The 72,089-nt window shown below is 31.3% G+C and overlaps 2 protein-coding genes across 3 annotated transcripts in view; both read left to right on the top strand.

Moving 5' to 3' along the window:
* The first annotated feature begins 26,542 nt into the window (after positions 1–26,542).
* LOC132756618 (ankyrin repeat-containing protein kinase A-like) lies at positions 26,543–48,882 on the top strand. Its single transcript, XM_060747738.1, has 6 exons — positions 26,543–27,197; positions 37,729–37,917; positions 38,577–38,728; positions 43,441–43,573; positions 44,571–44,624; positions 46,857–48,882. The coding sequence occupies exons 1-6, from the start codon at positions 26,979–26,981 to the stop codon at positions 48,612–48,614; spliced, it is 2,505 nt and encodes an 834-aa protein (XP_060603721.1). The 5' UTR covers positions 26,543–26,978; the 3' UTR covers positions 48,615–48,882.
* Positions 48,883–70,554: 21,672 nt separating this feature from the next.
* LOC132756620 (proteoglycan 4-like) overlaps positions 70,555–72,089 on the top strand; it is a 15,158-nt gene continuing 13,623 nt past the window's right edge. Inside the window, exons 1-2 of one of the 2 annotated variants that reach the window (XM_060747739.1) lie at positions 70,555–70,657; positions 71,647–71,758. In XM_060747739.1, coding sequence (XP_060603722.1) covers positions 71,689–71,758 — 70 coding nt within the window. In that variant the 5' untranslated portion in view covers positions 70,555–70,657; positions 71,647–71,688. The remainder of the gene's footprint in view (positions 70,658–71,646; positions 71,759–72,089) is intronic. The other variant, XM_060747740.1, reaches the window with a different exon arrangement.

Raw genomic sequence — 72,089 nt, 5'->3', positions numbered from 1 at the left:
ATCCGTGATATGTACAATAATTGAGAAAAAGGTACATTTTATGGTATTAAAATGACATTATCAACTTTGAAACATTTTATTTAATTTGTTATCCGTGTTTAGTAAAGATGCCGAGGAATTATTCAAAGTTACAAATTAGATTTTATGAATTATTCAATTGATTGATAATTTAAAAAATGATAAAGAAAAATACAAATGTACATGTACATGGTTTAAGAATAAACAATATTATATATTGAAAGATAAGCCATAATTTACTGACTTTTTCCAGTTATGCTTTGACTTATAATCGTCGGTCAATATGACAATTGAATTCTTAAAATTTATTTTACAATTTTAATAAAAAAGAGTAGTAAAAACTCAGTATTAAAATAGCACATAAAACACAAAAATGAAAAGAAAACAATATTCATAAAATTTGTATTTTTTCTATTAAAATTAATAGATATTACAATTATTGTATAATAAACAATTATGCTCAACATGATCAACATGGTAATATAACCAGTGTCATATTTTTACTAACTTAAAGTGTGAACAGATACCTTAAGAGGGGGTCTTCGCTAATAGCGATAACATAATAAGGGACAATTACAAAGGTGTGGTACGTGTTGATCATGCGTTACACATATGTAATATAAATGATTACATACATGCATATCCGTTGCTATTAATAACCACGATCATAAAGAAATAACAAGTAATATTCTAATCTCTAGCATGCCAATCAAAGTTCATAATGAACAATGTCTTTCGTCCGCTCATTCATAAGTGATATACATTTATGGTAGTTTATAAGAATATCTTGTCATCATATGTGTACAAGTTCATCTTCACTTGCTGCATTTCTTGCTTGGACGCCCTTTGATGCTTTGCATCAATGCTTTTCTTGTTTTGTTTTGTAAAGCAATGTGAAATTGACTACATTTGGAAATGAATAACTCATAGCAGAATGTCAATTTGTACTTGTTTAGTGGAATGTAGACTTTAATATATTTGATTGTGGAATTTAAACTTAAATATATATTTAATAGCGACATGTTTAATCAAATATATTTTGATAGTGGAATGCAGATATGATATATGATATTAAAAATGTGGGCTTCAATATTTTTCATTAAAAAAATGTAAAACTATTTTTTATCTGAACGATGAACCGCGTATCCTTAAAAAGGATAATACAATTTATTGGATTACTTTGTAGAGACCTGAAAAGGAGATGTAAAATTGTAGCTTTATTTAGTCGATGAATTTTGTAGATAAATACGTAAACTAAGAGTTTATTAAATTGAACAGAAATACATTCTGATAGACTTTAATGCTTCATGTCAGAAACAGATTGAAATAGAGAAAATCAGGGCGACTTTTTACGGCCTTCACACGGCACAATTAACACTCATGTGACAATAAAACTGAGAAAACGGGAATCCCGTACGAACGTCCAAAACGGCAAAAAAGACGATGTTGCTGGCCCGGTTTAATTGAGCCTGTTCATGAACGGTACTGGAAAAGACAAGATACAGTCCACGCCTCCTAGCACCAGTAGAATTCAACATTTAACATTAAAAGAAAGACCACATACAAACAGTCATCAATTATGTTGAACATGCTCATTTCTTTCTGGTGATTTGTTTATAAGATTGTCTAAACACCATTTCATTGCTGCTCTATGTTTACATTCTTTTATATTTGTAACCGTTAATTTATAATGTGATTTGCTCAAACATAAATTATCGGAAATTGCTACTTCATTCCATTAACAAGTAGCTTCAAGTTTGTTTGCTCAGCCTTATCTATTTTTTAAACAATTGTGATTTATTCTATTTCAGTCCTTTTAACTTGCCTATTGAATTAGCTTGTAAAAGTGTTTATGGTAAACTATTAATCTTAACATGTCGAATTTGTGTAATCGATTTTTCTGTACTAAAGACCGGTGATGATATTTCAACTTCTTGAATTCATCTTCACGAATTCATGATTTATAATTCGCAACTTGAAGTTGAAATTGTAGATTCGTAAATTTGTAATCGTGAATTCATAACTATAAAACTGTAAACAAGAATTATAATGAAACTATATTTACCTAGGGTATAAGATGTGTAACTGGCAAAAGGAGATCCTTACAGAGCCCCGAAAACAAACAATGATTTTAAGGTGTAAATTGCAATCTTGGTTTGATTAAGTATGTTCTTGAAATATAAAAAGACGAAACATCTCGCAGGCCATCTAGCACCGGCTTAAGTTGTCGTATATCCACAACACTAGCACAAATACAAGTTTCAGAACGTAAACATCAAAGGTGAAATCGGGCACCTGTTCCTCTTGACACAATTATTTTTGACATATTTTTTGTAAAGGTAGAATTTTTATCAATGAAACCGTTTTATTTCAAATATAATACATATACTAATTTCAGCGTTTGAAACCGTTTTAACATAATACTCTCTTTTTATGACTTTAGAAATCAGCGTACTACATACGATGTAAGCGTAGATATGATGCAGATATTTTTTCAAGGATTTTGAGAACATGACCCATACCCATGGAATTGGGAATTTCAGCGATGTTTTGTATAAAAAAATCGGGGAAAAAACGCATGACTTAATTTTGCAGTGATTAAATGAATGCAAAGACTCACTGTCTTGGATGGCATCTTCAAACATTTAAGCACCATAATAGTGAAGAATCCCTTATTTTTTATTTTAGCATTTGTAATTCAATATTTTTATTTTGGGAATTTTTTCCTGTTGATTAGGAAAATAATATAATATATTCAATTGGGAATATGACCGAGTATCGGCTATAAAACAAGCCAAAAAATCCTTGCGACGTATGCGGAAATACGATGTAAGCGGAATTATCAAGCTTTCTCATTGTGTACACTTTAAGTAAATTGGCAATAAAATGAGCTCTGCTCAAGTGACATACGTTCATCGGGCAAATTTGTTGCCCACTTCAGCCTGAATATATGCAAATGAAATGGTAAATACTTTTGCAAAAGTACTTTTTTGGAGAGTTTTCACGTTTTATTTCAGAAAGAGTATTGTATCTAATTACATGTAAGTACAATTATGGGTGCTTCATTGTTTCGGAAATTAGGGACAATTGCGGGAGTGTAATAACATTTGAACTGTTGACAACCAATCAAACATCTGATTTTATACTTGATTCTACAGATTCATTTTGCTATTCCATCAGTTCCAATATAGCAGACGACAATCTCCATAAACGTTTTATGAACGTTCAATTTAGTTAACTTGTTTTGTTTTTTTTTTGTTAAAAAAAAAACATGTTTTTTTTTGTCATTTATATTTTTTTCTCTTGCGGGAATTTTTTTGTTGCATATTCAAACAAATAAGGCGTTGGTATAGTTAAGTCTTGCCACGTTTACTATGTGATCGACAATTAACGTCCGCATCCTTTCTTTCAGTTCATAATGTTTTTATTGTTGTTGTTATTTTTATTTGTTGTTGTTGGGTTTCTTTTGTTTTTTGTTGTTTTTGTTGTTTTTTGTTGTTGTTGTTTTTTTTGTTTTTTTGTTTTTTTTTGAGGTGGTGTATTATATGTGATTTTTTTACTTATAAATAAAACCGAGTGATATTATGGCTACTTATTCAAAATTTTAGCTTTTACACAAATAAAATGGTACGGGTATTACAATTTGTTATCATTTTACTGTAAAATCAGTTTTGTTTGTGTCGTAAGGTTCCTAAGAGATTTAATATTTCAAACCATTGATCAAGACTGTTCAGCACGATTCTTGTGTCTGTGACATGTTTTGTAATTGCCATTACCATTTTTTTCATCTCGTAGAGTTGTACAATCATTATTCTCGTTTGAAAACGAATAATCGCCTTACAATAGTTTTCTTGCTCTTTAAAATAGTTGTCTTGCTATTTGGAATAGTTTTCTTACTTTTTATACCTCGTATTACTTTTCAAATTTTCATTTTATTTAGTTCTGCACAAGACTCTTTTTTTATTATATATTCTAACTACTTAAAATGTTGAAATCTTCCTAAGCCGGTGCTAAGGGGCGTATATAGTTGGCTTTCATTTAAATGTTTACAATTTTGCTGTCTTTACAGATATTAAAAGTTTTCCATTTTCTAGCTTATTGTGTAATATAATGACGTTTATATATGTAACGTCACGTGATTTGTCGTCTGCGGAGGTTTCCTAAAAAGAAAATTAGATAGTATCCAGTTTGCAAAAAAATACTGTACAGAAATGCAAATTTTATTAAAGTTAGCCGTAGGTGGTAAAGTTTATCTGCCGACAAAAAATTATAGCATCTAGCTCTAAGTCCGAGATGTATTAAGGTAAAAGATAAATATAACATTCAAATTGATTTTCTTTTTTCAATGTAACAAAGTTACACAAACAGGAAGTGAATTTACAGCGACATTTAATACAAGGTTTATTACAGTGAACATGTGGCTGATAAACTGCAGCGCCTTTCTATTTGCTGATCTTAATGTCGTATAAAATAATGTAAATATAATTAAGCCTCAGACAACTAGATTTAAACCGCAGAACACTTGGCAGCTTGGCAACCGTAATGGTATAAATATGCTTTAAGCAATTTATCCCTTTTGGTTTTTGCATTTTCCTCGTTCGAATTTCATTCCGTAAGAGCTTGTTACTCGTCAAATTACTGCAAATACAGAATGATAACTTACAGACAACATGCAATTTGTATGTCATTCAATTAGCATTTTAAGAACGAAATTAGTACAATTCGGCAAATGTACTTATTGATTCATTTTCATTTCTTATCATGCTGCAGTCAGTTAGCTAAGGAGCTAAGGAACAGATTAATTACAAAATATTTCGAAATTTATTTATAAAAACTTTTGTCACATTTCGTACCTTAATAAAACATTTATGAGCTAAGGGGTTCAAACCAATTTCGCCATGTTTCAAACGCTCCAAAGCTTTAATTTTCAAATTACTATATTAAGGAAATGTTAAGATCAAAATATAAAAAGTTCCTAAGGTATGACTACCCTAATGGGCACTATAAGGCAATAAAAAATTGACAAGATAGGTCATATAGACGTATATACATGTCATTAGAAACACATGTATGCAAAATTTAAGTAAACATTTATCGGACGGTTTACGCGTGATAGATATTTGTCTGTACTAAAGCTTGGGTCTTTCACACGCAAAAATAACACATAATAATGTATAACATCTCCCTCATGGCAATTGTTTTCATTCTGATTATTGTGAAAAAACAAATAATAGCCTTCAGCTAACAATTCACATAAGCAAAATGATTGTTTTTTACTCAAAATGTTTAAAGCACATTTCAATAGTCAAAATACAAAAGATTTAATAGTACAAACAAATTGCCGCATATGATATAGAGCCTGGTCAGACAGATATGAAGCTTTCTAGTAGCAAAGAGTAATCGTTTCTGTTCCAATAGGTTTAGGGTTATTATCTTGGTATCACTTTACATCATATTTTAATTTAAACCAGATTTTTTTTCCTTTCAAATATATTACTTATTTATCATTAAAAAGTAATGTAAATGTACCATTAGCAAGCTGGATTATTATACAATTAATGACTAGTGAGCCATTGAATATGATGTGATATTCACCGTTGACCTCGGCTATCGCCTCAGTCAATATGTCAACAATTGTTTTATTATATGAATAGGCTAAGAATTAAAAAAAAATCACGAAAAAGTACAACCTTATATACATGTACAAATTTTGCCTCGTTGAAGCGCGGGAAAAAAGACGCACGTGTTAGGCGTGCAACGACTACGAGAACGCTGCGCATACAAAAGTAATTCAAGTTTATACTCATCGATGCGGTTTAGCCTTTAAGTATAACAGTAAAGTAATGATATTTCAATCGAGAAATATGCCATAAAGAACAAAACGCAACAATTATTTTTTAATTAACACACGTAATTAACAGTCTACGGTGTATGGTCATTGAATATGAGTCTCAATCTATATTTAGACTTGGAAAATCCAATTCAGCCAGTTAATATGATACTACACCCAGTGAATATGATTTTATAAAAAGTTATGTTGACTACAGTTTGGACCAATGAGATTGCAGCTAATTTTAGATCATATAATAATACTTTATATTTACTATTTTGATTAGTACATTTTTTGATATTCCTTCATTGGATATTTATTTTACATAAACTAATTAATTAGTGTATCAACAGGCTTGCTGTATAGTTCTCACTGGAGTGTAAATCTATATTTAAACTTTGGCTTACAACAGCTTCTCCTATTACTTTTAAATTTAACACCTTAATATAATTGAGTCAGCGGTTTTTTTAATGCTCAAAATTATTTTTGTTATTGTTCCTTACATAATAATTGATTTTTACGTATTGAATTTGCACTTATGTCTACATTTAGATTCCTTTACTATTTACAATGGTTCAATGCGGAGGTCTTTTAAAAAATTCATAGATAACACAATGATTGAAAACATATTTTACTGAGTTACATGTCAACATAATAGAAGTTTATCTTTTAAAATGGTATTTAATAACATTCATATATAAACATTTAATGGCGATTTATTGACTATCAAATATAAAAAAAAAACTTTATAAAATATTTTATTAGCATGCAAGAAAAATCGTCGACTGCTCAAAATATTTATCCTTTATTTAAAATTCTTATAGAATAAGTGTTTAATAAAAAAAATGAATTAATTATATTAATTAATTAATTATTATATATTAATTGCTACTTCATTCTGTGAACAAGTACATTCAAGTTTGTTTTCGAGTGGTTACTTTTTTTCAAACATTTGATATTTTTTAATATCAATTACTTAACTTTGCTATTTAAAACACTTTATAAAAGTATTGATATGAAGGGATAAAACTTTCCTTTAGTATAAATTCTTAACCATTTTACTTTTTGCAGATATATTTGATTCATTATTACACTGTCAATTGTAAATGAAGTCCTTCAATGGATTTTAATTAAAAGGAACATTTGCTCTGTAAATAATTACTTATTAATAAGGTTTTTTCATAAAGCTATATCATTGTAGCATTAAAATACTTTATGTATTTGAGTGTCTTTATATTTAATTTAATAGATAATGGTCAATATGTTTTAACATCCTTCTCAGTGTAAGCATCACTAACCATTCAACTTTGATCATCTAAACTAGCTACGTTTTCATCATTCAGCATTCAAAGGGATATTTATATTTATTCCTTATGAATCCGCAAAATTTGACTACTTAAGGGTACTAACGTAATAATCTGAAACAGCCCACAGTACTCGTTATGCCTATTATAAATAAGTTAGTACTAAAGAAAAAACACTTAAATACCCGTTGTCGTTAAGCACTGCGAAAAATATACTGATATACGGGGATATACGGTCCCGTATTTTTTACATATACGGGCGTGTACGGGATGTATTTGTCGAATATACGGACCAAGTATAAGGTACAACACTCGGTATCTGGAAATCAATGTTAAGACCATACTGACTTTTATAAGATCTGCTTTGGCTTAGACAGGCCTTTAGATTTTACATTATAATGAATAACAGACAGTAAATTCTTAAAATAAGTTAAGTGTTTTTATTTCAACTCCCAACATTTGAACGAAATAAATCCGGTCTAATAATACTTAAAGGGAAAGTCTATCAAGTACATGTATATGTTATTTGTTTCGTATATTCACTGAGATCGACGAGTGTCAGAAACATAAAATGTGAAGTTTGTTTATAACTTTATTGAGGGTACTCTAAGTATGTTAAAATGTCTCTTTTTGACGGTAAATAAACGACTTTAAGATGAACTTCTATAAGGTACACACCTCAACTTAATTCGAATGCTGTACATGATATATAGACTGCCAAAGGCTGTAAATTTAAAACTTCTTTATAATGTTTTTAAAGCAACAACACAAAGATTTGAAGCTATTGTATCATTTTTAAATTAGAATTAACATTTAATATCGCTTAGATTTTAATTCTGATATATTACATGTATTATACTGCTATATCTGTAAAAATCAAATAAACAATTTAATCGTATCAATACGTTCTTATAAGATACGTGTATTTATATTTTTGTAGCCAATCAATGATAAGGCAGGGTTTATCACAGCCGCCGAGTATCTTTTTTGAGAAACATTTTTTAATAATTATTGGTGTTATACATTTACTATATATTCTATCAGTCATATTCATCATATCATAACCTCATGCCTTTCGATAACCACGGTCTCGGGAAAAGAAAACACTACATTTCTATCACATATTGCTGCAATTATCTCATTGTATGTATAGGTTGATTGTAAATGATTGGGTAAAGATATTTATCAATTTCTGAAAGATAAAATTGTATACAATTGAGTAGCAACGTTTACTCAGTATTGTAAAACATATTTTAAGAACTTTATCCAGTATTTGAATGCACGGTAGTCTTTATTGATAAGAATAGGAATGTTTTCATATCGGCCTACAATTCACATACTATACTGCATCAATGAAAAATCATTATAACAAACGTGTAACCTCCATCAGTTATTTTGGAAAGCAATGGACATCTCTATTAATAAAAATAAAGAGATTACAAATGGGCCTACATTGTCGATGGTTCTTTTACAAGTTTTTTAACGGAATAATATTTTATGCAAAGTGTAAGCTCTTTAAGTCATTTAACAAATCATATTATTTACGCTGTCACAAACATATATCATAATAATTATGATCAATATTTATTCCGTTTAATAGAAGTCAAATCTGTTATTAATTTCCAAAACCTTATTTTACATATTTTACAGACTGAAATGGTTGTCGTCGGATCGGATGCATGATTGTTAAATATCGAATAATGTCCAATACTGCCCAAAATGTATAATATTAAGTTCCTTTTGGTGCTCTGCGATACATGAATTTAAGTAGGTATAAATTTAATTTGCGTTTGACAGCATTTTGTTTATATCTTACTACATACTTAACAAACATAAATGAATATATTTAATATCTTATAACTTATAGTGGCCATTTATCCGTTTAAGCTTATCACAAACAAAACTTAGCATTTCAATCTTCTACATTCATTAAGATATCTACGCAGCTCGGTTTTAAAAAGATAAAATCCATACAATGTTGTTATTTCTCATGAGTGATGTCAAATAGCATATAGCTATCTGTTCAATGACAGTAAGTTCATACAAATAGTATATGTAAAGGGTTTATTATCAGAAAATAAATACACATACCTTTAATTGTTTCGTGAAATGTATAGTCCAGTTTAAAATCCGTTTAAAAATACTAATAATTCAAAAAGTATAATACGGAACACACTTTAGAGCAGCCAAAAAAATGATCACAAATTTCCAAATCACTTTTTGTATCTTTAAGGTGCTATTTCAAATAAAAGATATAAACTCGAACAATATATTGCACTTTCTGTTTGAATGCTTTCTGCTTGAATGCAAGTTCAATGTTAATTCATACTTTGCTGTCAACATGTAAGCATTTATCATTCTGGTACGTTATCACTTTAAGACGTACACTTTATATAAAATATATTGACATTCTTTATCAGTATTATAATAGAAAGTCTTTTCTGATATAACGCTTAGCAATTTCATGATAACAAATGAAAAATAAGAATTAAATGTAGATGTTTATTGAATTTATAGTATATGTCTGGTGACTCAAATATATAAGGCAACTTTATTTTTTCATAATTGATCATTAATATCTCTTGCTGACATCTGAAAAATTTGAACTTTGTTCATCTTATTTGACGCCTTATCACTGTTAAATCTTCTCGACATAGTTTTGTTCTTTAGACATTCTATTACTTTGTTAAATATTTTAGTCACGGAAAAGCCTTCTAGTTAAACCTTTAACCTGCTGAATTTGTGAAATGAATTTATGGTGCTTTGATTTTGGAACAGTCCATTTAAAATATATGGGAATTTAATATTTTAATATAAAAATGAGCTTCAAGACGAAAATGATCATGGTCAGATATGAAACGGATTCATCTTCCCTTGAATTTGAAATAATTCAATTAGAATGTAGAATTTAATATCAAAATATAAAACATCCATTTGTATAGAGCCTTGTCGGATTGCAAAGTACTGCAGGGTTTTAGCACTTCAAGTTTCAGCATTTTTCTTTGTAAAACTTTATAAAATCTTTCTTTGTTTAAAACCAGAATATTTAATCACAAATCAACCGATTTATCATAAGAAATTACAACTTTAGTTTCTAAAGCTTTTTAATTTTGGTATACTTTTATAGTTTCAAAAAAGTTACTTATTGACCAATTATCTAAATTACCTTTATTCTTGTGCCGCTATTTGGCAATAATAATAGTTATAGTTATTTCATTTTTTGTATGGAAGTTAAAATTCTACTTTGTTTACATTTTACTAATTTTATGACAAAATATTTCAAATTAAGTGCCATATTTTTCAGGAAACGAACAACTAACATGGTCTAATTCCACACTTAAACGTCATGTTTGACCTTTCTTGAGAAGTTATTAATAAATGGATTTGTTCTTGTATAATGTACCTTTTATGTATCATTGTGAAGTTATACATTTATTTTGCACAGACCTAATTGTCTGGTAAATAGACAATGTTCTTTAGTGTTCCAAAGTGTATATAATTATATTTAAATATAAAAACTAAAAGCCTCTTTTATTTTTTTAAATAATGCATTCCATTCAGCGGTAAAGTCTATGTTCAAAATCTTTTTTGCCATAGTTCGTTACATAATAATTGATTTTACAATCGAATGCGTTCTTATGTCTAAATATAGATTTCTTTATAATTTACAATGGATCCATGTGAATGTTTTTAAATATACTACTAAAGCAAATATGTCTGACGAGTTAAGTCCACATAATACAAGTTTTCTTTCAAACAAATGTTTCATTATTTCGATTGAAAAAAACACAACAACAGTTCATGCAGATTTATAAACCACCAGCTTTTGAAATGAATGTATAGAATATATTTCATTTTTTGATTTTAAAGTATGAGTCGTCAGTGGGGGTGTTTTTTTTCGGGAGGGAGGGGGGTGTCCTAAAAGTTCTTAATTATTCTCGACACCTGATTAGAAATCATACTTATAACAATTTGGTAGAAGGACCAGACACCAAGGTATCCGCCAACTGGACTGATACCAAGCTGTGTTCAAACACTTTTGCAGTCCCTCAAAGCAGGCTAAAGGTAAAAAAGAAAATCGAATTCACGAATTTATTTGTTGATATGTTTTACTATGAGAGAAAACGATGTCTGCTACTCACCTTAAAAGTATGTTGGTAACAATATTAAACTTTCAGTATAAAAATCCGTACATTTACAGAAAATGATATTTCTTTAAAGTGTGTAAAATTAATTTGTTTTGTAAAGCAATGTAAATTGACTACATTTGGTAAAGAATAATCGATAGCAGAATGTAAAATTGTATTTATTTTAGTAGAATGTAGAATTTAATATATTTGATTTTGCAGTGTAAAACTAAATTTATATTTAATAGCGAAATGTAAAATTAAATATATATTGATAGTGAAATACAGATATGATATATGAAAATGTGGACTTCAATATTTTCATAGAAGAAATTGTAAAAGAAAGATGAAAGATGAACGGTATAATCTTATAAAGATAATACAATTTACTGAATTACTTTGAAGAGACCTGAAAAGGAGATGTAAAATTGTAGATGCATTTTGCAGATCAATGTGTAAACGTAGAGTTTATTAAGAGTTTATTAATTTGAACAGAAATACGTTTTGATTGAATTTAATGCTTTATGTCAGAAAGAAACATTTTAAACTGATTGAAATAGAGAAAATCGGAGCGACATTTTACGGCCTCCACACGGCACAATTAACATTGATGTGACAATAAAACTGAGAAAAACAAATCTCGAAAGAACGTCCAAAACGGCAAAAAAGGCAATGTTGCTGGCCCGGTTTAATTGAGCCTGTTTATGAACGGTAATGGAAAAGACAAGATTATGTCAATGCCTCCTAGAATCAGTAGAATTCAAAATTTAACATAAAAGAGAAAGACCACATACAAACAGTCATCCATTATGTTGAACATGCTCATTTCTTTCTGGTGATTTGTTTATAAGATTGTCTAAACACCATTTCATTTCTGCTATTTGTTTACATTCTTTTATATTTGTAGCCATTAATTTATAATGTGATTTGCTCAAACATAAATTGTCGGAAATTGCTACTTCATTGCGTTATCAAGTAGCTTCAAGTTTGTTTGCTAGTCTTTATCTATTTTTTTAAAACAATTCTGATTTATTCTATTTCAGTCCCTTTAACTTGCCTATTGAATTAGCTTGTAAAAGTGTTTATGGTAAGCTATTAATCTTAACATGTCGAATTTCTTCACGAATTCACGATTTATAATTCGCTACTTGAAGTTGAAATTGTAGATTTGTAAATTTGTAATCATGAATTCATAACTATAAAACTATAATCTACAATTTTAATAAAACTAAATTTACCTAGGGTATAAGATGTATAACTGGCAAATGGAGATCCTTACAGAGCCCCGAAAACAAAACAATGACTTTAAGGTGTTAATTGCAATATTGGTTTGATAAAGTATGTTCTTGAAATATAAAAACGCAAAATCTCGTACCGGCTTAAGTCGTCATATATCGACAACATTAGCACAAATGCAAGTTTCAGAACGTAAACATCAAAGGTGAAATCGGGCACCTTTTACTCGTGCCAATTTTTTTTGTCACATATTTTTGTAAAGGTAGAATTTTTATCAATGAAACCGTTTTATTTCAATATAATACAGATACTTATTTCAGCATTTGAAACCGTTTTAAACATATTACTCTCTTTTTATGACTTTAGAAATCAGCGTACAACATACGATGTAAGCGTAGATACGATGCAGATTTGTTTTTAAAGGATTTTGAGAGCATGACCCATACCCATGGAAATGGGCATTTCAGCGATTTTTTGATTTTTTTTAATCGGGACTAACGCATGACTCACTTTTGCAGTTATTAAATGAATGCAACGAATCACTGTCCTGGATGGCATCTTCAAACATTTAAGCACCATAACAGTGAAGAAGCCCTTAATTTTGATTTTAGCAATTGTAATTAAATATTTTTATTTTGGGATTTTTTTCCTGTGAATTGGGAAAATAATTTACTATATTTAATTGGGAATATGAGTATCGGCTATAAAACAAGCTAAAAAATCCCTGCGATGTATGCGGAAATACGATTTAAGCGGAAATATCAAGCTTCCTTATTGTGAACACTTAAAGTAAATTGAGAATAAAATTAGCTCTACTCAAGTGACATACGTTCATCGGACAAATTTGTTGCCCACTTAAGCCTGAATATATGCAAATGTAATGGTAAATACATTGCAAAAGTACCTTTTTGGAGAGTATTCACGAATTATTCAAGAAAGAATTCTGTATCTAATTACATGAAAGTACAATTATGCATACTACATTGTTTTTGGAATGAGGGACAATTGCGGTAGTATAATAACATTAGAACTGTTGACAACCAATCAAACATCTGATTTTATATTTGATTGTACAGATTCATTGATTCAATTTCCATTTGCTATTCCATCAATTCCAATAAAGCAGACGACAATCTTCATAAATGATAAATGAACGCTCAATTTAGTTTCTTTGTTTTAACTTATAAATAAATATTAAACAAAACACCAAAAACCTATGTTTTCTTTATTTATATGTTCTTTCTCTTGCCAGAAAATGCTGTCGGGTAACAAAAAATCTTGTTTTTGATGTGTCATTTGTTTTTTTTTGTTTGTTTGTTTGTTTGTTGTTTTTCTTTGTTGTTTTGTTTTTTGTTTGTTTTCTTGCATATTCTGAAACAAGGCGTTGGTTTGAAATTTAATAATAATTAGTAAAAGACTTGCCACTTTACAATGCGATCTACTATTAACGCCCGCATCCTTTCTTCCATACGTTTTCATTTATAAAATAGAGTTCATAATGTTTTTGTTGTTATTGTTTTGTTGGGTTTTTTATTGTTTTTTTTTGTTGTTGTTCTTTTTGTTGTTGTTTTTTATATTATATGTATTTGTGTCGTTTGTGTCGTAAGGTTCCTAAGAGATGTAAGATTTCAAGCCATTGATCATGACTGTTCAGCACAATTCTTGAGCCTGTGGCATGTTTTGTAATAGCCATCACCATTTTTTCATCTCGTGGAATGGTACAATCATTGTCGCTTGAAAAAAATGATTATCGCCTTTACTTTTCTTTTCTTTAGAATAGTTGTCTTGCTATATGGAATAGTTTTCTTACTTTTTATACCTCGTATTACTTTTCAAGTTATCATTTCATTTAGTTCTGCACAGTTTCTATTTTTTTCGATTAGGATATACTTAACTACTAGTAAAAATGTTGAAATATTCCAAAGCCGGTCCTAAGGGGCGTACAGTTGGCTTGCATTTACCAAAGCCGTGCAGCGTTCTCAATTTTGCGCTGCCTTTACCAACATTAAAAAGTTCCTTCTAATTTCTTTTTACCAAAAAGTACCCAGTTTGCCAAAAAAATACTGTACAGTAATGCAAATTCTTTTGAATTTAGCCGTAGGTGGTAAAGTTTATCTGCCATTTTTACATTCCCCTGCAAACAAATTCAACAACATTGAACTAGCTCTACGTGTGAGTTGTATTAAGGTAGGGGATAAATAAAACATTCAAATTGATTTTCTTTTTTCATTATAACAAAGTTACACAAACAGGAAGTGAATTTACAGCGACATTTAATGCAAAGTTTATAACAGTGAACATGTGGCTGATAAACTGTAGCGCCTTTCTATTTGCTGATCTTAATGTCGTATAAAATAATGTAAATATAATTAAGTATCAGACAACTAGATTTTAACCGCAGAACACTTGGCAACCGTAATGGTAAAATATGCTTTAAGCAATTTATCCCTTTTGGTTTTTGCATTTTCCTCGTTCACATTTTATTCCGTAAGAGCTAGTTATTCGTTAAATTACTGTAAATACAGAATGATAACTTACAGACAACATGTAATCTGTTTGTCATTCAATTAGCATTTTAGGAACAAAATTAGCACATTTCGGCAAATGTACTTATTGATTCATTTTCATTTCTTATCATGCTGCAGTCAGTTTATCTAAAATATACACTAATTGCAAAAGGCAACTATCTAAAACAAAACACATCGGCAATTACATTTCATTATGCTTAAAAGCCGGATGGATTTTTTTTATTTGAAAAGAAAAATAGTGAAATTGAAGTTGTCAATAAGTCCGGATAAATATTACGTTCTCAAGATTCTTTTTATATACTTCGAAGTTTCTGTGAAGCAATTTTTGTCACATTTCCTACCTTTAGAAAACATTTATGATTTAAGGGCTTCAAAACAATTTCGCCATATTTCAAACATAATTATAAATCCACCGCTGGAAAGCTTAAATTTTCAATTCAGGTATGACCACCCTAATGGGCACTATAAGGGAATGAAAATTGACAACACTGGTCAGATATATGCCTTAATTAAAGACGCCCGTAAGCAAGAACTTAAACAAAATTATACCGTACGGCTTGAGCGTGATGGATATTTTTCTGAACTTAAGCTTAGGTATTAAAAACACACTTAACAATCATCCTTATGAAAATGTGTTTTCCTATTGATTATTGTGAAGAAACAAATAATAGCATTCAAGCTAACAAATAACACAAACAAAATGATTGTTTCTACTCAAAATGTTTGAAGCACGTATAAAAATGTTACCCTACCCCGCACATTTTTAATACTTGTTTGACTATTTTCCTACTTGTAGAGTATAAGAATTCTATGTAATAAAGAAAATTTAAATCTCTAAAGAACGCCCAAAGCGGCACGGCACCCTCAAAGCCTTGCTGGCCAGACAAACAGTAACATAAGCACAATGATATATTTCAAAGTAAAAATTTGTTGGGGATCATTTTTCTTTACAGAGAGTCGAGTAATTTATAGAGAGCAAATTCCAATAGAATAATGACTTGGGTATTATTCTACGGGGTCACTTCACTTCGTTCAACCGGCAATCTTTTGAATTATTGTTTAAGTAAGAATATGTTTAAATATTGAGATCTATAGTTAGGAATGCCTTCAAACAGTCCATATTTTTCAAATTTAAGGGGAGCAAGTCCTTATAGTTGTTACCAATTACAATTATCACAGTTATTCCCTCTTATATTACTTTTTTTCTTAACCATTTCTTTACATGTAAACATTATCATTGTAATTTTATTATTTTTATTTCAGTGGTTCAGTAGCAAATATCACAATGTAAGACAGAATATGCATGAAATATAAATCAAATCAGATCTGCATATTAAGTGATTATAACTAATCACGTATTCACCTGACACCTGCCTCTTTGGGTTCGAATTAAAAAATGTACTTATAAACAAATTTACTTAGTAAAGGTTTTAGAAATTTGAATGAGATTTTACTATATCATATATATATAATTTACAGAAACAGTGATCATGTATTTTGCTGAATGCGACTTATGCTTGATAATTTATAAGTTGCAGACAAATAAAAATTCATCTTTGACAGTTGCGCTGTATTCCTCCTAGAGTAGTGCCGCTTTTTTAATTTTTGCATTCACACTCAATCGTGAAGTGTATTTCGTCTTCAACCTTATTCACTTGACAGAATCTGCAAAGTCTTTCACCTACAAGTATTTTTTAAAGTATCAAAGGTAAATATTCCAAATATATAATTACTGAAGAGTGATATTTCATATTGCTTTCAGTTTAAAGAGCTTGAAGTATTCATATTTAAATACTTGAAACATTGTAATTTAGCGATACATTTCAAGGATACAAACCACTTGATTGAAAAATATATTTGCAAATATGACAGTTTTTTTATTTAATATTTGACACAACAACCTATAGTTTCGCTTTTATAAGATTCTCTGACACAATAAACAATTGTACTCTTTTCGGGGTATATATCATTTGTATTCCTGCATGATACTTGTATTTTACATTTCAAATTTAAATAGTATGAAAGTAGCTCTGCAAGGTCTTAAAGGAACTTTATGCCCTAGAAATGCTTTATTTTTTATTCCTGAAATGCGTTATTGTTTTGAGTGTCCTATTATAGTTTTGGTCAATCACCGAAATCATATCTTGTGTCTGTTGCTTTTTGGTAATTAGTTTAGAATTTTATGTGAAAGTCAAAATACTACATTGTATATATATATTGCTATTATTATGACAAATTATTTCAAATTTAGCGCTTGTTTCTATAGGTAATAAGCATCTAACATGCTTTAAAACCAAATTTAAAACATTTTAACACTCATGACTATCGTTTCAAAATAAAGAACATATATTAGTTTATAAGCCATAATGTGCCTTTAATAGTTTTGCTTTGATATTTCAGTGTTTTAAATACATTTCTTTTTATTGTTTATTTACATGGTTTACATTATTAAATCAATTTTGGCTATAACTATCTATATGTAGTTATAAAGTTTCTAAAGTTTGGGATCCTCCTGGGCTCCTCGCCACTGGTCCTTGTTGCTGGGTTGTGTGGGGCTTGCGTTCATTGAACGTCGCCTTCCTTTGTTGATCTTGTTTACCATATTATATTCTGTAAACATATCCACTGGTGTTTCTAAATTCTAAATTTGTCCTACTTTAATGTTGAACTTATCTTGAGCCGGTGCTGGGGTGGGTTATATTTACCAATACCAACATTGAACAGGCTCAGTCAAGCCAAGGATGCACATTTTTCATATTGCCTTCTTTGGCATTCTTTTATGTTCAACGAGTTATTATTCTAAATGTAATGTTAAAGTTAACAGTATAAGCAGCGGTTACATACATGAGAGAACATGTTATATTTTGTCGGTAAAATATCACATTGTGAGTTGGTCTTCTTGTCACATAATGTGTATTTACTGTTTTGTACCAAATCCAGACTCTTTAAATGTCAAAAATTTACAAGTCATACATTTACATAAAACAACAATTGTGACAATGATTTCCCCCGATCATTAAAAATGTCACTTGTTTGGGTTTTTTTATTCATAAAAGTGGTAACATTTTCATTGTAAACTGTTGACTTACTTATAGGCAATGGCATTTTTGAAGCATGATCCTACATTACATTTGAGCTGCGTCATGACAAAACCAACAAAGTGGGTTTGCGACCAGCATGGATCCAGGCAATCCTGCGCTACCGCGCAGTCTGATCAGAATTCATGCTGTTCGCTTACAAACCCTATTACAAGTAGAGAAACTGAAAGCAAACAGCATGGATCCTGATCCCGACTGCGCTGGTCGCAAACGCATTATGTTGATTTTTTGCCATGACGCAGCTCATTTTATGATTTTCTCAAACGTTTCCCAGAGAAATTTACTTAGAAAAGATTGAAATAGAAAATTCCAAATAATTCAAATATATCAAAACAAATATTTTAACGTCTGCACATGTACATTATGTAAAAAAATAAATGTGAAATCATAAACAATAATTAAAACAGTAAAATTGGAAATGTTGCAGAATTGCTTTGGTAGCCACTGTTTAAGCAGGACACTAAACAAAAACAGGACAGGGGCACAAGGCAAAGCACGGACGGGTTGACAAAAACTGTTACATATTTTACGAAAAATACGGCAATGGTTTCGTAGCAGGTATCGTGGATTGTAAGACAGCAACTGCGTTGTTTACATGGTGGTAATTAAAGTGTGACAGTTAAGACTGAAGTTGTCAAGCGTGTATTCTATGAGGACAATTTCACTCGACATTACTTTGACCTCAAGTATGTCAATAAAACATGGCCTTTTGTTGTCCCAGTGGTAACTGTGGTACATCTTTTTCTTATGCATGAACATTATGAAACATGTGTAAAATGATAAACTTGATATGAAAAGCATTATGTTTTACGGCCTTTTGACAATGTACTGACCACCAACGTAAAGTTTGATACATATATAAATATATGTATAAATCTGTGTATATGAAGCAAAGACATTAGTTTTCACTTTAGTGGGAATGTATAAAAATATCAAGTACTCTCGATGGCTCTATCGTTCTTGTAACTGAAAAAAATATCTTTATGTAAATTATTTTTGAATTCTGAGCCAATCAAAACTATAGTAATACAATCTATATACCAAAAAACACACATTGCCTTGTTTATTTAGCTTCCGCCCTAGAGAACAATACAATCTATATACCAAAAAAACATATATTGCCTTGATTATTTAGCTTCCGCCCTAGAAAACCCTATGGGAATATCAAATTTCGTGTTTTGAAAAGACATCATTAGAATTGTGACAAAGGGTCAACTAATCGAGATCAAGGAAAGTAAAGAATTAAACATCTTTCATGCCCCTTAGCACCGGCTATAAAGTATAAAGCAAAACATATACAACAACAAATTTTTAATATTTTTCTTTAAATTGTTAAATCTTATGTATAATAACTTATTCGGTAGGCATTAAACATCATCACAAAAAAGTATAAAAAAAACATCATCATTTATCGTTAGTAATAAGTACTAATTATTTAATATTATCTTATTGTATTGAAATTTCATATATTAAGATATTATCTATTAGTCTTAAGAATTTGTCGAAGTTACGAAATTGGACGAATTAAAAATAGTCATCGTTATAAAAATATACTTAAACGTTTTTTATACTTATAAACGTCTATTACTGGCAAGCGGAAATTTCTCACCTGTTAACAGTTCATTTGACCTCTAGGTAAAGGTCAATGTCAAATATGACTCAGTATAGATAGTAAAGTATAGTTGTGATAAATGAAATCGTATATAAGAAAACAGAACATTTAAACAGTAAAGTAAGTTATTATAAATATATATTAAAACTTAAATAGTAAAGTATAGTTACGATAAATGTAAACATGTCTGAAAATTTAGACAGTAAAGAACAGTTACGATAAAACGATGAAATTACGATAAATGTAAAGGTATATTGAAGGTATAAAAGTACAGTTACGATAAATGAAAACGCATATTGAAATTTAAAAAGTACAGTTACCATAAAAAGGAAACTTATAGTTAAATTATTCAGTACAATTATCATAAATGTAAACGAATATTAAAATTAAAATTGTAAGTAAAGTTACGATAAATGTACTCGTGAATTTAAATTTAGATAGAAAAGTATAGTTATGATATATATGTACACGGATATTAAAGTTTAGATAATAAAGTATAGTTACGATAAATGTAAACGATAAATGTAAACGTATATTTAAAGTAAAGTTACGATGAATGTAAACGTATACTTAAAGTAAAGTTACGATAAATGTAAACGTATATTTAAAGTAAAGTTACGATAAATGTAAACGTATACTTAAAGTAAAGTTACGATAAATGTAAACGTATATTTAAAGTAAAGTTACGATGAATGTAAACGTATACTTAAAGTAAAGTTACGATGAATGTAAACGTATACTTAAAGTAAAGTTACGATGAATGTAAACGTATACTTAAAGTAAAGTTACGATGAATGTAAACGTATACTTAAAGTAAAGTTACGATGAATGTAAACGTATATTTAAAGTAAAGTTACGATAAATGTAAACGTATACTTAAAGTAAAGTTACGATAAATGTAAACGTATATTTAAAGTAAAGTTACGATGAATGTAAACGTATACTTAAAGTAAAGTTACGATGAATGTAAACGTATACTTAAAGTAACGTTACGATGAATGTAAAACGTATACTTAAAGTAAAGTTACGATGAATGTAAACGTATATTTAAAGTAAAGTTACGATAAATGTAAACGTATACTTAAAGTAAAGTTACGATAAATGTAAACGTATATTTAAAGTAAAGTTACGATGAATGTAAACGTATACTTAAAGTAAAGTTACGATGAATGTAAACGTATACTTAAAGTAAAGTTACGATGAATGTAAACGTATACTTAAAGTAAAGTTACGATGAATGTAAACGTATATTTAAAGTAAAGTTACGATAAATGTAAACGTATATTTAAAGTAAAGTTACGATGAATGTAAACGTATACTTAAAGTAAAGTTACGATAAATGTAAACGTATATTTAAAGTAAAGTTACGATGAATGTAAACGTATACTTAAAGTAAAGTTACGATGAATGTAAACGTATACTTAAAGTAAAGTTACGATGAATGTAAACGTATACTTAAAGTAAAGTTACGATGAATGTAAACGGATATTTAAAGTAAAGTTACGCTGAATGTATACGGATATTAAATTTAGATAGTGAAATATAGTAACAATAAATGTATACTCACATTAAAAATTTAGATAGTAAGGGTTAGTTACAATAAATGTACACGTATATCTAAATTTAGAAAGTAAAGTATAGTTACTATAAATGTAAACGTGTATTAAAATTGAAATAGCGGATATAGTTATAATAAATGAAAACGTATATTAAAATTTAGATAGTGAAATAAATGTAAATAAATGTTTACGTAAATTAAAATTTAGATAATAAAGTTAAGCTGTGACAAATGTGCACGTGTAGTACACTCTATCAGAATGTTCGCCTCGAAAAGAAAGTTACACAGATATTAATCAGAGCAAAATATTGTTAACCACTTTGGGACCATATTTTATTTTTTAAGTTCAATCAAAAATGATCGGAGTGATATCCCTCTTGTAAAGACGTACAGATTCATTGTTGTTTATGTGCCGGACTCTCTTGCCTGGGAGTTACGACCACATTTCCTTATATGGCATCTGTACTGGAGCCGGACTCAAGGTAAGCACCAAACATTCGTCCCAATCCACATAACAAAACAAATAAATAGGCATGTTACCTATTTCTAAATCCTTGTTGTTTACTTTAAAATTTGTTCACTAGAAATAGGGTCAATTAGTACACATGATACAAACAAAATACGCAATAAAAGATAGATGTTTAGCAAAATTCCATTCGCGAAAGTAATATAAATAAAAAATGTATACGGTCTCATTTATAAAAAAAAAAAGTTATTTAAACTGATATATTGATTTAATGATATATCTTTAACTTACATATTGAACATATTTGACATTATTGACTTTTTTTTCTTTTTTTTTTCATGAAAATCGATAATCAATCAACTGAATTGTGGTCAATATTATTGATATTGATATATAGGATATATATTTGTTTGTGTGTGGTAAAGTTAAAATAGATCTGTCATCATGGTTTTTAACCAAAAGCACAACTGTGATAACTCAGAGGCTGTTCTGATTAGTAATGACACAAACCAAAAACAAACAATATATTTTATTTGTGGAATATTTATACACCCTAAGAATATTTTATGTTATCTTTTTTTCTATTTCTTTTAATTATTTTTCAAGAAATTCAGAGACACTACACACTGCTGAAGCCTAAGGCAGTCAATGATGGCAACTGTCTCGTCTCAAGTCCAAAGCTAAACACATACTTCAAAAGGCGACAATCGGGACATAAACTCAATGCACATAATTATGCATTACAAATTCAAGCTTTTTCATTTACTAAAATGCTCCTGTCGCACTTGAAACCAAACAGCAGAGCACATACTCTAAATACATACTACAAAGGTGCCAACTCCTAGGACAAAGACGTTTAGCAAAAACGCGCTCTACCGGAATAAAAGCTGAACGGTACAGGTAGAGTACAGCAACATTCATCGCTGCGACTTGGGTGACTGTGTGAAAGGCGCAGAGAATGTGTGAAAAGGCGAAGTGAATCTGTGAAAAGGTGCAGGGACTGTGTGAACAGGCGCAGAGATTGAGTGAAAAGGCGCACGACAAGAAGAACATAGCCATGATATGGTACACTTATATATAGTTTTACTTTCGTGACAAATTATTTCAAGAAAATTTGCCAGAAGTAGCTATACTACGTTTGAAAATGTTTGCGTGTACCAAGGCATACATAAGAAATAATTGATAGATTTTAGTAAGTGATAAGGTGACACTTGAAAACAAGTTAGCACAAGAAAAAAATGCCGTACATTAAAAGAGACTTTTGTCAAGAACGCATTATGGTTAAAAGAGGCGCCAGGAGCACATTATCAAAGTATCTACAAATTATCGTCTTAAGCAATTGATATATTAAATTTCAAAATGCAAACCTAAAATGGAAGAGACCAGAATATGTATTAATTGTCAAAATGTATGCCATAACTGATGAAAAACAATTGATATATTAACTGTAAAAGTGCATATCATTAGTTATACAAACAGATTTATATATTAGTTGTCCAAATGTAATCAATAAGTTATTCAAATCAATTGATATACATGTATATTTGAGAACATATATCAGTTGTGAAACTGTATACCAAAAGTGATGAAGACCAATTGATATATCAATTGTTAAACTGTATACCAAAAGTGATGAAGACCAATTGATATATTAATTGTTAAGCTGTATACTAAAAGTGAAGAAGACCAGTTAATAAATTAATTGTAAAACTATATACCAAAAGTGATGAAGACCAATTGATATATTAATTGTGAAACTATATACCAAAAGTGATGAAGACCAAATGATATACATGTAATGTGAAATTGTTTACCAAAAGTGACGAAGACCAATTGATATATCAATTGTTAAACTGTATACCAAAAGTGATGAAGACCAATTGATATATTAATTGTGAAACTATATACCAAAAGTGATGAAGACCAATTGATATATTAATTGTGAAAATGAAGTCCATAAGTTATAAATACCAAAAAATATAATAATTGGAAAGTTATGCAAACCAATTAATATAATAATTGTGAAAATTTATGCAATGAATTATACAGGACAATTAGTATATTAATTGTAAAAGTGTATGCAATAAGTTATAAATTAATTGTAAAAGTGTATGCAATAAGTTATAAATTAATTGTAAAAGTGCATGCCATAAGTTATAAATTAATTGTAAAAGTGTATAATTTTGCAATAAGTTATAAATTCATATTAATACCACTATTGACATATTAATTTGTAAGTGTTTGCCTTAAGTTAAAATGACCAATTAACAATCAATATACATGTATTTATTGTCAAAGTGTATACCAAAAGTCATAAAGACCATTTAGTATATTTATTATGAACATGTATAATACCATATAATAAGTGATACAACCAATTGATGAATTAATTGTCAAAGTGTAAATTAAAATTATATTGTTGTTGTTGTGTGTGTGTACGCGCGTGCGTGCATGTGTGTCTGTGTGTTTATGTATATAGAACAAAAGTATCTTTGAAAACAAAACAAAACAAATGTGACATGAATTTAGGTTAAAAACCGAATTCTATATGAACGAAAGTGTTTATGATACCAGACACGTGCTCTTGTTAGCGTACAAACTGTAAACAGTTGCTCAGTGTTTAACATGTCATCCTTGGCCTTTATGGCTTTATTTTCTTATTCTTTTAAATAAAGAATATGGTTTATACAGTTTAATATAAGCAAAGTGGTTATGTATATTACCGTTATTGTGTAATTTATTAATTTATTAGTATTTATAACTGTCTACACTGTCAGTCATGGGACTAATTTGAATATCATTATCAGTTTCAGCGCACGAAATTGACGTGCCGAATACACACCTATTTGTTTGAGTATATTTGATACTTTGTAAGTATACTTTAAGACAAAACTTTTTTTTAAAAAATCGCTGTGTGGCTACAACTGTCAAGGTTTCTTGGAAAATAAATAAATAAAAGTCATAAAAATTAGATTCTTGGTGGGACGCATATTGTAACGATTTCCTTTATCATTCCTCCTTGGAAAATTGATGTTTGCTTAAAATGTCGTCTGCTAAAACTTCAATTGTATCGCATTTTTCTCGAAATTAAACAAGAGCTGTCGATAGGACTGCACGCTCGACTAATCTTAGTACTTGATAATAAAAGAGCCTTGATAATGTAAAATTTTCTCTGTTCAAAAAAGGCCTTTTATGCTCTTAAAGAAGTGTATAAAATCTCAACTTGTTTCAAAACCAGATGTCAATGGAATATGAAAATATTTCAGGTGGTACCTAATCTGTCACGTAAATTCTAAGTCGAAAAGGGGCATAATTCTGTCAAAATGCTTAATAGAGTAACCTACTCCTGTCTCAAGGTTGGGGCATGCTTATGAACACAAGTGTTCAAAGTCTCAAAACCATATGTCAATGGACTTTAAAAGTATTTGAGATGGTATGCAAACTTTAACGTATACTATAATTCGAAAAGGGGCATAATTCTGTCAAAATGCTTAAAAGAATTATCTACTCCTGTCTACAGGTTGGGGCACGGTTATGAGCAAGTGTGCAAAGTCTCGAAGCCATATGTCAATGGAGGTGTTACGCAAACGTGAACTTAAATTCTAAGTCTAAAAAGGGGCATAATTCTGTCCAAATGCTTAATAGGGTTACCTCCTCTTGTCTACAGGTTTGGGATATGATGCTGAACAAGTGTGCAAAGTTTCAAAGCCATATGTCAATGAACTCTGGAACAATTTGAGATGGTACAAAAACTTTAACATAAGAGGATATGATAAGAGGTTATGCCGACGCCGAAGTTCGGGTGACTAGGATAGCTCTACTTATTCTTATCCAATAGTCGAGCTAAAAGCAATTGTCAAAGAGGACGCTGATACATATATATTTGACGTCTGGTCGTTGACAAAAGGTTATTGTGATCGCTATAACAGCAGGCTGTTGGTTATAAAAATATATTTAAAAATAAAAGGATGGTGGTTCACTTATTTCATTTGTAAACAAAATATCACAAAGACAAAAATATCTTACTAACAAACATTTTTGAAAAGTTTTATTTCTGTTCAGTTATACACGTGTTGAATGCGTAACTTTTTTATCCGGGCGTACAAGGGATTGCTTGAATCAGAATCATATTTACTTTAAAGATATATAATGCACAAATTGGAGATTTGAAAATACTGATAATTGCTACATGGTCTTTTTATAAATGTTTTGGCATCAACCAAAATAGATATGTTACTATTTCGTTATAAATATTTAATAAGTGATTTGTCACTGTTATTCAAGAGATGTACGTAAAAATTCTTAAACAAACTAGCTTACTTCCATCACGCAATTTGTATTGTTTAGAGTGAGATATCGCCTATATGGGTTTTCATTTTCCACTGACCTTTGAGATTCAAACTCGAATATATTAAAGAGCCATATTGTATAACTAATTTGACGACAAGTTCAACAATACCAGTTGTATAACTCCAGCCACCAACAAAAACAGGATCACGGCGTATAGTAAATTAACGTTGTAACTTTGACCTCTGAAAGCAGGTTACTGGACAGAGATTTAAATTGTTAAGATACAAGACACGATGCCCTTTATCATACTTACCTCATTTTTCTAAACAAATCTTACTTTTATTCACCGCCAATGCCGTTACGTTAGTCGAGATAGAGCGTTCTTCTTCCTTAACGTTAATTGATAACGTTGTAACTTAACGTGTTTTACATAGCAACGCTTATAATTAGCCCGTCGTCGCTTGTCAATAAATGACAAAGTAAAGATGACATGAAAATAATGAAATGCTTGCCTATATTATTAGTTTCACTCAGTCATTGTTATATGTATATATAACTGATTTTTATGTGATAACAGTAGACGCTTGAACGTATTAAGTAAAAAGACGGAGGTATAGTTCACCGAACATTGTCAAAGAGCATTATTTCTTAAGAAAAAATGTACTAGAGATGCTTAAGTAATTTTAAATCTCTTTTCTTGGAGTTTTCTCTTGAAATTTGAAATTGCTGCAAATATAGTAATCAATTTTTAAAGGGATAAGCAGAAAAAAGTGAAATAAGCATCGTGTTGAAACCTCCATAAAAACAAATTAATTTTCGACTGGAACGATTAAACGTTGCTTTAAAAAATAATCATTGTTAATTTCTAACAAATTATTTCGGAGTATAAGTTTTTAAATAAAGTTAAAACTATGAAAAATAATATCAAGAAACTACTAGTATCAGTGATTTTGATTGTTTCACTTCAAAGTAATGTGAATTCAAAACCGTTATCTAATAATTTGGATAAGACTAGTGCTTGGATTGTTGACAGTATACGGAATGCGGTAGATTGGGATTCTAAATCAAAAAGTGTACAATCTACCTCCGAACATGCTTTTATAAAACTTGATGCAATAAAAGACCATCCGGTAAGTAAAACAGCTTCTTTATAAACGTTTTAACATAGTTGTTTTACCTCTATTGCGGAACAAGTTTTCGCAACTTATATTAATCACTTTCGAGTGTTCTTCCAGGAACTAGCCAGTACTGTTGCGATATGAGGAATTATGATCGTGACTTTAGTAGGGCTCGAACCTATGCTCCCTGGTTTAAGAGGCAGACACCTTAACGACAAGGCTACCGCTCCCCATAAAGTCTCTTCGAATAGAAAAAAATAATTACAAAGTTTAAAAGTGAGTGCTTAAAAGCTGTTTTAATTCAAAAGAAGATTTGTTGTATTGTCCCTTTTGCTAAAGTGTTTCTGATATCATATTGTATGATAATGCCAAGTATAAACAGTTTATAATTGTAACCTTAAATGTCTAAAATTAAACCATAAGAACGTGTTAATTTTTTCAAATAGAATCAAATCACGTTTAATTAATATATAGCAATTTGCTGGATTTAGGCCAATTGTAAGCTTTGCAACTCTACTTTTCATTCTAAAAACAAGAAAATAGTTTGCCAGAAAAGAGTCTATCAAATAATCTAAACGTGTACAATAAAAATAAAAACACTTTAAGGAACTAACAGATTGTATAAGAATTTGGTATAATGTATTTTAAGACGATCTTTAATCAATATAAATAAGTTTGTTGAAGTGGGTCTTGGCCAGAAGAAAAATATCTCGTCAGGTAGTTCTTTCAAGAAAAATTAAGGGTTTTTTTTGTGGCGATGTAAAAAAGCTTCTTCGGTCCGGAGCTGATATATCGGTGAAGATAATTTTGTCCCTCCTATATGTTTTGAAAAGTTACCCCACAGAAATATTTTAATTTCGTTTAAAGAATCTCCAATGATGTTTTAATTGACATGGGACTGGAAAAGTTAGAATCATTTAATGAAAATCTTGGCCAATAACTGTTGTGCAAAATTTCAGATGAATTTTTCAATCCAGTTTGATTTCAGAATTATTATAAGAATTGTGAAAAATGGCCTAAAAATGAAAAACGAAAAGCATTCAAACGCCTTTTACTCAAATCGAGCTAAAAATCGAACAAAAATACGATTTTCAAATAGATATTAGGTACATTAAAATATTTTAGCATTTTACATTAAAATCTTTCCATGCCCCAGTTGATCAATGTGAAAAAATCAAATATTTTGTTTTTAGACCTTTCAACTGCAGTGGTTTTCCTTTTCAGAACTGTTTCGTTCTGACTGAATCTCATGATTGTTAATTGAAAAGGAGTTAGTTATGATTTTCAAACGATATTATATAAATGTTTAAATGAGACCACTTACTATTATATAAGGGTTGTACTATGTTTTATCTTATTTTTGTATTTTATTTTATAAGGTGGCTGATATATGCCATGTCTTATTTTCGCTCCGCGGGGCGCCAGGCAAAAAAACACGAAAATACGACAAAGTGGCCAATTTGTCGTTCTTTCGCTCCGAGGGACACAATGCTTAAACACGAAAATACGATACGGCACAAATCAGCCACCATAACTTTATGATACAGTTTGTAATTTCCTTTTTTTTCAGTTTATTTTACAATATTATAAAAAAACATTAAGCGCCAATTTAACTTCACTCAAAGTCGGCATAAACTAAGTATAAACTCCACACTTTGAGACGTAAAGCATATAATTGTCATACCGTATAAATGAAATGCAAACATTTTTATGGATATCAAAGCAGTTATGTGGATAGGTTACAGTAATTATTTGTCAAAAGAAGCTTCAACAACATCGCTTTTTGGCGTCAAGCATACAAATTGATTTACATATGAACTGACTGACATTTCTGAATTAAAATGTCGAAGACATAAAGATACAGCATAAAACAGTTTTAAAAAGTTTGCTTGAATGTACATTATGCCACAAAAAAACGACTATATATTTCCTTCTTTAAAAAGAGAAAACATGTGGTGACTGACCAACAAATAATATTGGAAATTATTGAGGTCCAATCATATTATTAAATTATATGAATATGCGTATTCAAAGAAAAAAAAGGGACATTAAAAATGTAACACATTTTCGCTTTATTTCGTTTTACACTCACTTTCACTTTATAGCGATTTAACCGCAATTTCGCTTTATTACGTTGTGCAAACAATTGGTATAATTGGCAAGACAGTACTATCCACGAAATATTTTCGGTGTACTTAGATGAATTCATGTAATTTTAAAAAGTTCTGTTCACACAGATTACCAAGTACATACCAAAGAGACTAAATTTTATTTGAATATATAAATTATATGTAAAATAAGACACTATACTGTAAAAGAACCCGTTGGCGAAAATCTACACAGAACAGAACATAAGAAATAAATTCTCAAACCTTCGAAATAATTGTATGCTTGAAAAAACTTTCTAATATATAAAATATCGAGGTCAATTTTTCAGCTCATACGTTCTTCGTAATAATATATAATTATGGTTTTATTTTGCACTAATTCTATTACAAAATATTATTATGTGAAAACTGGTATATAAAAGTTATTAGAAATACATCAATTTAAGGGAGAGTCGTTACCAATCAAATTACTCCTTGGAACAATATAAGCTAAAAAAATTATAAAATTGAAGAAAAAACGTGTTTTCATTTACAGCACAATCTCTGCAGAGGGCCACACCGTTATGGAAACAATGAATTAAGTTTTTGCAGAGAAATCGCTCTGTTGGGGTTTTATTGATTATAAAGTCTTATTGTTGAAAGAATTAAAACTCCTGTTGTGTAGATGCTATTTCTTTACAGAGGGTCGCTATGAAATGATATTAAAAGAAAATTAACAGTAACTTTGTTTGGATTTACGTCGTACCGACAAAATTTAGGCCATATGGCGCATGAAACAGGAAAGATGATAACATTAGCTGTAACGTTTTCAAAGTAACAAAAATAAAATAAGTAACGTACAATGTAAGCATTGTTTCTGAAAACCACTATTACAAACATTTTTTAACGTACCGAGTTAAGAATTGTATATTAATTATACATATAATCAATATCAGATAATGACTTTTATTATTTTGATTGACTTCATAGTGGCTCAAGGAAACAAAGTCGTTGCTATTATTTCCGCGTTGTTTTCAAGTCATTTTTTCTTGCGGTTTTTAATAATTAACAATTCTTTTCAACTAAACATGTCAAAATTTCATTTTTTAATTATAATATTTGAAAAGCATCAACACGTTTATGTGGTAATGTCAGGCTATTTATTAAACACAATTTCATTACTATCGGCATTATACTCGTTTGGATGTTGTTGTTTTTGTTGTTTGTTTGTTTTTTTCTTTGTGAAATATTTACAAATATTGAAAAGTAGTAATCCCTCAAGAGCAATAATACAAATTTGAGAATAAAAAGTAAATTACAAACTCTGTGATAGAGTTCTTTCATTAAAGATAATTTTAAAAAGCCAAATCCGTAAGACCCCCCCCCCCCCGGCACCGGTTTAAGTAGTACTCAATTTCCAACACAGTCTAGTATTGTATTGTTAGCGTGCGCTGGGTCGCGTATCCCTTGCCATTTTTAAATTTCCACAGAATTGTAAATTGTTAGCATTTAGTATTAATTTTTTCACTGTTTATAGATATATGCCACTTGTAAAAGAAAGTACTTAAATTAAAAGATGTAACCCGTAGAGCATCAGTCCTATAATTTTTTCATTAACCCTCGTAATCAATGATCCCGTAAAAAACAGAAAACAACATAACAACACTACTGATTCAACTATTTCATCAAACAACTAGAATAAATATGAGCTGCGTCACCACAAAACCAACATAGTGCGTTTGCGACCAGCATGAATCCATACCAGCTTGCGCATCCGCGCAGTCAGACCAGGATCCATGCTGTTCGCGGTCAGTTTCTCCACTTGTAACAGAGTTGGTAAGCGAACAGCATGGATCCTCATCAGCCTGCGCATCCATCAGACTGCGCGGATGCGCAGGCTGGTCTGGATCCATGCTGGTCGCAAACCCGCTATGTTTGTTTGTCGTAATGCGGCTCAATTATGTTATAATTGAGGCACATTATGTCTCAGAAACGAATGCATTGTTACTTCTTTAAAATGGACAAACATGAATTCAATAACATTTAAATAATGGTTGTAAGATGTGTGTAACCAAAAGAAATTTAGAGACAAATGTGCAACAATGTGTCATAAAAGTAATAAAATGTTAACAAAGTAGTATTTTGACTTCCATAATAAAAACTAAATGACTATTACTGTACTAATTGCCAAAAAGAAACAGAAAAAAAGATGGTCCATGAAATTTGTTCAATGTACTTATGTAATAAGTCAAGTACATCAAAAATAAACAAAAACTTCTGTGGAAAACATGTAAGAACATTTTTGAGGCATAATAGGCCTTTAATGTAGAAAGCTATAAAGTTCAGAGTAACAACAACATTTTAAACATTACAAACTACATATTGCGCTGTTACGACAACATTTTTACAGAAGGTTAAAATTTTTAAATAACCGCTATTGTTTTTTAAAGGGGGATTAATATCGAATGATTGTTATAATTTAACTTTCGATCCAGATTTTTTCCATCTGCAATTTTTCGATCTAGGATTTTTTAAATCTAGGATTTTAGTTTAAACGTCTTTAAATCATATCCCTGGGCAAGCATATATCAAAGTCACATCACAACGATTTCTGATATGTACATGTAGCTTCACGTACAATTATTTATGTTTGAGAACATACGAGCCTTTAACCTGAAAGAATATAAAATTTTAAGTATGTTTCAAATGTGATAGTTTAAAAGTACATTTATGTACACATTTCAGAGGAGGGCTTAATCTAATGTAGTAATAACTTTTTGCCCAACTCATATACTCATTATTTGTATGATATGTTTCTAAACATGTATTTAATGCAATAAAATATGCTTATACTTAACACATTTCAGGCAATATTCAACGGGACTTTGCTGCAAATTTCTTCTTTTTCTCTCTTCTTGAAAACTTTTTATTAATATTATTGTTGTTCTCTTTTGTTGTTGTTGTTGTTGTTTTTAGTTGTTGGTTGTTTGTTATTTGTTGTGTTGTTTTTTTTTTTTTGTGTTTTTGTTTGTTTTTTTTTTTTTTTTGGGGGGGGGGGGGGCTGGCACTTTGAGTGTTACAAATGCATTATTATGCGAATAGCTAGGCTCCTAATTTGAATTAAGTTCTACATTTATAATCACTTAGTCATAAAAAAGTTTGTTTTTGACCTTTGTACCTTGTGACAGTGATTTATTGGACATATAATTATTACAATATAATGCGACTTAAATGTCACAGTGACCAAGCCGGAATTTTATAGATGATCACATAGAGTAGAAACAAGGCGCCCTTGGTAACAAGAAATATCGTCTGCATTGATTTGTTTACTTCCGGTTCATGCGTATATTGCACAAGCAAACATGCAATTTATTTATGCACAGTTTAATGATATAGTTTTAGTTTTTATGCTCCTAAAATAGTCTTTAATGAATAAGCAATTCAGTCAAAATGTTTTGCATACGTGTCTGTCTTTATTTTCTTTTTTAAAATAAGATTAAGACTTAAATGTTTTTTAGTTTTTCACTAGTATGCCTATTAACAACATTGTTGTAATCCATTTCCTTTTTTTATTAGAATGTCAAGCGTTCAAATTATTCTTAATTCTCAATAATAAGTTTTGACTTTAGCCGAATATATTTTTGTATCGTCTTTAATCACATTGGTGGTTAAAGCCAAGTGGTCATGTGCTATCAAATTATATGCAGTTACTACATGGGAGTACATGTTTGATTTTAGCAAGTTGGTGTATTAAAAGATAACATCTTACGACAAATGCACGAAGAAAAATGATATGATAACACCGGTTCGATTACCCGTTACGTAACAACGCATTAAACGTTGTGTAGCAGTCATATGTGACGTAATCTGTGGCTTTACGTGACAACGTCATCAGCTATTTCCGTTCAGTACGATAACAACGCCCATATCTCCTCACTCAAAGACGTAACGTTAACGTGATGGTTTGTCTTGAAAATAGTAGGCGAAGAATGGTGGCGCTAATCTAAAAGAAAAATGCCTATTTTGAACCTATATTCGTAACTGTGACGCCATATTTTATCATATTAAATGTCACAATTTTTGCTTTTCCAATAACCGAGAAGCAATGTACGTGAAGTAATCATGAATAGTCGGAAAAAACCAAGCGTTCATCAGCGTTTATTGATTAATTATTGACAGTGACTTATTGCGCTATTGATAGTTTTACACAGTTATGACTTTTTAGTAATCACTTACTTGCATGACAGAAAACGTATGTTTTTGTTTACAGTAAATAACCTTTAAATGAATTATTTCAAAGTACTTGTACGTGTATCATAAGTTTATTTTTAGCAAAATGAAGAGGAATTAAAATTGTTTTGATCAATATTCTGTTAATCATAGGAAGGACCACTCATAGCATAATCACGTGACTTCCTTTATGAATAACAGGTGGTTATCACTTGGTCATAAATTAAATGAGCTTATCATGTTTAATCATAGGGTTTTCTATTATGTCCGTGATTTTTTTATGTATACTTAATACTTATAGTTAGTTTCGAACTTAAAGTTAAAACATGTTTGTGACGTCATCTTTTGTTGTATCTGTACATTGATTTGTTAATTGTACTGAGAGATGTAGGAACTATCCGATACGATATTTGCTAAATAAGTATCTTATATTTAAAAACTAGATACTTTTTTATCCAATAGTTATCAAATTAATGGACATTTTCGGAGTTCCTTCTTGACATAAAACAACGATAAATTTCAGCCTATTTCTGTTACCCTACGTAATTATCATCTAGTCTTGAACTCGAAAATTTTGACGGATGGTTCGTAAACGGTAAAGAAAAATCTGTTTCTAGTTCCGTGCATTTCTGTTAAAATACCAATACACTGCTTCGTCTTGAACTGTGAAAACCGGATTATTTGTCCATAATTATGTCTAACTTCTAGTTAAGACTCTTATGTCTAATTTCTGTTTCTGGGACCACACGTACTTCAAGTACTGATACTGCACGTAATGTTGAGTGTTGAACTGTGAAATATACTAATAGTCTCTGATTTCACTTTAAAACGGTTTTTTCTGGTTAAAGTACAATACGTTACATCACAGGAACTTGAAATTCTATCAAATAACCAATATTTATTATAACATCCAAATATACCCCCTATATACTTTAAAAAGTTCAAGGAATGAAACGCCTTTTCCCCACCCGAACATAATTTACGCCGAACAAATCAACAAAACAACGGATCAAATTATTCTATCTGGCCATTTCGATAAACAATACATAAATGCATCAAATACCACCGATAACTTTTTAAAATCGCGTAGCTGTGTAGGAATTATTCAACATTTTCTGATTATTTCCTGCGATCTGAGTTTGTCGCCGACTCCATTCCGTGACGTCACTGGATTTTGAATCGAGGAGAATAATATTTATTAAAATTTATTTTCGGGTGGGGAAAATGCGTTTCATTCCTTGTGTTTTTTTATAGTATATAGGGGGTATATTTTGCATATTATCGTTAATAGTGATAGAATTTCAAGTTCCTGTGGTTACATCGAGCATTGACCTTTGAAAACCAGTTTTTGATTCCACTTTGAAAACTTTTGTTCTGGTTATAGTACAACACGGTATATCGAATCTTGACCTGTGAAAACCAGTTTCTGATTCCAGTTTAAAAACCTGTTACTGGTTTCGAGCATTTACCTGTGAAAACCATTTTCTGATTTTTGGTTCTAGGTCAGCACGTTATATGGTGAGTCTTGAGCTTTGAAAACCAGTTTTTGGTTTCAGTTTTAAAAAAAACTGTGTCTGGTTTCACACCAGAAATATTTTGAAAGTCATTTTTTCACCTCATATGGAGGCATGCACCTTTAGAACCATATCTTGCCATTTAAATTAATCAACTCAAACGTTTTAGGCCTATATGAAAATTAACAATTGTATGTAAATATACAAGTAAGCGGTTAACATTTGTTATTTTCTTACATAGACATATGTTTTTTGGAGATGACCAAAAAACCCCGAGTCTGAAAATCTACAAATAACCGTTATAATACGTGCAATAGTTTAAAAGACGGCAGATTTTCAAAGGTTTAAGTAATCAGGTTATTATAATATATCATGCCATCATTTGTTTGTGCATTGGTTAATGGTCATTATATGATTTTAAAATATTTTTATTGTAAAGGATTTTTTACATTACAGAACGGGGAATAGTTTGTTTTCCAAATTAATGTTGTATTTGATGCAGGTCTAGACCAATCAATTGTGTGCAAAATTTCAGATCATTCGCTCTCACCATTTGTCCTGAATAATGGCTCTGTTATTCTATCAAAAAAAATGACCGAAAATTGAAAAAGCGTTACAACGCTTTTCATTCCGGCTGATCTATGAAATTCATTTATTTATTTATTTAATTATTTATTTATTTATTTTATTTATTTATTTATTTATCTATTTATTTTAATATGGTGGGCTACTGCTGTCATGAGTACTTTCAGGTGCAAGTTCATATAAATGTAGGATCAAGCTCATAAATATGCAATCATTTTTTTTGTCGTATTGTACTAACACATGTATGACTTGAGGACCTTTCAGATATGTAAACTCACCTGACCCAGTCACCGCAGCTGAAATATACTAAAGCCCGCATTGTCTAATTAGGTTGGATGTATTTATGACTGGTAACTCGGACGGGTTCATAATAAACGTCACAGCTGAAATATTTATATTTACTAATATGTGACAGAGGATAATTCGCGTACCCTTGGCAGAAATATGTCACTTATAAGGCTGCAAATGAATATAATCTCTTGACCAACAATTTATTAACCGAATACTTGAAAATCTTGTTTTTACATTTTTCCTATAGAGTGGCATGATGCGCTTAAGCAGATGCGCTTAAGAACATTAAAATATATCAAGCTTATCACGCGGTTTCTAATTTTAACCCTGGAATAGGTTATTTTCATTATTTCGAGAGCGAACATGGATGGCGTTGCCCATATAGCAGACACGTAAAATGGCAAGCAATTTTGCCCAATAAAAATTTGACTCTATCGTTTCAAGTTAATTTGTTAAAAAATTACTACAAACAATGTTTTTTAAACAAAATCCAATAACCATGGATAACGATATTTTGATTCTTCCTCTAATGCCTGTGTAAAAACCGATTTGATTGCATGGCTAAATATAGCTTTCTCGGGAAATCCGAATTATAAAGAAGGCGAAAGATATACGGTTGTCATCAGATCTACATAAAAATAAGTATATCTGAACTTTAGTCAGAATGAATGTCATTTATGACATGTAAAATTATTGATGATTTTTAAGTTCCTTTTTCTCGAATTAGACATCTTGGTATTTCAAATATGAAACAAAAAATCTAAATCAGTTGTAAAATATTTGAGCCGTGTCACGAAAAAAACCAACATAGTTCGTTAGCGACCAGCATGGATCCAGACCAGTCAGATCAGGATCCATGCTGTTAGCTTACCAATCCTATTACAAGTAGAGAAACTGATAGCGAACAGCATGGATCCTGAACAGACTGTGCGGATGCGCAGGCTGGTCTGGATCCATGCTGGTCGCAAAGCCATTATGTTGGTTTTGACATGACACGGCTCATTTCTTTTCAATCATGGCGTCATATTTCGAGTGTCATGTATTTATTACATATAATAACTGTGTCATCTAACCTAAGAATGTAATATGAATGTTATAATCATATATTATCGCTTTATTGTCTTGGTGTCCGCATTACGTGTTAAATTGATATTAATATACTAAAAATGCAGGTTGGTGACCGGATGTATAGAGGATATATTTAATACTACATTTATTGAACGAGTCGAATAAAATCATATTATGGGAGCATTTGACGATCATAATTTTATTTTTTCAACTCGTTCAATAAATTAAGTATTTAACCTATATGAAAAAAAAATAAAATGATAGTAATATGAATAAAATATTCTATTTATCACTTATTTTAAATAAGAACGGTTTACAGATTGAAGAGTAATTTTTCATTGATGCGCCTATAGTAATAATAACACTTTAAACGAGGTTTACTTAGAATTATCAGAAGGCTTTATATGAGCTACCCTAGGGCAACATTGATATATCAGAATGATATATGTAAATATAGCCTGAACAGCTAGCCAATGGTTACCTAAATATACAAATTGATCTGAACAGCTAGCCAAGGGTGATATAGATACATCTATGAATTTAACTAAAGGTTTTTATAGATTTATAAGAAGACAATGAAGAGATATAGCTTTCGCAGTTTTGTTTGCCAATGAGTAGCTAGCTCATACATCAGAAGGTTTTTATACACAAACACAACCCTAGCAGCTAGTCGAAGGCAAAAAGAGTATCTGGAGGGTCCCTTTAATGCATATATTATTCTAATGCATTGATTCAAATCATTTATATTCTTGTTATATGATATTTCAGCGAGATGGCAGTATTGTCATTAAAGGAGACAGTTCAATGCGTTTATTCAATCACACGGACATCAATCATCCAAGTTTTGACCCTTCTCATTTCCTAAATCTGGCAAAAAACGAGTCCGTTCAGTCAGTCGAGGTGCAACCAGTTTCCGACCAGCCATATTTCATGTTTATCCAGCCAGAATTACTGAAGGTATGTACATAAAATGAGTGATTTGTGAAGGTCGTAAAATGTCTAACCTTTTAAAAAAACCTTCTTTTCTCTGGTTACAATAATAAATGTCTAGTATTTAGATTTTAATTACTTTCAAATATTAACCCTCTTATGCTACCGTCACTCATTAAATATTTATTTTCATACCACTCGGTAAAAATAAATCTTGTATTTATACAAAAAACTTGAATTTTCTTTTTATTATATACGTTTTTTTTCTTTTTTGACATCACAATTTGAAAGACTTTCCCTTCAATTTTGTATATTGGTTAAATTTAGCAGAAAGTTGTCCGACAAGACACCAGTGAAAACATGAAAATATGACTCACTGCAGTGAAAATATAGAAAATATGCTTCACTGCAGTGAAAATATTGAAAATGAAAATACGCATTTTATTTCATCAATATTTCTGAATTTTACATAAATATATAATAAACTTATTTTCTTAAAGGCACATTATGCTTCAGAATTGTATAAGTTTTTAAGGGACAAAGCTGTGTCCAATCAAACAAACATGTAGAAACGCGTTTAGTGTTATAAAAGTTAACGCTCTGAATACAATTTTTGTGTTTGTAAAACTTTTTTTGTTTATTGCCTTTCAAGGTCAGAAAGTTATATTGATTTTTATTTCTTACAGGACCATACATTTGAAAGATTACTATTCGGTAACGTACAAAAAAGACGCCGACGATTCAAACGACATCATCCGGGCAACACTGTACAGAACGTTCTTGGAGAATTACAGAATTACGCTCTCGTTCCAATCAAAAGCAACAACGGCCAAATAAGGTAACTAACTCATAATGTAGAACATAAGTACTCCGGTGTTGTCAAAACAACAACAAAAAAGTGAATGTAAACTTCAACTTCAAAATTTTAGTACAAGGATTTTTTCAGAAGAGCCTTACAATCATATGAATAAAATACAGATCACATTTGATAGGATTAATTTCTTAAAGTGTTAGCATGATATATAAATTTGCTTAAACCATTAATTACAGTTAACGATGATTCAGACATTAAATTGATAAACTTTTGCTTAGTCGCCCATGTGTAGTAATACCGTTTAAGATACTTTTTTCTCAAATCGGAAAACTTCGGGCAAATAAGTAAAAATGATATTCATTCTCTATTTGATTAAATTGACAATTTTCACAAAAACGTTCATTTCTTAGAGTATTACGATATCTTCCATATTCTATAGCTAAATTGTGTGACGATGTTCTGAATCTAGATAAGGCTATTCTATACTTTGGTTCTTTAAGTACACTTAAGTATTTTTCTAAATCAAAAGTATGTTTAAATAAACTGTATGTATCAAGACGAGGTGAATTATTTATCAAGGTATACCATTGTTCGTAATACAAACTAAGAATTCTGAATTTAATTGCTTTAAAATCTACCTGTATGCTATATTGGTTTTCCCAAACAAATATTAATCCAGATTCATCTAATATTTGTTTAATAGTGTACGCCCAATTTTTACCATTATAAGATTGTCCATCTTAAAATAGAATATGTTTAAAAAAAGGATAGTACGTTCTTGAAGCGATAATTACTTAATCCAATATTTAATCATTATTATTTTCCGTTGAATATACAGGTGTTCGACCAAGTTCGCCATGTAACGCTTCTCGGTTTGTGGATAATTTAGTTCCTAAATTTTTTTTACAAAATTTACAATGAATAACTTCGACAGCGGGTGCGATGTGTGATCCCCGTACCTCCGCCGCGTAATTTAAAGTTGATGATACGAGAGAATCAAACAATTTTATTTAAACAACACTTACATCATCATACATTATGTACATTGACCTGTTACCCATTATTCAGTATACATTGACATGTAAACCATGGTTCAGTTTACATTGACATGTAAACCATGGTTCAGTTTACATTTACATGAAACTCATGGTTCAGTATACATTGACATGTAAACCATGGTTCAGTTTACATTTACATGAAATTCATGATCAGTATATATTGACATCTAACTCACGATTCAGCATAATTATATTGACATGTTACCAATGATTCGATATACATTTACATGAAACTCATGGTTCAGTATACATTGACAGGTATCTCATGATTCAGTTTACATTGACATGTAACTCATGATTTAGTCGACATTGCCATGTAAACCAAGATTGAGTATACATTTCCATGTAAACCATAAATAGGTTTACATTACCATGTAAACCATGGTTCATTATACAATTCCATGAATACCATGACTCAGTATACATTGACATATACATGTACATGTATACCATGACTCAGTATACATAACCATGTAACTCATGATTCAATATACATTAACATGTAACTTATGATTCAGTATAAATTGACATGTAAGCCATGGTTTAGTGGACATTGACGTAAAATACACATGGACATGTTATCCATAATTCAGTGCACATTAAAATATAACCCATGATTTAGTCGACAATGACATGTTACCCATGAGTTAGTAAGCAGTGACGTAGCCAATGATTCAGTATATGATGTTATAAAACACATGATTTAGTCGACAATGACATGTTACCCATGATTTAGTAAGAATGGTGACGTAGCCCATGATTCAGTATATGATGTTATAAAACACATGATTTAGTATATGTTGTTATATAACACATGATTTAGGCGACATTGACATGTTACCCATGATTTAGTAAGCAGTGACGTAGCCCATGATTCAGTATATGTTATTATATAACACATGATTTAGGCGACATTGACATGTAGCCCATGATTTAGTAAGAATGGTGACGTAGCCCATGATTTAGTATATGTTGTTATATAACACATGATTTAGGCGACATTGACATGTAGCCCATGATTTAGTAAGCAGTGACGTAGCCCATGATTCAGTATATGTTATTATATAACACATGATTTAGGCGACATTGACATGTAGTCCATGATTTCGTAAGAATGGTGACGTAGCCCATGATTTAGTAAGAATGGTGACGTAGCCCATGATTTAGTAAGAATGGTGACGTAGCCCATGATTTAGTATATGTTGTTATATAACACATGATTTAGGCGACATTGACATGTAGTCCATGTTTTATTAAGAATGGTGACGTAGCCCATGATTCAGTATATGATGTTATATAACACATGATTTAGTCGACATTGACATGTAGCCCATGATTTAGTAAGAATGGTGACGTAGCCCATGATTTAGTAAGAATGGTGACGTAGCCCATGATTTAGTATATGTTGTTATATAACACATGATTTAGGCGACATTGACATGTAGCCCATGATTTAGTAAGAATGGTGACGTAGCCCATGATTCAGTATATGTTGTTATATAACACATGATTTAGGCGACATTGACATGTAGCCCATGATTTAGTAAGCAGTGACGTAGCCCATGATTTAGTATATGTTGTTATATAACACATGATTTAGGCGACATTGACATGTAGTCCATGATTTCGTAAGAATGGTGACGTAGCCCATGATTTAGTAAGAATGGTGACGTAGCCCATGATTTAGTAAGAATGGTGACGTAGCCCATGATTTAGTATATGTTATTATATAACCCATGTTTTAGTCGACATTGACATGTTACCCATGATTTAGTAAGTAGTGACGTACTACATATGTAGCTCATGATTCAGTATAATTATGTTATTATATTACCATGATTTAGTCGACATTGACATGTAACCCATGATTTAGTAAGCACTGACATACATGAAGTTCATGATTCAGTATATATTGAGATGTACCCTACGTGTCAGAATTGAAACAACAATTCCAATTATAATTTTATTTTTCGAACTGAAGTATGATGAAGTGTAAGGAAAGACTATAAAAAAAATTAACTGTAACCACTTTATGGACTGACACAAAATGACTGAATATTAATAACAGTGACAAAGGGGAAATAATAAAGTGTCAAAAGAACATTTTTTAAAACAATATCTTAAATGAAAACTTTGACAAGTTGATTGATAATAACAATGAAATGTCATTTCAGTTTGACAAGCTATGTTTGAAATCATATAAAATAAATTCATGACATTTGCAGGTTTGTAATGACACAGAAGTTCAATTTGGCAATAAATAAACTTATTTCTCGTGCGTAAATAAATAAATTAATTAATTATGTTTGTTGGTTTGTTTGGTATAAAATCAGCCCGACTTTTCGAACTTTACTGGTGGAGGAAGGTCGAGGTGGCGAGCGGGCACCTGAGAAGGTCACGTGATAAAAAATAATTAATTATTTATGAATAATGTTTACTAACATAACATTTAAAAACTTGAGGATATCTTTCATGTCATAGACAGGGAATCACCTTTTTCAATGCACATTAAAAATAACTGCAACTGCGGTCTTTTTTTACGTATTTACTTCTGTTCCTAAAATATTTTTATTCGGATGCTTTATGCAATGATTTTAATGTTTGATCCTTGCAATTCTAATGCAGGTTTATAAAAAAAAACTGCAACTGATGTGTTTCTTTACGTATTTTCTTTTGTTCCTTATTCGGAGTCGAATGAACTTGAACATTTTTTTTTTCAAAGTATTTTCATGATGATGCTTTTTGCAATGATTTTAATGTTTGATCCTTGCAATTCTAATGCAGGTTTATCAAAAATAACTGCAATTGATGTCTTTCTTTACGTATTTTCTATTGTTCCTTATTGGGATTTGAATAAGGAATAAGGAACTGGTTCCATATTCCTTATTCGACATTTTTTTCCAAATATTTTATGCAGATGCTTTATTTAATAATTATTATGCTTGATCCTTGCAATTCTTATGCAGATATATCAGACATAACTGCAACTGCTGTCTCTATTGGCGTATCTTCTTCTGTTCCTCATTCGGAGTTGAATAAGGAATAAGGAACTAGTTCCTTATTCCTTATTCGACTTTAACATATTTTCAAAATATGTCGATGCAGATGCTTTATTCTATGATTTTGATGATTGATTTGTGCAATTTTATGAAAGAAAGAACCGTTTTTAGTTTTCTGATCAACCATAATTTTATTTTATATAAATACTAATTCTGCTGTTCCTTATTTAGATTTGAAAAAGGAATCAGGAACTCGTTCCCTATTCCTTATTCGAAAAAGGAATAAGGAAAAGGGAACTAAGTACACATATAACAGACAAGTCTTGTCAAAGTGACTAGAGACTATTTATCTCTGAGATACTGTTATTACATTAAAAAATATCACTTAGTTTGTGCGGTCTTTTATCTAACCCAGTTAAGATAATTGAAGTGAAATATGTTCCTAATTAAGATATTTGAACAAATAAAGATATTTAGTTAAGTTTATTTACGAATTTTGTTTCAATTTCATTGCGTATGAATAGTATAGATAGGTAATAAAGATCGCCAATAATTCAGCGTCTTATTTAGTCTCATTTTTGCAATACACTTCTTTTAGTTCCATAACCTGTTTCATAAATTTCATTGTGAATTTCTATTTCTATATTTAATAGTGAATAATTTTACTCTATCATTTAAGGTATATTTTGCTGAAGAATCCAAAGTTTGTCATCAGTAATCCTTCAACCACTGGTGGAATGAATGGTCAGCTTGCACCAACAATTATACAACTCAATTCGAATAATCAGGCTTCAGGGATACCTGGTGGCAAGGTAAAAAAATGTCAAACAATATTTGTTAGCCAGAAATCAAAAATAGTCCCGGTTAAGATTATTGTGATCAAATATGTTCGCAATCAAATATGTTCGCAATTAGATTAGTGTGATCAAATATGTTTCCAATTAAGAACCATGAGGTAACATTTGCTCTTGAAGTAAATATATTCCCATTTAGAATTACAAATGTTAGAAATGTTCAGCTAAAATATTTGTTGATGAATATGTGAAATATGTTCCTATTCAAGATAACTGCTGTCAAATAGTTTCAGTATGTTCCTCCCCAAGGTAACTGTTGTCAAATATGTTCAATATGTCCCTGCTCAAGATAATTTAAGCCAAATATCTCCAATATGTTCCTATACAATATAATTTAAACCAAATATCATCTTTAATATGTTCCTAATCATGACAACAGAAGTCAAATATCTTCAATATGTTCCTATTCATGATAATAGAAGCCAAATATGTTCAATATGTTCATATTCAATATAATTTAAGCCAAATATCTTCAATGTGTAGTATCTAGTATAGCCTAGGAGTGTCCTTACCCAGGATATATGTTCCCATTTAAAATAATTGAAATCAAATATACTCAAAATAAAGACGTTTCAAATCCAGTATGTTCTCAGTCAATATGTTTTATGCAAAATAAGTTCTCAGTAAAACATTAGTAATATTATAGAATTACCACGTTTTTCAGTTTAGACATAAATTCTGTTTTCAGTTTAGACATAAATTATATTTTCAGTTTAGACATAAAGTTCTGTTTTCAGTTTAGACATAAATTCTGTTTTCAGTTTAGAAATAAAATTCTGTTTTCAGTGTAGACATAAATTCTGTTTTCAGTTTAGACATTAATTCTGTTTTCAGTTTAGACATTAATTCTGTTTTCAGTTTAGAAATAAAATTCTGTTTTCAATTTAGACATAAATTCTGTTTTCAGTTTATACATTAATTCTGTTTTCAGTTTAGACATAAATTCTGTTTTCAGATTCGATATACACCACGCACTCCCGCACAACCTGCTACCCAACCACCATTCAGGGTAGGTTTCAATTTCATTCTTATTCCTTTTTAACTTTTTTCATACAAGGTCGATGTTTTCTTATTTTATTCACAAATATAATTATATGATTTTCAAAATTCTCACAAAACGAATCTTTATAGAGTATAGTAGAGTATATTTTGCGGCCTACTTTTCTTTCGAAAATCTTAACATAATTATATTGACATTTTAACAGAAGAAAAATATAGATATTTAATTATTTCAATAGTTTAAAAAAAAGATATTTTTATTTTTTTCTGTCGTAAAGCAATGTACTCTTATATTTGTATTATATACATGTTTAACAAATACTATTGTGTGTGGAATATTCATGTGCATAGCGTTCATCATTTTTATTTTAATGTCAATTTTGAAATTGCAATAACACACTAAGAAGCTTAGTCGCCATATATCGTACTAAAAAATACGCTTCGCCCTCCTTGGTTTATTGATTTTCATTCTTCACAACAATGTAAAGGGAGACAACTTTTAAGAGAAGCGTGTGACTTAAAAATCAAGGGAAATAATCACCCGCCAAATCGACAGCTTTCTTGCAGCCTATTATAATATATGATATATAGAAAATATTTCACCGCCATACATGAAATATTTATTTTCATACCACTCGATGAAAATAAATATTTCGTGTAAAAAAAAAACCTTGATGATTCTGTTTATTATATTTTTTTTATTTTTTTTGACATTACAATGTGAAAGACACTCCCTTGATTTTTGTATAGTGGCTGAATTTAGAAGAAAGAAGTCCGGCAAGACGGAAAATTTGTTTCACCGTAGAGAAAAATAATTTTTTACACTGAAAATACGGAAAATGAAAATACGCATTTCATTTCATAAATATTTTACCATATTTCATCTATAAGTTATATAATGATAAATATCATAATGTATAAATGGCTGCAAGATTCATATTATATTCATATACATATATAAGATTTATTTATAATTATACATCTACCTGAATTTCTGACTTAAACGTTCTTTCGTTTTCTAACAACTTTTGCATCATAGTTATACATGAATTTAAATCATAGCCTTGTAAAATTCTGAACGTGCTTTTCATATTAACATTGTTTAAAACGAAAGGCTTCGCAATGTATTTGCTTTTATTGTAACCCCCGCGTTTTGTTACCGTACACATTTTGTCGCTTACAAAGAAAGAAATATACATGTTAAACAGGAAAGCTACAACTGTTGTATTATTGTCACACTATGTGTTGTGTCGTTCTAAACAGAGCGGTACGTATGTTTTTTGTTGTTTTTTTGTTGATGTAAGTTTAATGTTTATTAACATGTAAACACTGAAAGCTGTTGTTCACGACTAATATAAATAGCTTTCAGCTGTCAAAATATGTGTGTATCTTTTATGTCCGCGATTTGTGTGGTATAAAATATAACAATATACATGTTGTCATATGTGTTGTAAAATTTGACTGGCTTTTACTAATTAAATGTCATGTTGCCATGAAGAAAGATACACCATGATTATCATATTACATTCTGGGGTTTGTTTGTTGTTGTTTTTTTGGGGGGGATGGGGTGTACATGACGAGTCCCGTCAAATATCAAATATTGTCTAAAAATTTTCGTAGCGTTTGATGTAGCTCTCTCTCTATTTTAACAGAATGATATTCAATTCAATGATTTGCAAAATATCCCCAAAATTGAAAAGCGTTTATAACGCTTTTTATCTCAACCTGGGCTAAGAATTGCACACTTAAAACACGATTTTAAAGTAAACCCTATTGATATCATTTATATTTATTTTTATTTTTGTTATTGCATATTGTTTTTGTTTAAAGTGCCTAATTTGATCGATGTAAAAAAGAAAATATTATAACTTAAGGCCTTGACATTAGCTCTCCTTTGATCTAAGTAAGAATTTCAAATTTAATGTGGAGCTCATTTAAGCAAAAACAAATATTTTGGGAATGACCATCAAAATGACGGCCAGGGGAGATAATAAATATATCTGCTATGGAAAAAGCATCTATAAATGTTAACATTAATATTTTGTAATAAGCTTTGTATACATGTTGCTAATCTTTAATCTGTAGCATGAATTAACATGTAAATATACATAGCTTTAAATGTTCCCACCAGTCTTTCGTATAAAAATATCTATAATTATTTATCACTCGGCTTGCGACTTTGATTATAATTACGCAAAATGATAAAATTTATGTATTCATTTCTTTTTAATTGTTTTTACAGAGAGTGCCCTCTGGGCGGCGACAGGCTCCCGTAGCAGTTGCAACACCAATCGACTCTATCTTCAACACCCAAAGTTCGGAGACGACAAGGTCCAACACATTTATTGAGAAGATTAAGACCACAAAAACAACGAGAACATCGAAACAGAGACGAAAAATGCCCAATATTCCATCTACATGGGAACAATTAAGGCGCAAAAATATTGCAAATAAACAAAACAACCCTAAAAGCAATACCGTGGGTGTTAAGCAAGGATCCCAAAGTATTCTTAATAGCAATAGCAAAAATGGTAACTCAGTTATCGCATCGACATCTACTATCAATGGTGGAAGCAGAACTGTACCTACCAATGGAATTAATGCAAACCTAATGAAAGAAAGCAGTCTGCCTATTACGGTTAATGAATTGGACCCTAAAGCTAGTGGTGGAATTCAGCAAAATTCAGTTTTAAATACTGACTTATTAACCTTAGCTGATGTAGCAAGTATGAGTAACGGTAATGCACTGAATTCCGCTCCAATCAGTGGCATCGCCAAAACTGTTGATGTTATACCAAATATCAAAGCCATTGCTTCGGTAAATGCTAATCCAGTGGATAAAACTAACACGCAGTTAATTAGCGAAACTAAATCAAGTCAAGGTAATGGATTAAACCAAATGCCAATAGGCCAGTCAAAGACCACTAGCATTCAACAAAAATCTAATTCAGTACTAGGTGACAAAATAACGTCATCTGCCAGCTCTGTAAAAGAGACAGCTGGTGGTTTAAAAGCTTCAGTGGCAGACACTACTTTGGCAAAACTTGAAGCTAATGAAACAAATGTCAACCAAACTAACACAAAGAATATAACAATTACTAAAGTTGGTGACCATCATAAGATTGAACAAACGGAAATAGTTGAAACAGTGGTAGATGTAAAGAAAAATGCAACAGCAACTAAAACCGCAACAGCATCTAGTAAAGTATTATCTAATCCAAAAGCTCACGATCATAGTCATGGTGGTCACGCTCATGACCATGGAAGTCACGCTCATGACCATGGAAGTCACGCCCATGACCATGGAAGTCACGCTGGTCACACCGATCACGGTGCGCATGGTGTAGCTGAAAGTCAAGGGGCAGCAAACACTGTTTCGGCAAACGCCGGAGCCGCTGAAAAAGCGACTGCGGAGAAAAATGCACAAGTTATAAAGAAGACAAAGAAAACCACGACAATTTTGCTAAAATCTGGCTCCGAAACTAAGTCAGGAAAAGCCGAAATATCAGAAATTCAACACACTGTTGAAGAAATGGTTCATCATAATACGTCTGAAAAGGCAGGGGCCGAGACAGCGGCGTCAGCAAATGTTGACGCTAAAACCGCTGTTGATCCGCATGCTGCTCATGACCACTCTCATCATGACCATGGGCATGCGCATGCGCATGATGCGCCACCGGTGAAAACCGAAAAAACAGCAATAGCAGAAGCTAAAAAGGAAACGAACAGTACGTCAACATCTGTGAAAACAAAATCAGTAAAACAAACGGTAATAAAAAAGAACGTTCCAGACCCCAATACACCAGCAAGTAGTAATTCAGCATCACCGGCTAAAGCTGTGAACGGGACAGAAGTAGGTGGAGGAGGTTTTGATGTTCAACACGTAGAGCACGTGGTCAGAGAAACAGAGCATACAGTACAGCAAGATAAATCTCAAATTTCGAAGCATAAGGCTAACTCATCTAGTGAACCAAGCCAAAATCACCATCATCATCACTAGGATTGATAAAGTGTACATGATTATATGAATTTCCAGATAAATGAAGCTGGTAGCGGGCCACAGAAGACGAAGTTACTTGATGTTGTTGGGAAACTATATGGTAAAGATGATGATGCGCTTGTAACGTTAACATTAGAGTAAAGATAGCCAATTTATATGAATGCTGAGTATTATAACATGGACGATTATAAAATAATTGATGAAACGGAAGACGACAGTAAGCGAGTATTGGAAGAGAAGGACATTGATTTTATTAAATATGTAGCTAAATTATATATATTTTAAATATTCATTTAGGGTGTTAATTTTGCATTTATACTTTTTATACAATGTGCTTTTTTTCTGACTTTTTAAATTTTCATTCCAAGTGGCATTGTGTTCATGGAAGTATATATAGTGAGTGTACTGGTAAAAGTCTAAATTCCTTTACAATTTGCCATAATTTTTTAATCATTTTTTTACATCTATTTTTAAAACCAGGCATCCGACTGAACTTTCAGTTTATATTCGTCTGAATTTATCGGCCACATATGTGCGATGAAATCGTTTAATTTCTTTTTTCATTAATCATTGTCAAATATTGGTCAATAATTAAAGTAGGGACTATTTTAAAATATATGTTGAATTCAACTCGACAGCAGAAAATTAGCATAATGTCAATTTCATGCAAGCATGGAAAGTTGTGAATACATTTCAGAATAACAAAACATACGTGCATTTTAATTGACTGATTTTTTCTCATATTTTTTTTAATATTTTTAGTTTATAAATAAATTGTAATAAAAGCTAAAATAATTCATAGTTAGGCGTATCTTTTCACATTTAAAGTTAATTTGACAATCTGCGTTACTTTTTGACAGTTCGGTCTATTAACTCTTTCATTATAAGTTAAACACTGTTATTCAAATATACGCAAATCAGTTTCAGTAAAGTTTTACATGAATATATTACATAATTTTTACAATAAATGTGGCAACTATATGACTTTTTTGACAAGGTCACTCATAATGTCGCGTAGCCTACGTGACGAAGTTCGGTCTGATATCATTATTTCATTATAATTTCATAATGTAAATAGTTGCCTTTCACATTTTTGCAATTATTATCTCCCCTGGCCGCCGCCATTTTTAAGGTCATTTCTAATATATCATATTTAAGATAAACATCTCTCATAATTATATCATCTTTATGAAAACTAATAAAAATCCTTTGGCATATCATATTTTAAAAGAAATTGACAGTTCACCTAAATCAGCTGTTTTTAAAGAGTTTTGTCATAGACGCTGTTCCTTGCGACATATACAATAAACAAGATTTGACCAATTCTAACCGTACACCGCCTGCCCCAATCCAATCAAAGCGGAGAATTCAATACCACATGATATCAAAATGGACGACAAAAGACCTCAAAAAGGGGCGCCAAAGGCGTAAACCATCCGCCATGTTTTTGTCGGAATACCTATACATAGAATGGAAATAAGATCTTTATGTACGAGTGTAAGTTCCTGCGGGGTGAACAATATATGGAATATTTTTTCTCTGTAAAGAAAACCCATTGGCTTTATTGTTCAGGAAGGAGCCTATTTCACGACAAAAAAAATCAAATACCCGGCTACTTGGCGATTCCTAGCATTATTGGAATTTTTGTTGTTGTTTTAGGTTTTATTTATACTGGGCGCCGGTTTCCCATATGTCCCAGACTAATCGGCCTCTGTTACGATTGCTGGTCGTAGAGCCTGCAACGGATGACTTATTCGCCTGCAACGTCGTCGATGTCGTAGAGCCGCGACGGAGGTCTTCTCATGCTGTCGTTCGTCGTAGACCTTCTCTAGGACCCAATTCCTCGCTTCTTGAACAATGGTTGACAATAGAGGAAAGGTACCTCTTCCGGGAGCAGCAGCTCTCTTTAGGGCCACACCCCTCGCCGTTGGTTAGGTCACACCAGCTAAGTGACCTAACTAGATCACCCATCTGGTGTGACCTATGCCTTCCAAGCGACATGCACGCCGCGAGGGAAGTCGGAAGCATTATTGGAAATGCTAATACTTGTATTATATAAAATATTGATCCAATAAATGGCTGCCATTTAGGCAAGGGAGGTAAATATTGTAAAAATAGGAAATTATCTATTTATTCATAGGTTTAGTTATTTTCTACCATATACATCAATCATTTAATCATATGTAATATATCATCATCGTTTTGTTTAATAATGTAGTTTTGTTAGTTATACATTTTCTTATTTTTGTAAATATTGACAATTTCAGTACATAAAACTTTTTTCATGAACAGTCTCAATTAAACCGAACTTACAACATTTTCAATTTAGCCTTTTTGGACTTTCTTTACGGATTTCGTTTTTCTCTATTTGGAATATTTTCTTGGTCCTACGGGTTCATTAATTCTTCTACGTTTATTGTTTTTGACTGAATACTTCTAAAGTCGATGTTTGTGGGAGATGTTGCATTGGTTATTTCAATATCTCGTAAACAAACTCAAAAAACGATTCTGAATTTTTTCAGTCTTCCGGCCGAATGCCATCTGAAATCATTTTTACTTCCTGTACAATTAAACAAGAAAGAACTGAATAAAACAAGAATAACCATTGGTCATTTTAAAATTACAAACACAAATCTTGGAATGTTATTATAAGGAAAGGATAGTTCTTGACATAATAAAATAAAATGGTAAAGGATTGTTCTAAAATAAAATGTAAATGATAGCTTTTGCCATTCTAAAATAAAGTTTTAAGGATAGTTCTAAAAGTAAATGTAAAGGATAGTTTTTGCCATTCTAAATTTTGAAATAGTTCTAAAGTAAAATGTAAATGATAGTTTTTGCCATTCTAAAATAAAGTTTTAAGGATAGTTCTAAAATAAAATGTAAAGGATAGTTCTTGCCATTATAAAATAAACTGTACAGGATAGTCTTTTTAACTTACTAGTAAAATTGCTCAGATATTTAAGTTCTGTTGAACCATACTTTCTCCCACAAAACGCTGCGTTTAGATCTCATTACAATTTCTGTGAGTTATTACATTTTATAAATATCTTAAATACTAATGAGTTATTATATTTTATAGATATTATAAATTTTGTCCAAAATAACGAGACCACCAATAACGTTCATGATAATGTAGGTTTACTTTGAAAAAAACATCAGTATCAATATGCTTATAATTCAACTTTTATGCTTACAAAATGTTTTGTTTTTGTTTTCTTAGCTACAAGAAATTATTATGTCATTTTTATGCAAGCATTGTTAACATTCTTATATAGGTATCGAAAACTTAGGGAAAACATATGTAAGGTAACCAGATTTACTTCGGCCGACTATCCTTTTTTTCCATGCTACTGTTGTTTAGAAATCTCCCCTTTTCCAATATTTGTACATTATTTATATCGAACAAAGAAATCTCGTGTATCTGTAATGTATATTTATATGTATATTTATTTCGTATTATATTAATTAGTATTGAATGCTTGTAATTACAATAAATTTTATAAACATTTTATTGTCAAAACTTTTGTTCACCTCTCAATAAGGAGCCGGTCGGTTACGCCACTCTCTTTAATACTTCAACTGGTATGTACTTATCAGGGGAAGTAACCGCTGCGAGGAGTTATTAAATATATATATAAATATTATCTCCCCTTCCCCACAATATCCCGATACATAAAAATACACGTCTGAAAGTTTATAATTCTGTTATCGCAGACGTTTGTCATATTATGTCTTCAATATCAATTTAAAATACCTGTCTTACATTCATTTTAAACACAAAAACTTCTAAATGATGTTGTGCTCCAAACGCCTTAAAATCCAAGGGTGCATAAAACTTAAAGGAACTCCACAGAGGAATGATATCATTACAGCATAAAATTTGAAAATCTTTCATAAAACAATTGATGCAATAGCAATACATAATATCTTAATATATTCGGTACGGAATTGATGATAATCGATTTTATGCAGTATTTATGCCGATTGGAGAGAAGTGTTGCAACACTTCTCAATTGGGAATCAATTACCAATTACAAATAAATATAATTACTCCTTTCATGTCAATTAAGTTGAGAGAAAAACCCTTTGGAGTCCTTTTGAGCTATGAGTAATTTAATCACTCTTTTCGCTCAATTAATCATATATATTTATAACTTGAGTGTAAAACAACCTTAGTCCAAATTTCAGCCACTGCCGATCCTGCCTCTCGCATCTAACAGGTTTTTCGAAAGTTTTTCAATAAGCTTATAGCTTCCAACACAATCGAACTAAAATAAATTTGTATAAACTAACAGGTGTTTTTTTAATATGAGGAAACACCGTCGTGACCCGAGTGAGGTCCTAACCTACGGTTTTAGAGTTTAGAGAGACAGGCACCTTCATCACTAAGTGGTCTCTTTCCTAAAAATTACAGTTTAGATATATTGGTTGTCCTTTAAACACTGAGCATTAAGATTGACGTCTTTTCCCCATCAGTGTTTTTTAGTATCTGATCATTTTTACGCTCAATCTGAAGCATTGTCGTCTGGGAAGGTAATGGTCGTCTGCTGTTTTGACGTCAGCATTAATAACTTAGTTTTGACTTCCTCTAATTATTTAAATGGATTTAATTCACCACAGTGTTGGAGCAGTACCTCCAGGAGCTTGCAGAAATCATGATCATAAAATAGAAAAATATTGCTTTTCTTATGCCGATTTTTACATTTTTCATTCATTATCATATATAAATCGATGTGAACAGATGAATTAGGCACCTTAAAGTGCGTTTCGTTGGGTGAAAACGCGAGATTTTAACATTTAATCATTCAAGCGCCTTGTCCGGTATATACCGGAATACGGTATTTAGTGTGGTGCTCCAAAACCTATTTTAGTCTCACTCTTCTTACAGCATCTTTTTACAACTCATCGCTCATTTAGTACCTCACAACCATTTACAGCCATTCACATTTGACATGGGAGATAAGTACTTTGTGACCTATCTATGTTAAGAGTTATTGTCCTTTGCCGCTTAACACCATTTGCTAAACATAAAGGGAGAGAACAAAAATGTGGTGAATGGAAACACAATACATATTAACCTTTTGAGAGACAGGAACCTAAAAATAGACGTTTATATATATTAAAATTTAATGTAAACAATCGTTTCATTCATGCCAATTTTCAGAGATTTTCCGGACACCCACAAGCAGACCGGGCCCGCCCGCCGGTTCCCCTTGCCGCTCCCATAGATAGCATATTTCCTATGCCGACCAAGACAGCACCTTTGCAAGGTATGGTAGATAGTTTTGCTGCAGCCGCCTCCACGCCAAGTAGGTTTTCAAACCCACAAGAACGGAGGCCGTTTTCGGATCCGCCAATAAGAAATACCGTCAATAGTGGTATTGCGGAAATAGGTCATAGACACGTGCATGGACATGGAGGCGTGGCTATGGCCCAGACAGCAACCGTTCCTGGTGATGCAACCGTTCATAAGACGGAGGTAAATACTTAAATTATTTATAAGATAAATGTTTTGCCTGTTTTTGTTCATTGTTATTACGTAATTATATATCAGTAAATAAAATCAAACTACCAAATTATGAGTACAAATTAAGTAAGAACGAGATCTTATTCAGTAACCTAATGCGGGATTTGAAAATAATAATGAATGATAGGCTTGAACGTATTTAAAATATTACTCTGTTTAAGACAGAAACATTGTTTTATATCTGTTCAGGTTGTCGAAACCGTTGTGGAGACACAGAAAAATCAGGCGGCGGTTTCCAAGCAGGATACAGCGCAATCGTCTGCTGCAGCTAGCCAAGTCGGCGGTTTCTGCTGTCGACGGAATTGGTGGAGCGGGAGCAGCAGTTATAGAGACGGCTGCAGCTGCTAGTCAAACTGCGGCTGCTGCTTCCAGCGCAACCGCTGCTAAAGAAGAAAAGGTAGTAAAGAAAACAAAGAAAACGACGACGACAGTTGTGAAGAAAGGCAGTGACCCGACTGCAACCGGAGGGGTGACTGCTGGTAACGTACAAGAAGTGCACCAAGTGGTAGAGGAAACCGTCCATCAAGGTTCAGCCACATCTGTAGCCGCGGCGTCTGACTCTGCTGTGGTTGCTTCACAGAGCTCGGCCAGTAGCACTGCTGTCGATGGAAACAGTGGTGGATCGTCCGCTGTATTGTCATCTGCGGCGGCGGCAGCATCAAATGCAGCGTCGTCTGCAAGTGCTACAGAAACAAACGCTACAACTTCAGTGAAGAAAAAGGTTACCAAGACTACGACAATCACAAAAACAAAAGCATCTGACACCGGTGGACTTGCAGGGATGAATTCAGAACTACCAAAAGCTGTTTTATCAAATTTGAATGCAAAACAAGCAGCAACGAAGAAACCGCCTACTGCCATTTTGTCAGACAATACTGACAAAAAGACAGCTATAAAATCGAAGGAAGTTCTTTTAGCAACTGATAAGCCGAAACTGGCTGCACCAGTTATAACTGACAAACCTGTTGTTATGGAAACAACAACTGTAAAACAGCAAGTGTCAACGGAAGAAGTAGAAATAGAAGCTGAAGAAATTGTTTCTTCGACAACTTCAAATCCAACAGGTTGGTAACTTTTTATATACTTCTTTGCTTATTGCTATGAGTTAATACATTTTGTGCAGGTCGCCCTTTTTCGCAATCAAATTATCTTTATTGGAGTGTATGTACTGCGTAACTTTTCAGGGCGGAACAGGGAAATGGATGACAGCTGCTATTTAAACTATGTTAAGTGTAAAATACTAACCATCTTCAATGTAAAAAGTTTTGGTTTGAAATTTTGTAGTGCAATTGAATATCAAAAAAAAAAGATAAATATCACAGTGGTCAGCAAGATATCGGCCTATCGTAAGCAATAAGGCCCAAGGGAAGTAATGAGTGCGTATATTAACGTGGACAGTAATGCCAATGTTGTCTATCGTGCAATAGAAATTGTCTTTAAATTGCTCTATAGCACGATATTCACCTGCGGAAAGCGATAACAATAAATATGCAAACAGCCTGGTACCAGACCAGACAGCCTCTTATCAGGTACAAAACTGTTTGACAGTATTTTTATTTCGACATTTTTTTTATTAAAGCTGCATGACCCCAGATGAGCCAAAATATTTCAAGACCTTTAACCTTGCGAAAAATGCACTAAGGTTTTACGAATATTCACAAAACAAGAAATGTTTTACACGTTTTGTGCAATTAATGACTGATTTTGCAGTATTTATCGCTATATTTTTACTGAGTGACTAACGCTTATTCTGACCCTTTTTGTGCTAATTGTCATAGATTTTAAGCGCCGTTTGAAATGTGTAAATTACTTTCTTTGATCAAGTGAAAAAAATTTACATTGTATTACATTTTACAAAAGATAGTATGAATCTGGAGGTATGCTGCTTGAGCAGACGACATTTCAGCCAACGATATTTTCCCAGCATGCAAAGGGTCAGACTTCCGGTAAAAGAGTTTTTCTTTACAGGCGGCCTGTGTTAATATTTATGTCATACATGTAGTAGAATATTAGTATAGTAAATGATATTTTTATTCTATATGGTCTTTTACAGCAGGAATCTTCATATAAAAGATTGATATGACAACTACAACTCATACAGTTCAACCTTTGTAAAGCAACCCTCTATATGACAATAACCTCCTTATAACGACAGCATCAAATATCCCTATAGTTTAACCTCTGTAGAGCGACCACCTTTCTGTAGCAACCAAACTCTGTTTACTAAAGGGTGTTTTTCAGCAGATGTTGTGCTGTAATTATTAAACTTTACATGAATAATAAAATAAAATAATGAACAATAAAAAAAATAATAAAACAGTAGTCGCTAAGATGCGAAAGTTTTTTTATCGTATCTAAATAGAGTAGACTTATAACATATATCTGAAAGTACATAATAGAAAGCGTGCCTCAACTCTTGTAAACTCTTGTAAAGGGGAGTGCTGTCCTAGTGGTTAAGGTGTCTGCCTCTCAACCCAGAGATCATGGGTTCAAGTCCAACTCGGGTCACGACTATGTTTCTTCATATGACACCAGTACTGGTTGGTTCCAGGAAGCGGACTCGAAAGTGATTAATATAAGTTGCAAGAACTTGTTTCGCAATCGAGCTAAAATAAATATGTTTAAACCAAACTCTTGTTAATTAAAGGCCCATTGTGCCTCGGAAATGCCGTAATTTTTAATCCTCAAAAACCTTTTTATTTTTGGTATCTTGTTACAGTTATTTAAAAAATTCTCATATGCCACATACATAAACTATTTTTTTGCTTATTTTGTTATGTTGGCAATTGGTATAATTATAGTGAATTAGTATTTTTAATGGAACTCAAACTACTACGCATTACTGCGTGTTTAACGCTACTTTCTCTTGTTGTTTAACATCTAACATGAACATTATTAAACACATGTTTGACATTTCTACACATTTTTTTTCTTTTAAATAATGGATTTCTGACACTGATGTGCCTTTAAAAAAAGAAATTTAGGAAAGCAATTTTTATTTTGTCTACATGTTAATTTGTGTTAATTACACGTACATCGAAAAATCGGCTGTTGGTTTATGTATGAAATACGCGGCCGGTGGTCAACTGTCCAAATATAAATCATAAAATATATATGTTGATGTGGATAATATATATGTTGACGGGGAAACTTGACAAACCTGTGTGAAAATAGTGCTTTTTCACAGCTGTCAAATACCTTTTTACATCTATCATGATTTATGTTTTTACTGTTATAACGGTGAAAGAATAACACTACCATGTAAGACATTTGAAGGCATGCAAAATTCCGTATTAATAATTGAAGTAAACCTTCAAACCTACCATGTTGCACCTTTGATTAGTGTTTACTATCATTTAAGATCCATTCAGGCTAGCCTGCATGCCCGTGGCCTAACTAGGCTCTATGCTGTTTGCTGACTTACCTTAGATTTTCATCTTGATATCCCAAAGAAAGACATTAAACTGATCTAAAAATGGAAGTTGTACGGTGTTCCTTTAGTGCCAGCGCGTTTTCTCTGCAGACCAAAAAGCGCGAAAGACAACAGTACGATGAACTATCACTATCGTAATGTCGTGCTTCGCCATCATACTGTCGTGCTGTCATCGTATTGTCTTACTGTCACAGTCATAGTGTCGTACGCAATGAAAACGCAATGGCGCTAATTGAACATCGTAAAGTTGGAAATTCAGGAGAATTACTTTAAGGTTCTGAATTGTTTCAATAAACTTGCAGAGAACAATTTATAAGATATAGTTATTTCTTTCTAATTTAATAGACAAATTTACTTAGTACGAACGATTTACTGAACGTTTAAGATAACGAATTTATTAATGATTTTATGAACGAATTATTGAACAATTTAATGAACGAATGATTGAACGGTTTAATAACCGAATTATTGAACGATTTAATAAAGTAGTTATTGAATGGTTTTATGAACGAATGAATGTCTGATTTAATTAACGAATTATTGAACGATTTAATGAACGAATGATTGAACATTAAATAACTTTATCGTGCTGTCTTTTACTTGAGATACATCCGTATTTACATGTAAATTATAAGGAATATAAACACGAAAACGTTCACATGCGTTTCAACGTGACTCTGTTACTAGCACCGCGATGACATTTAATACATCGTTAAAATCTCAGGAAATATAATATTATGTACTGTGACATCACATTAAAACCTTGAAATGGTGAAAATAAATCAACAGTTCGTGCAACATAAAACTCTCCGAGGATGCATCAAAATAATAGCATTATTGTAATCTGTTTTACTTTATACTGTTTTTGCTTATTAAACATGACATATGAAAAACTGCGTTTGTTTCAGAAACAGTTTATGCAAATTGTTTTGTTTATTTTATACATTTTAACCAATTTATTTTCAAGTACAAAATATTTACCTGTCTTTTCAAAAAAAACAACAGTGTTGAAACTATTATAATATTATGGGGACTATTGTATAACGACTTCCTTATGACGTTTATTGTATAACGACTACTTTTTGTATTTGACGAATACTGTTTGACGAGTACTGTTTGACGAATGAGGTTTAATGAAAAATGTATAACGAATACTGCTTTACGACTACTATTTAACGAATACTGTTTGACAAATACTGCATGACGACTGTTGTATGACGTTTATTGTTTAACGACTACTGTTTGACGAATGTTGTTTGACGAATAAAAATGTTTGACGAATACTGTTTGACGAATGATGTTTGACGAATAATGTTTAACGAATACTACTTCACGACTACTGTTAAACGAATACTGTTTGACGAATATTGTATAACGACTTTTGTATGACGATTATTGAAAAACGACTTTTGTTGATTAACTATTGTATAACAACAGTGGTTAACGACTGTTTTGAAGACTATTGTAACTCGACATTTGTATGACCGACTTTTGTTCAACGACTTTTGTACGACTAGTGTTTTACGACTATTATATGACGAGTTATGTATAACGAATGAATACTGTACGACGGCTATATATGCTTGTTATTGTATATAAAGACTTTTGTACGACTACTAGTGTATGACGACTGTTGTACTACGACTATTGTAAGACGACTAGTATTTTACAACTATTGTACGACCATTACTTCAAGTCTTTTGTTTGTCGACTTTTGTAATACGGCTTTTGTAGGACTAACTATTGTTTATCGACAATTGTACGACGACTTGTTTATGGCGAATAATGTATGACGACTTTTGTACAACGACTATTGTATAATACTTTGTATGGCGCTTGTATGACAAGTATTGTATGACGACTATTGTATGACGAATGTTGTATGATGACAAGTGACTGACGACTTATGTACAACGACTTTGTATAACGACTGTTGCATAACAACAAGTGTATTGCGACTTTTGTAAGACGACTAGTGTATGACGCTATTGTAAGACGACTATTGTATGACGACCCTTGTATGACGACTTTTGTATGATTTTGTTTGACTTTAATGTTGAACAATAGAAATTTAACAAAATAATGATGAGAAGATTAAATTTGTATAAGAAAACGGTGTGTAAATGAGCTTTAATTGACCACATTAAAACAGTTCGTGTGGTTAAAAAGATGAGCATTGTACAAAAGGGTAATTTTACACCTGTCATTCATATTACATCCCTGTTTATTTTTTCATTACGGTTATTTAACATTTTCAAATTAATGTTGTTGTTTTTAATAACGCCCCCACATTGAGCTTATTTTAATCTTATTTAATGTTAAAAAACTGGCATGTAAAACTCTCATTTAAGTTAGTTTTTTAATGCTCAAATATTTTGTAAGTGATTTCAGAGAAAACGCTTGGCATTTTTTTCCATCCTTATTTTTCTCAATGCAAAAATCAATGAGCTTAAATAATGACGGTCGGTTATAACCTCCAGTTGTGTATTATATATTTTTCTGTTATTCTTTTTTTCAAGATTATCACGTCTGTGAATGGAGAAGGCTATACTACCCCCTCCCATCTACCCCATGGGCGTCCCTGTCGGCGTCATACTTATTGTAATCCATCCCACTCTTTTTACTGTGCACTTTCATGTACTGTTTTGAAACTCGAAAAACAAATGCTCTACCAATGGCCAATTACCTACGCTTCTAAACAAAAAATACATAACTATGTCATGGACTTTGACAACAGTATGCCACTTTTTTTATTTAGAAATTTGGATGGCTTTTTGAACCGCCAATAATTGCTTTGAAACTTTTAGTACTTAAATGAACGTCCCCATTGACTCTGGTTTTAAATTTCCACCAGACAAGCATTTTCGGGTTTTGTTTTGGCGCCAAAATAGCAATAGGTCCAACTGGCAGAGCAGGGACAGGGGTTTCAAATCTGGACTTTAAAGTCTGAGTGTCCTCGCAAGGCGGAGCCATTACCAGAGCTTAAAAAATTGGATTGTGACAGTTCCCGCTTTTTCCCCGTGTTGTGGGGTCCTGGTTTCAAATAACTAGCCTATAAGATGCAGGTATCCGAAATTAAACTGCACATGTCCTTTGTGTAAATATCATGTTTACTAGTAATACAATATTTTTAAAAAAGAGTTTGAAATCTTTTGTCATTTAACACTGATTTTTATTGTCAATAAATACCTATACTTAAATTAAAAATATGGTATTGGTACTGTACGTATAATAGTTTTTCTATGTTTTTTTCAAGATTACATATCAATTATAATATGCATACCATTATACGAAACCATTTCGTTGAAACCATATTGTTTTTGTAGACGTTTGTACATTGTATATTAATAGACACTTAACGCCACGACATTTGACATTTGTGTACAGAAAATTACCTTTGTTGTACCTAAACATTTTACCGCACATAGATATTAAACATATTTTAAATGCTTTAATTTAAATGTATTTTATATAAAGCACAGAAAACTGTAATCCACAATTCTGGAGTAGAACAAATCTATGGATAGGTTTGATAAATAAAACAATCGTCTGTCAAATCTTTGTAAGTGTTTAGTACGGACCATAATAAACATGTATGCGAGACGCAATCTTCGTCTTTTCTCAAATTATGACGTCACAGTAGAAACATAAATATAGATAGGACTGACTTTGAGAATTTGGCTCCCTATAAGATGCTAGAGGCATTTTGTAGTACAAGTGGTATCTAGGTGTATTTAACCTACTTAAGGTATGCTGAATCCGGTAAAAGTGGATACCAAATTGAAAAACTTGATCTTGACCATTGAAATGGCCATTTGAAATGACCACTAAAATGGGCGCCAAATTTCTTTATCATAAATGGATGATATATCAAATAAAACTTTTAAGGAAAGGAAAAGCCTGAAATTTGTCACAAAGCATGTTTAGGTAAAAACAAATTAGACACCAAAACAGAATTAAAAAAACAAAACAATCCAATATGGCCGAATAATCCAAGATGGTGGACATTTATCTATAGGCCAATATAATACTAATATAGAAGTAATAATAAAGATAGTACTGAAGATTTTAAGGCATTTAAACATAAACACTTCACTCTTCCCTGCCCTATCTGCTTGATATAGGGCTTTCATGTATCTTATCTGGCACTCTATGCAAGCATATAACGTGACTACTCAGATTTCTACTGCGTATGTGTGAGGAGGTTAAACATATACATTAATATACATTAATTAAAGGCAGAGTATTCTGAGTACTCTTGGGTTTTGATGCTCGTTTTTTGTTATCGGTCGTCGTCTTCGTTCTTCTGTAATCGGTCCTGGTCTCTGTTCTTTTGTTGTCAGATGTTCTGTTATCGGTTCACGTCTCTGTTTTCGGTCGTCGTCTTCGTTGTTCTGTTATCGATCCTGGTCTCAGTTCTTTTGTTGTCAGATGTTCTGTTATCGGTTCACGTCTGTGTTTTCGGTCGTCGTTTTTGTTCTTCTCCGTTCATCTGTCATCGGTTTCCAACTCTATTCTTCTGTAATCAATCCTGTAATCAGTTTCTTGTTGTCAATTCTTCTGTTATTGGTCCTCGTCTCTATTTTTCTGTTATCAGTTGTCAGTTCTTCTGTTATCGGTCCCTGTCTCTCTTCTTATGTTATCGGTCCTCGTCTCTGTTCGCTTGTTGTCAGTTTTTCTGTTATCGGTTCCTGTCTCTGTTCTTCTGTTATTGGTCGACGTCTCTGTTCGCTTGTTGTCAGTTCTTGTGTTCACGGTCCCTGTCTCTCTTCTTCTGTTTTCAGTCCTCGTCTCTGTCCTTCTGTTATCGGTCCTCGTCTCCGTTCGCTTGTTGTCAGTTTTTCTGTTATCGGTCCCTGTCTCTCTTCTTCTGTTATTGGTCGACGTCTCTGTTCACTTGTTGTCAGTTCTTGTGTTCACGGTCCCTGTCTCTCTTCTTCTGTTTTGAGTCCTCGTCTCTGTTCTTCTGTTATCGGTCCTCGTCTCCATTCGCTTGTTGTCAGTCCTTGTCTCCGTTCTTCCTTCTGTTATCGGTCGTCGTCTTCGGTCTTGTACTTTCGGTACTTGTTTCCTGTTCCGTTAAGGTCTTCTCTTGTATACTATGGTTGCCGTCATTCTGTGTCGATGTCCTGGTTTTGTCAGTCTTGTAGTCATTTATTCGTTCAGTGGAGTAGCGGGGGATCGAACTCACGACCCCTTGTAGGCAGACAGTGTTACCACTGCACCATAGCGCCCGCTCTGAATAATTACCATTTTTGAAAGTCCTTTATACATTAAATACTATTTCAATGGCTAACAAAGAGTGTATTACAATTATATTTTAACACCTCTATTATGTAGCCAACCCACGTGACTTTTATATATGGTCAAAGTAAATATTACTCGATTTATTACAAGTAATATTTTTATAGATAACTTTGCTGTTACTTTAAGATATCCTGGATTTATTGGAGGGTACCCGGAATTCTAATGTATATCAAATGATGTGATAATCTTCTTGTAGAATTTTTTCAAAACCTGACTGAATTCCATCGAGAGCTGCGATGGTAAAGCAAGCACACATAGCAATCTCCCGGTTTCAGACAATTTATGACTCGATGAAAATATGGTTTTGTTATTGTTGTTGTTGTTGTTTTTAACTTTAACTTTAAATTTCAAATTAAATAGTCACTTATTTTTAAACAAGATGGTAAACATTTAGTGTTTTCTGTAATTTTTGTTAAGGATGTGATGAAGAATACACTTCTAAGATGACTTTTTATTCATCGTATACCTTAATGCAGTTATAATTGAATCTAAAAAATGAATTATGCAGACATCATTTTCAGCAGAAAACAACAAATATAAACAAAACCACACACAAAAACTTACATACATGTGTAATGTTCACAATGTGCTAAAAACGGCTCTTTATTAATTTCAATATTTCAGCAAGTTACACATTTTATAAATGAATGGGACAGAAATGTTGTTGTAACCATTTAAAACGTAAGATTTGTAAAAATTTGTAAGTTGGCTATTTTTTACCTAGTTTGCTCAACACTCAATAAACACATTTTATATATAAACCTGAGGTAGAAAACAACTTTCATAGATTGAGATAGATAGAGATAGAGCCATAATGTCGTAGATATTTGGGTTACAACAGGAGTTTTTGATCCTGATAATGTTTTAAGTAGGATAAACATATTCTTAAAATTTTGTACTGCCTTAATTCATTTTTTTAAATACGTGCAATTATGTTATTATTATGTCTTTAGTTAATAGTGTCTAGAGAAAAGCCTTAACAAAGGTGGTATCTTTTATTTTATATATAAATTTTATAATGTGTCACATGTCGCCTTTAAAAAGATTTTGTGGTGATTTTGCGCATACTTAATCCCGCTTTTGCATGTTGGAACAACAATATTTTATTTGTTTGTATACACAGCCTAATTGCTTATTTTGTATAGTCTTATTTTATTGACCTGTAAATTATGAATACATTACAGCACTCATTGAAATATTAGATTCCACTTCGATTTTGTTAGTAAAGTTTACGAGAATTAATAGAGGATATTTGTTTGTTTGTGTGTAAGATGAAATTTTATTTCATCGAGTGGGCTTTAAAAACAGTATTCAGCCACGAGTGAGAATACTGTTCTTAAAGTTCACGAGTATAGTAAACTATAAAACTAATGTTAGTGAAAGTCATATCTGCTAAAAATGTAAACGTTATTGTTACTACCGCAGTAGCATTGCCGGTTAAGTGATTGACTGATGTGTGAAAGGTCTATGGTTCGATTCCTACTGTTTCCCTTTTTTAAGACCTACTGTTTTTTTTTGTTTTTTTTTTTTTTTTTTTTTTTTGGGGGGGGGGGCGTCGGGGGTTGGGGGTAGGGGGTGGTTGCAGTATATATTTTAAAACACTTTTGTCTCGGTTTGTGTTGTGTTTATGGCATTGAAATGACATTTTTTGATATTTCAAAATAATCAAATTAAATATTAACTTTAAACCATTAATACTTTAATAAGTGCAAAATAAATGAAAACAAAATGAACAACTTAAAAAAATCATAGCTACAAATAATGTTAAAAATTACGGAACACCTGAAGTGACATTTTTCCACACTTTCTCCCGGAATTGAAATCGTTTTTACGAGATAATAATTCCCAATTAGAAATATTATTTCGTTTTAACGAAATATAAAATCTTAATTACGAAATATTGATTCTTTATTACGAAATATTATTTCGTAATTACGAAATATTAAATAATTCGTTATTACGAAATATTATTTCGTAGTTACGAAATATTATTTTGTTATTATGAAATATTCATTCGTTGGTAATATTTATAAAGAAGGATTTGGAACTAAGTTTATTGTTTAAAAAATATAATCAAGTAAACAAAACATAAAAAGTGATTTTTTTCAATCTTAGTCTTATACCTTAACGCACTAGTAAAACAGTACTGTATATTACTGTTTATTGAGCCATTGGGCTTATTATCGTTAAATTTGGTGGCTAATTTCATTAAAATCTGATCATATTGAATAATCATTTGATTTTGACAAGAATAATTAATTGCATCATATTGTATCATAGTTTTAATGACCTATTTTAGTATTTTTAAGCGGCCATTTTGAATTGACCTTTTGAAGGTCAAGGTCAATTTTATTATCTTGGTATCCACCCTCATCGTCTTCAGCATACCCATATTAGGTTAAAACTCTCAAGATATTACTTGTACTATAAAATGCCTCTAGCATTAATATTTTCGTAAAATCAGTCCTGTCTAATAGGTCATGAAAACTGCCGAAAAAGGCGAAAGTGGCTATACTTTCCGAATTTAGTCGATATTTACCGATTAATTAGCGTTCGTAATTCGTAATCAAGATTTATTGAGAAAATAGGTTAAAAATCTGTTCCAGTGACCTTGTAAAGAACAGAGATATGTATAAAATGTTAAAAGCTACTTATGTGATAATGGAACGCTTAAAAATTAATAAAAATTCGTAATAAAGTATACTTTGTCACGCTAAACACTGACAATTACTGTCTTTTATGATTGTTTATATCGTAAAGTGGATTGTAATGTCACAGTTTCTATATGTGTTGACATATTTGCCGAGTACATTTCTTATTTTACGACAACAGGCAGGCAAATTTCACATTAATTCATTTGGTTTACACTGAATAAATTAAAGGGCGCTATAAGCTTATAGACACACTCTCGAATCTTTTCCTGGAACCAAAGGGGCAGGACGTGAAGTGGTTGCACACTTGGTTCAAGCTAGAAAATTGGTTGGAATCTTAACAAAATGGCAACCGAGTCACATGGCTAGCGATCCTTAAATTTGCAAGTCCGATGCGTTAACCACTCGTCCATGACGGAGCCTTAGATTCATTTAACTAGCGGAATATCTCCTTGCAAGTCCCTTTGTTTATAAGTCAACGTATAAGTGACAATGTTACTGTAATGTTTTTCCGCCAAAAAATGTCTAACATCGGCCAATATCGTGATAAATCGGTCATATCCGGAACCTTATTTTTTCAGAATCTTCAAATTAAATAATTTTCGAACCATTTATAACCGGACATTAGTACATAGCAATAATGAATGAGTGCTGGTATATAACTTAATGTCTAAGACTTTGAAAAAAGTAACTTTCCGGAAATAACCGATTTGCTACGATACTGGCCGTTGTTAGACTTTTTTGGCGGGAAAGCATTAGAATAAGACTACCTTAAGACAAACTTATTTATCACATTGTTCTTTTGCTTCATTGCTAACTTATCTGTTGCAATGTTCTTTTACTTCAATTCCAATTTATTTGATACATCGTTATTTTACTTCCATGCAAATTCAATACCAACTTAAAGCGGGTTGTTCTTGTTTTGTTTTAGGCTTCTTTTGTTGTTGATGTTGTTTTTCTACTTTTATTTTAGCTAATTATTTCACAAATACTGTAAATTTATGTGTACAAATGCAAGGTTCCAGTTATAAAAGGTCAAGTAAAGAAGATTTAAGTTTGTAAACACTAGTTGACACCGTACTTGTTTTACATGACAGACGAGACCCGTGCTGTTTGTCTGTGATTAATGCACTAGTCAGGTGTCTGTCAACAAGTCCGAGGTGACGGCAAAGATTTTTTGTTGTTGACATATATATATAATATATATGTTTATCATCCGGTCTCATTCTGAATAAAAAATAATATATTCAATTACGTTAACACAACTAAATGCTTTATAATGGGTGATTAAAACAGCTAAGGCGACTAACTTCCGCTCATCTACGGGCGGTTTGTCCAAATAGATGTCAGTTATTTCAATGAATAAACTTTCAAAATTGTTGAAAGCAGTTTATGGGAAAAAGACAGAAATAGTTGGGGTTTGTTTTGTTGTTTTTTTATTCTTGGCCCCTCATTGCACGAAATAGGTGGTCAAATACTAACTGCGTGTACATAATGTATATCAAAGTAAACTTGTATGGCTTGACGGGATCGCAACAGTGAATTATATTCCATCTTTTTCACTTCTCTTTAGGCAGGCCGTGCAACAATACTTATTCAGTGTTTTTATCAAAAATATCTTATTCTACAAAATTAAGTACACTTTAAAGTGAACTGACGTTGATTTTTCTATTAACGTCAACTTATATTTCCGAGTAGGGTAATAATCTGTTTGCACATGCACGAGAAAATAGTGATTAATCTTAATTCTGACTAGCCGACGGGGCGCAATTTTAAAAAGAACTTTAACAATCATTATAATAGAAATTGTATAATCTGATCAACTACCAAATCGAATCATAGTTTTAATGAATAGAAATGTTAAAAAATAATACTGATTGACATTATAAAAGAAAAGTTTTATGCATAATATCTGCTCTCTTCAAACAGAACAGAACAGAACCAAACGTATATTCATAATTCATCATTAAAATAAATACAACTTATGACAATCGATTCTTGTGCCGCAGTATACTAAATCATTGTGTTTATTTGCCAGTTAACTTTTATTTTCATACGTTTGTATTTTTAAGATGGTCATAAAAATGTCGATACGCTAGTACATGTGATTTCTTTTGAACTTTAAGTACTATATTATCATATACCGAGAATATGCACTAAAACAACTTCCAATCAACTTTTTTATTACCCTTCCTTTTATCGCACTTATATGACATATGGCCAACATATGTTTTCTCACCGTTCTGTATTGTTAATGGCATATTCAAAGCACTATATACGTACTGTTTAAATAAATGGTAATGTCGGTAGGCTGTCATCTATTTTAGTAAAACCTTTGATAACTAAAACGTGGTGATAACCCTATTTATACAGACAGTTTCCCTTGTATTAACTACTACATGTCTGGCTAATGGACTTTTATAGTTAAAGCGTCTTTATCAACAAATTGCTGTTGATGTGAAAAATAAAAGATGCATTAACAAGTCTAAAAATAGTAACAAAATGTATGTATTGTTCTGAAGTCTAAAAATAGAATCGAAATATGCCTATTGTTTATAAGTCTAAAGAAACAGTAACGAAATATGTGTATTGTTCACAAGTCTAAAAATGGAAGTGAAACATGTGTATTGTTCATAATACTAAAAATAGTAATGAAATATGTGTATTGCTCACAAGTCTAAAGATAGTACTGAAATGTGTGTATTATTCACAGGTCTAAAAAAACAATACCAAAATATGTGCATTGTTCATAAGTCTAAAATAGAAGTGAATGAGTGTATTGATTACAAGTATAAAAGATATGTTGTGAAATATGAGTATTGATCACAAGTCTAATCAAAGGGCTGCAAGCTCTGTGGTATTTTCTGATCTTTGCAATCTAAATCATACTGACTATCTGTATGTATTTTCCTATATAAGTTTATTTTGATATACTATAATTCATCTTACGCAGCGACTGCGTTTAGATTTTTTTATATAACAGTTTGAGATTGATACATATGGAATTTTGCATGACTAGAGTTGCATAAAAAATCATTTTTTTATGACAGCCACACTTTATCCTTGCATGTCGTGGCTACTTCCTAAAAAAGACACTTCAAAAAAAAGTTGCCTTGACTAGGATTTGAACCTTAGGCCTCTCACACCCTAAACGAGCGCGATACGAGCGCGATACCCCTGCACCACGGTGAAGTAATACGTAATATGTAGCCTGAATAAAAACAAATACTAGTACATTGTAATTCTAAATTGAAAATTTCCATTTCGTGTTTGTAATCCTTATCAATTTCGAGGTATTTTGTTCACGATAAACCTGTTTAACACTGATAAAAATAATTTAGCGAAAATCTTCTCGCCAAAACAGTCCGACATGTATATATTCCACTACTCGGCAGTCAGATTTATTTTTGTACTACGCTCTGGAGTATTCAGTTATCGACATAGCTAAAAATAGCATTTTCATTGATTAAAATGATATTCATCCGCAAAATTTGTGATTGTAACCTCATATTTCTATTGACTAATCTGAACTTTCAATGCACTGTAATTCGTTAAATGCCTTCTGTCTTTTAAATTGCTGGTTTTTAAGCAGTTTTGAGTGAGAACTACTTTGCGTTGTTAGGTCTGTTAGGAAATTTTGTGTTAGACCGTGGATGTTAGCTATGTATTTACTGATCTTGCGATCAGAAAATACAAAAATGGAAGTAAACAATGTGTATTGTTCATAAGTCTAAAAACAGTGACGAAATATGTGTATTGTTAATAAATCTAAAAAAGTAATGAAATATGTGTATTGTTTGTAAGTCTAAAAATAGTAGTGAAAATGTGTATTGTTCGTAATCTTAAAATAGTAATGAAATGTGTGTATCGTTTGTAAATCTAAAAATAGTAATGAGATATGTGCGTTGTTCATATGTGTAAAAATACTTAAGTAATTCAATGTGTGTATTGTTCATATATCTTAAAATAGTAACGGAATATGTGTACTACTTGCACTTCTATACTTCATGGCAATGATGCAATTTAAGCACTGATCGTTCGTCGAGTTCGAGCGTTCATTCATGGTGATATAAACGCTTTAAACTCAGCATCTCGGTGATTGAAACGCTTTCAAACCCAACATCTTAGTGATATAAACACTCTAAGCATAGCCTGTCAGTGATTAAAACGATTTAAACCCAACATCTTAGTGATGTAAACGCTTTTAGTACAGCATCTCAGTGATTAAAACGCTTTCAACCCAACATCTTAGTGATATTTATGCTTTTAGCACAGCATCTCAGTGATTAAAACGTTTTCAACCCAACATCTTAGTGATATAAACGCTTTAAGCGCACATTCTCTCAGTGATTAAAACGATTTCAACCAAACATTTTAGTGATATAAACGCTTTAAGTACAGCATCTCAGTGATTAAAACGCTTTCAACCCAACATCTGAGTGATATTAACGCTTTTAGCACAGCATCTCAGTGATTAAAACGCTTTCAACCCAACATCTTAGTGATATTAACGCTTTTAGCACAGCATCTCAGTGATTAAAACGCTTTCAACCAAACATCTTAGTTATATAAATGCTTTTAGCACAGCATCTTGTGATTAAAACGCTTTCAACCCAACATCTAAGTGATATAAACGCTTCAGCACAGCATCTCAGTGATAAAAACGCTTTCAACCCAACATCTAAGTGATATAAACACTCTTTGCACAGCATCTCAGTGATAAAAACGCTTTCAACCCAACATCCTAGTGATATAAACGCTTTAGCACAGCATGTCAGTGAAACCCAACATCTTAGTGATATAAACGCTTTAAACAAGGAATTTTTAATGATCATAGAATCTTTTTAATCTTTTTTTTTTTTTTTTTTTTTTTTGTAAATCGCCATGTCAAATTAACCGATGTAGGTATGAAATAACTCACCTGTCCTTGACTATATAATAATGCCCTATACCACTTTTACCACAGCGTCACCTTACAAATATATGCGGTTACTTCGGCCTTTAAATAAATTATTGCACGTCACGTGATATATGGTTTATACTGCTTTAAATAATTATAACATGCCAAAATAATTGCTGTGGTAGTGTTGAGGTTTACATGAACGAAGGACGTTTGTAAAATGCGAATTATTTACTGGAATATATATTAATTTAAAAAAAACTATTTAATATTTTGATGAAGGATTTCTTTCATATTTATTTTTAATTTCTTTATTTCTATTTATTTATTTTTTACTGAAATTTACGTATTCGTTCAGTGTTTTATTAAGGGACTTGCTTATTTTTTTTACGTACATCGTAAATTGACTTTTCGTGGTTAATTATTACACATATATAAAACAATTGTGTATATATACATGACCGTTATGTTTGCATATTATTTATATATTTCTATGACAATCGCAAAGATATTTCGACATGGGGTTCGTTTTAAATAAAGGCTCACTTATTATTGAACTATTGCACGTTCACAACGTGCAATACTTCAATAATTACGCGCCTTTGTTTAATATGAATCCCATGTCGGTTCATTATGTTTATTTTGTATTTTCATTAAATTTCAGTTTTACATTTCGTGAACAAAATTTTGTATGATCATGAAAAATATTTTAAAAAATTGCGGTTGGTCAGTTAAAATTTAACAAACTATGTTTACAGAAATTGTACTGCACTCGAGATATATGCTGAATTAAACGTTTCACTTGTCAGATTCTTGGGGGAAAACATGCAATTTAATAAACTATTTTGTTAAAATGATAAATAATGTGTCTTAATGCGCGAAATATTGTACCGCCTACTAGAGCTAATTCAAATTTTTTGTTGTTGTTTTTGCTGTTGCTGTTGTTTTCATCTTTTAATTGTTAGCATAATTTTGCCGTCCTTTATATCGACCAATGTTTTTTTGAATTATTTTTCAATTATATTTTTCTTTGTTTTTTTATTCTTTCTTTTTTTTTTTTTTGGTAAATCATAGCCATAATTTAAAAGTCCTTTAATACTTATTTCACTTTTTTCACTATTTTTGTTTTATTTTTATTTTTTATTTTTATTTAATTATTATTATTATTATTATTTTTTGTTCTTTAATGACTATTTTATTCATATATTTAGTAAAGACTCGAGGATATATATGAACGCCGATACATTAGCAACATGAATGAGTTTTGTGTAGCGTTCTTGATATTCTGTCTTAATGTGGATATTTCATACAGCCAGAGGTGGTGTGAGTATAAAAACACATTATTGAACCGTATTCTTTAAAACACATTGTTGAACCGTATACTTAAAAACACATTGTTGAACCGTATTCTTTAAAACACATTATTGAAACGTATACTTTAAAACACATAATTGAACCGTATACTTTAAAACACATAATTGAACTGTATACTTTAAAATCATTCTATAGTGTTTGAAAACGTCATCAAAGGCTTCGCCGATTCTATTCTAATCTTATATTTAAAGGTCCATTGTATCTCAGAAATGTTTTTTTTTCTCAAAGGCTTAATTTTGGTTGTACTTTAATAGCATTCAAAAAGTTACTCATTAGTCAA

This window comes from Ruditapes philippinarum, unplaced genomic scaffold (genome assembly GCF_026571515.1).
Source record: "Ruditapes philippinarum isolate M1 unplaced genomic scaffold, ASM2657151v2 ctg4762_1_1_1_1, whole genome shotgun sequence".
Taxonomy (NCBI): domain Eukaryota; kingdom Metazoa; phylum Mollusca; class Bivalvia; order Venerida; family Veneridae; genus Ruditapes; species Ruditapes philippinarum.
This window is presented reverse-complemented; position numbering and strand designations above follow the sequence as displayed.

Bases quoted from the DNA above. Each gene is read 5' to 3' on its own strand.
- LOC132756618 (XM_060747738.1), top strand. From the start codon at position 26,979: ATGAAAAATAATATCAAGAAACTACTAGTATCAGTGATTTTGATTGTT. The intron at 27,198-37,728 runs GTAAGTAAAACA...ATGATATTTCAG, and splicing joins ATGCAATAAAAGACCATCCG to CGAGATGGCAGTATTGTCAT. The intron at 43,574-44,570 runs GTAAAAAAATGT...TTCTGTTTTCAG, and splicing joins CAGGGATACCTGGTGGCAAG to ATTCGATATACACCACGCAC.